This window comes from Panicum virgatum, chromosome 7K, assembly GCF_016808335.1.
Source record: "Panicum virgatum strain AP13 chromosome 7K, P.virgatum_v5, whole genome shotgun sequence".
In the NCBI taxonomy this organism is placed as follows: Eukaryota; Viridiplantae; Streptophyta; class Magnoliopsida; order Poales; family Poaceae; genus Panicum; species Panicum virgatum.
The window spans coordinates 6794637-6866725 of NC_053142.1; the positions used below are offsets into that span (position 1 = coordinate 6794637).

At 44.5% G+C, this 72089-nt stretch overlaps 2 protein-coding genes and 1 long non-coding RNA gene across 4 annotated transcripts; 2 read left to right on the forward strand and 1 right to left on the reverse strand.

The window, feature by feature from the left end:
- Window positions 1–11386: 11386 nt before the first annotated feature.
- LOC120639687 (ABC transporter G family member 1-like) lies at window positions 11387–17778 on the reverse strand. The gene is made up of 9 exons (XM_039915565.1): window positions 17747–17778; window positions 16758–16921; window positions 16529–16608; window positions 15940–16404; window positions 12900–12986; window positions 12659–12784; window positions 12377–12568; window positions 12205–12291; window positions 11387–12115 (listed from the first exon to the last, which is right to left on the reverse strand). The coding sequence occupies exons 1-9, from the start codon at window positions 17776–17778 to the stop codon at window positions 11495–11497; spliced, it is 1854 nt and encodes a 617-aa protein (XP_039771499.1). The 3' UTR covers window positions 11387–11494.
- A 14001-nt stretch (window positions 17779–31779) lies between these two features.
- LOC120639688 lies at window positions 31780–35454 on the forward strand. 2 transcript variants are annotated; one of them, XR_005661614.1, is made up of 4 exons: window positions 31780–32989; window positions 33050–33246; window positions 34776–34971; window positions 35082–35454. It is a non-coding gene; the product is annotated as an uncharacterized LOC120639688 (long non-coding RNA). The 2 variants fall into 2 exon arrangements; XR_005661613.1 differs by having other exon boundaries at window positions 31780–33246.
- A 10595-nt stretch (window positions 35455–46049) lies between these two features.
- LOC120639689 (1-aminocyclopropane-1-carboxylate oxidase homolog 1-like) lies at window positions 46050–49421 on the forward strand. The gene has a single exon (XM_039915566.1). It carries the CDS (start codon window positions 46105–46107, stop codon window positions 46606–46608), a length of 504 nt encoding a protein of 167 aa, XP_039771500.1. The 5' UTR covers window positions 46050–46104; the 3' UTR covers window positions 46609–49421.
- Window positions 49422–72089: the final 22668 nt, after the last annotated feature.

Sequence of the window (72089 nt, forward strand, 5' to 3'; positions counted from 1 at the left end):
GCTGTCACCACCTGCCGGCTACCATACAATCTATGGGAAAGGGTGACATCCAGCAACACTTATCCGGTTTAGACACCATGTTTACATTAGTAAGCGATACTCTAGCATCCCGCGTGGAGCCCCCACCCTCCGGATGGACAGACATCACACTAGAGCAAACATACGAATACTGGAGAAGTTGACAGAGTTCTGAGGCCAATATGTTAACCTTCGCAAGCACAGGGCGATCATGCAATACAAGCATTGAATGATAACGCAACCAGATCATGAAGCATATATCCGATAACTCAGAATATACTTCAAGCAGATATCGGTAACCATAGTCCATTTCTATTACAAACGACCAAATATTACAAGAGAAGACTAGAAATGAACCCATACCAGAACTCCCGAGCATCTCCGGAGACACGATGACTCCTAGACTTCTCCTAAACTTCACTAAACCTATAGACTAAGCAAGAGAGCTTTGAGAGGTGTGATGTGTGTGTCTCTTCATTCTCACCCCTCCCCTCATATTTATAGCAGGGAGCCATGGGTGAGCAGCACTCCATCCTCGGTGAACTGCCATTGGGAGCCAATGGCAAGCCTCCACGTGGCAAGTTGAGGCGGTGGGGCCTAGGGGCCTGGTCGATCGACTAGGGTGGTCGGCCGGCCAGCCCAGGGCGCCAACCGCCCCCAACTGCCAGGGATTGAGCTTTTCTAGGCTCCCCCTTGTCTTAACACCGAGACTTGGCCTATCTTGAATGAATTTGCTTCGGTTCTTGGGCTACACTTGGTTCATTTGACCCTAAACTTGTGCTCTGATATTTTCTATGATTTTATGTTAGGCCAAAGTGTGCTTGCAACCTGCATATTAGCCCAAAAACACATCTTGCATATTTCTAATGGTGAAATGTAGTTTAAGGGTTTATTTGGATAAAGATGTGTGTAAGAAACGCAAACTCTCATGATTTTCTGATCAAGTTGGCGCCTAGAAATGGTCGTTAGTGAGCGTACCACAAGAAGCAGGCCCAGAATGGAAGGACTTCAGAAGCCACAACCACAGCCTCAGCAACATGAGGCTAGTGGTTCTTCGTGGCAAAGTGCTAGCTCCAATGAGTGTGCACGGCAGACCCAAGGGTGTTAGTCCACAAGTTCCAGCTCTAGTGGACCTCCGATCTCCGGCAAACGTTCAGCATCGTCCAGAGATTTCGCTACTCTAACTTAGCAGATAGGCGAGCTGAACGTGCGCGCCAACGACATTGAAGAATCGTTGGGCCAATGCATCCAGTCAACTCAGAACTGGCAGTAACATACAGGGGAGAGGATCCACACCATGGAGAAGTGACAACAGCAGATGTAGGAGGAATGGAGGGGTTACTACCGTTGGGTTGGGTTTAACCCCAACCAACAGCAGTGAGCCTGAAGCTTGGGGGAGCACCCCCACGAGAGGTAACGTGTATCAAACTCTACTGCTTTCAAAACCATTGCATGAAACCAAATAAAAATTTGCAGAATCTAAAAAATCTATAAAACTTTGCATAACTAAAATCATATAAAAATTTGCAAAACTTAGAAAACCCAAAAAAATTTTAATATAAGCATGTGTAGTTTTTTCTTGATGAGATGATCAATAGTTTCTCTGTTAGTTCCTTTCTTATGTCTACTTACAACCTTGTGCTCTGACTAAGTTTTGAGTTTGGTGGCTAAATGTTCAAACCTTAAGCTTGAAACTTGTGGGTAGCAAAAAGCAGAATCTGAATCCAGGTTGTTGTGGGTTTTGATATGGCTAAGTAGAGTTGCTATGATCTTCTCCTACGTGATGCTTGATATCCGGAGTAATTTCTTTTCAAAAATAAAAATAAAATAAAAGTTCCTTGGTGATATGAAATTCTTATCCAGAGCCATACGAGTTACAAGTTTGAAAAGCCTTTCCACATATGCAACTTGTTTTTATCATTGAGCTTTGTCAAATTGTTGTGACCCGTTGTGAGATTCATTTCATACTCTCATAATCAAGATTACGTACACATCCACTCACATGCTATACTTCTACACTGGAAGATAGCAAGTATACCCATCCATCCACCCACCACAAAATAAAACTCCATGTTGTGTCATGATTATCTCTCTCCAAAGTTATCATCGAAGGTTTGGGCTACGCAAAAAGAAAATAAAAGATGCATTCTCAAAGAAGGTATGCCACATGCCCACAAGGCATGTCAAAAAAGAGAGAGAAAAGATGCATACCCAAAGAAGGTATGCCATATGCCCACAAGGCATGTCAAAAAAAAGAGAGAGAAGAAAAGAAAGAAAAGATAGCCCATACCCAAGAAAAATAAAGGAGAGAGAAGAATCATACAAAGGAGTTCATCCACCATCCTCCAAAAATATCCACACACTTGAACATCTTGATCAAGGATTATGATTTGTTTCTCCTTTGGATCCGATTTTTGACTTGGCAACATATGAGAAGCAGGTTTGCCTTCAAATCCTCCATACCTCCTGCTCCACCAAAAAGAAAAGCCTTTAGGAGTAGGATGGAAAAGAAAGACACATGAAAAGGCCTTGGTGAGGAATGAAACACAATGAGCATTTTGAGAGATCACCTGAGGAACTTACAAATTTCTTTTGAAAAACTTTATAAAAACCTCCAGATTGACGGTTGAGCAAAGGAAAGAGAAATTGGTACTCTACAAAGCCGTTCTTTTCATCAACCGCCAAAGATGAGGATGATGCTATAAGCCCCACAGGAGTAAGATAAGAGGTGCGAACAAGGCCAACTTATTCAGAATCAAGGTAAGAACACTTAGTTGTGCCTTGGGCAAAAGTCAGGAAAGCAACATTGTATCAACTCCTGATCAACAACCTAAGAAACATTGCTCGGGATGAGCAAAGGGCTAGCTTGGGGCAGTTGTTGATGGTCCTTAAGTGCCAAATTTGACCGTCAACTAGACTCAATAATAAGAGAAAACTATATGCCTTACTCACATATTTTTTTATAACTAACCTCGCTCCATAGTTGTTTTGGAAAATTGTCTATTTCAGATGAGCAAGAGCAGAATAAGACGAAAACATACAACAGACGCCACAGGACTATGCAGAATATCGCAACTAGGGTCACCTACTTACAAGGAGGGCCCATCCAGCAGAGCAAATGGGTGCGCCACACAATAAGCACGAGAGGATAAGTTTTAGGGCCCACCTGTCAGCATGCCAGAAGAGGATGAGGACGAGCCACGCCAGAGTGGGGCCGGCCGACCCCAGATGGCATCCCGTTCAGGTGCACTTCGAGGAGGAATAGCCCCTACGCCTCCTGATCACCTTCCATATGTGCTCGTGGCAGAAACTTGCCTCCACTTGTATAAATAGGCCTCCCCTCTCCCTCTCCCTCTCCCTCACACACCACACACACTTCACACCACTTTTCCAAGGAGGCTTGCTCTTAGCTTAGGTAGTGGAGCTAGGCTAGTTCTTCCTTAGGGAAACAAGTCATCCTCGGGTCAGCGAGAAATCCTCTGCTCTTGGTATGGCTTTGTATTCTAATTGTTAGCTTTCTATTCATAATATAGAGCTTTTCCATGGTTGCTTTATTTACTATTTCGATAGTTTATCAATCTATGCTTTCATATTTCATGAGTTAAGCTAAGGATATGGTTAGGCTAGATGATCCGGGTATAGATATCAGTTCATTGTGCTTTCAGGCTTGCTCTAGCATTTTACTTGTCTATCCGAAGGGTGGGAGACCCGGGGACGCTAAGGTAGTGACTTCATACACGGGCGTGGTGCTCGGGGTATGCGGAATCCTTCGGATATGACCGTTCTCCACGGTGTGACTGGGGTAGACAGCAGGTAGTGACAGCCCTATCCATTCGTCGTAACAGATGTGTTGCAATTAGTGCACTCCCCGATATTAGGGTTCGGTGTAGGAGTTCATGCAAAGAGGTAACAACCCTAATAGTACCTAGGACGGGACCATCTCCACAATACTCCCATTTTCCTGGCACCTGCAGTCCAAACCATGTTCTAACATAACCTCTTCTTTGAATAGAAGCACTAGCCTGAGCTCAAGCTAACTTAACATAGGGTAGCGTAGTTTAGTTCGTTCTTTTGTTCTTTCTTTCTTCTATTCCTTTCTTCCTTGGTTGTGGTTGTATGTCTGTGTCACATTACCCTTGCTTATTTTTATCATGGCTCACCCCTATCCGAGTTTGCCTATTGCTTGAGGCACAATGTTATGATTAATGTTAAGTACAATACCTTTGCCACTGCTATCCTTTGGGAAAATATAAATCGCGATACCCCTACTCTCCGAGTGAAATGCTACAATGGTATATCTGTGTGCTTGCAGATCCTTCTGTAATCATATAGACTATACCACAAGAGTGGCATTTCTTGGTGCAGTCGCTAGGGATGGGCTTAACACCCCCGCTCCTAGTGATTACACTAAGAAATGTCAACAAGCATTTCTGGCGCCATTGCCGAGGACACAAAACCTGGTAGCGACATTAAGAAATGTCAACAGAGCATTCTCCTGACACTCACAATCGTGCATCCTTTGCAATCTCCTTTTCTGAGACTGGGGTAATCCTTTTGGACACCATTGCTTAGGATCTTCAGATGTGTTGTGAATTATCTGAACATCTGGGTCACGAGCATAAGATTCATCGAAGACTCGAGCATTAGCTTCTGCATCCAGCTGCTCTTGAGGATCAATTCTTTTTCCTAGCCGTTCATGAACAGGAGTGCCTTCTCTGTGATCTGTCCACATGAATCTACTGTTGATAGTGTCCATCATTATACTGCTCCTTGTACGGAAACTACTCTCTATTGTTCCTGTTGCATTCAGGGAAGTTATCAATTGATGGCATACGCAAACCTTCGTTCTAGCAGTGCATCCAGAATGAACACCGCCAGTGATCTTGTTCTCGCTGAGCACGATCCTGTTGCCGGCATTCTTCCTTCTCTTGCCATCACTAATACTTGTTAATAAGCATCTGAGACATCGCACGTCGGTGAGGCATCTTTTTCTTCTTCTGCATGCTCATATCGGCCCTGCCCTCGCGAGTTGGCTAGCCGATACTCGTGCCTTGGGCTCCCAAACGCTTGGCTAGTTCAGAAGTCAGCAGCTTGGCCCCGTGTTGGCATCATGATCCACCACCTCTGCCATGTTGGTAGGGAAGGGATGTCCATCGATCTTCATTGGCTTTTCTGGCGCGTCGAACTTGATCTTTCCTACTTCAATCGCCAACTGGATCTCCTTGCAGAATACTCTGCACTCGCTAGTACTATGCGGAATGACGTTGTGCCACTTGCAGTACTTGCGATTTCTTAGTTCAGCGACCGACAGAATCATATGATTTGCGGATAATTTGATCTGTCCCTCTTGTAGTAATAGATCAAAGATCTGGTCGGCCTTTGTGACATCGGGCCTGAACTTCTCCTTTTTCTTTTTAGCAAACGGGCATGAAACTGGCTCTTTCATTCTGATCCACTTCGTCAAGCCAATCTCTGCTTCATTTTTGGAATTGGAGGAATCCCTTGCGAAGTTGACTGTTTTATGAAATGTGGCCCGTGTTTGGACCGGAGTTCGGACGTTAACACTTGCCAGCCTCTGAGCAAGATGACTCAGACTCTCAAATTCATGAAAGGAGAACTATTCTTTGAAGTGAGGCAGCAATCCCTGAAATGCCAATTCAGCTAACTGACAATTACTGAGAGACAAGCTGAAGCATCTGTTCCTAATGTCTCTGAACCTCTGAATATAATCGGTGACAGGTTCATCATTCCTTTGCTTGATCGCCATCAGGTCGGTGATCTTCATCTCATGCACTCCTGCAAAGAAGTACTTGTGGAACTGTTTTTCCAAATCGGCCCACATGATGATGGAGTTGGGTGGTAATGAAGTAAACCGCGCAAAGTCCGATCCAGAGAGAGATAATAGGAAAGAGTCGAATCCTCAGAGCATCAACTGAGGAAGTGTCCCAACACTAGATCAGGAACCGGCTGATGTGCTCCACGGTAGTCAGGTTATCCTATATATCTAGAGAACTTGGTAAAATCTGGCACTCTATATCAAGATGGTAAAGCAATCATATCATAAGCCTCAGGATAAGGCTTACGATACATGACTGCCGGCTCTTTAAGCTTCAAACCGAATTGATTTCTCATCACATCGGCTATCTGTGCTGACCAGTCAACAGCTTGAGGTGTAGCAACTTCGTGAGAAACAAATGGTTGTTGTACCTGGGCTTGCACATGTTGTGTCGGTTGCGGAGTTGGAGACGCAAAAGTCTGAACTGGAACTTGATGCTGCTCTGTCAGCGTTTGCTGTTGGTATTCAGGAATATATTGTTGCTGATGTGTTGCCCCCCTGAGCTGGCTCATTCACCATGTGTGCCATAGAGTTCAACGTTGCCTAGATAGTGTACGGATCATACTACAGGTGTGGTGCTATCAGATACGGACCCGATACCAAAGTGTACGATCCACCAGCCTCTTGCTGAAGCTGCTAGTGCATTACCAGCAGCAAAGATCTCTAAGGCAACGGTAAAGCACCTTGATTGGATCCCATCTGGCCTGCAGGATTCACAGCCTATGGCCACACGCCTGCCATCATCTGTGGGGGCATCCCAAAGGAAGAAGTTGGCACGTATCCAGGCAGTGTGTTAAATAGATTTCTTGGCGCCGATGTGATCGTCGGTGATGGTGTGGCAAATACCGAAGCCATTGCACCGGAGTTCCAAATGATTGGGACATTGTCGGCTGAGAAGACTGTACGGGCATGGGAGTAGACCTAGTGGCTGGGAGCTAATGCCCGCTGTAGCCGACGCCGTTCCTCTGCTTGCTGCGGTGGCCAATGACCCCGGTTGGGAGTAACACAGCCCTGTGTATCCAGGAGTCTAGTTGTTCCACATAATCTTGTAGATTGCATTTTGAACTGAGTTCGACATGATCTCAGGTTGATTGATCAAGGCATGATGCATGGCCATGTCGAACATCTCCTGGAACTTGACAGTATCTTCAGTGATGGTAATATGGCGTGGCGTGGGAAAACTATTATTTGTATCACCTTGCCTCCTCTGCCGACCATACTAAATTTCATGAGACACTCGTCTTCAAAATTCTCAACAACTTTGGCAAGCTGCTGCTTCTGATCATCATTGAGCTGCTCCTTTGCCACCTTGATGGTGATTTTGGGGTGAACTTCTGCACGGGTGTTACCTTTGTCGGCTTTGGCTTCGTCAGTTTCGCCAACCTCAGCCATGTAGATGTAGCCGTACATGATGTTGTCGTGGCTGTTGATGACGAGTCCCATCAGGCATGCCAAGAAGCGTGTTGATGCGAAAATCCCACTGTAGGGGACTCTCACACTCCACGGACACTAGGGCTGGGGAGATCTACTTTGCTCCGACGTACCGAACCCAATCGGCATACGTACAGTACGCTAGGCATGCTAGTCAATTTGACCTGCAATTAACAAGGAAGTTAGACATTAAATTCTAGGAGGTTATCGGCTAGCCAGCCGATAATGATAGGCACGCACAGATCGGCCATCGTACAACCAATTCGTGGGGTTTCAGGCCACACTCATAGTGGCGCAACCTGCATGCGACACCTAGATCCCATCACGATCGGCTGTCGTTGAATCCGACACGATGATAGCTAATAGAGAACATATCTTGGCTGGATAAATATGATGTAAACATAAAACAAACTAGATTAAAAACAACCTAGCAAGATCTAAGCATACATTGATAACTTGGTGGTAAAAGCAACAACAAGCTAGACTAATCGAATCAAATTAATCTAGCATATCACTAACTTTTACCGATAATTGGTGAGCTAACCAGACGCCGCAGAATGGATCTGGAGAGCTCGATAACTAGTGAACAGTTAGACCCTACCGGATGGATCTAACATGCTCGATAACTTTGAGAGGCATAGACGGAGGAAGAAGTGATGCGCCGTCTACTTGAACCCATCTACGCAACTCTACTCGGAACTTTCCAATAATTGATGGAACATACCTGGTAAGAACTCATAAAGGGAAAAAGCTAGTGCAACTAGGGCGAAGCCTCCGTGCAGAAAGGTAGATGCATTGAATGTAAATGTTTTGTTTGGATGTGGTTTATCAAAGTTTACAAATGACGGAGGTCAACTATTTATAACCTAACCCTAACCTCCCTTGCCGATACGGCAAGATTACAGCTTGAAACATGTGAAAGAAACTTGCCTAACTTAAACAGAATCAAATCCAAAAGATTACTTGCTAACTTCATTCATCAGTTCTTTCTATAGCTCCATCAGCTGCGATGCATTCCCCTAGCCCAAAGGCCCAATATGCTTTTTCCTCTTCTCCGATCTAGCGCTGGCCCATTCTCCATCGGCCGCTTGCCCAACAGATTGACACGGGCCAAAAAAATATTGTCAACAACCGGTTAGACCGGTCTAGTTACCGGTCAGACCGCCCTAGGGACCGGTCAGACCGCTCGACGAACCAGTCTGACCAGTCAGTTTGTTGTCGGTCCTCTTTTCTTTGTCTTGCCCCCTGAGTGTTGAATTCTTTGTTGCAGCTCAAGAAGTCTTGTTCTGCAGCATCTTCTTCTCAGGTCTCTCTTCTCCATTGATCACATTTTTTTTCTATTGTCGATTCGGCTTGACTTCTCCAAACTAATACATTGGGATTCTTCAAACCGAGCACATGCATAAGCATTGGAAAAGGATTTTGGTCAATTTGCATTGTAGGAGGAATCAATCTTCCTTCATCTATGGCCGATTGTATTTTTTTACGAAGCACATTGTAATCATTAGTAGCATGAGAAAAAATATTATAGAATTTGCAATAAGCACCCCACTTTAACTCTTCTATTGAAGGAATTGTGTGAGAAAACTTAATTTTTCCAAGATTTGCTAATTCATCGAAGATTCTCTCACACTTGGACACATAGGAAGTAAACTTGATCTCTTCCTTCTGATTTTTTAATCGGCTTTAAAGAAGAACAAGTACTTGGCTTGTCATTCGGTGACCACACAAATTCAGGGGCATAAACCTCTTTAGACTCATCTTCTGAAGAATCTGAATGATACTCAAGAGCATGACTATTGGAACGATGATGCCTATGACTTTCTTGAATCTCTTTGCTTCGGCTTTCTGCCGCCAAAGCTCTTTGATGCACTTGACTAACAGCAAAAAAAAATCATGGCCCTCTAATTTTTCTTTAACAAGAGATCGCAAGCCATTAAAAGATAAATCTGCTAAGACTTTTGTCAAGATTGAAATTAAAGCATCGGTTTTTTGTATCGCAGAATCTTCTAATGTAATGATTAACAGACTCATCGCGCATTTGAATAGCCGATGTCAAATGGGACAATATAAGCTCATAATTTCCAGAAAAGAAATAATCATGAAATGCTCTAATTGTTCCCATGAAGTAATGGAGTTAGGAGCCAAATAACTAAACTAAGAGAAAGCGGTTCCAGTCAAAGATAAAGAAAATAAGCGCATTTTCAATTCGCTTATAGAACCAGCTTCTTCTAATTGGGCAAGATATTGGCTAATATGTTCAATAGTGCTTTTTTATTATCTTTCACATTAAACTTAAAAAACTCAGGCAACCTAAAACCAGTAGGATAATTAACCGTATTAAAAGAAATAGGATACGACATTTCATTAGCTTGAGTTTTGCCTCTAACATCTACTCCAAGATTTTCCTTGATCATTTTAGCCAAATCATTCTTACATTCATCAAGTATTTTCTCAATATTAATTGAAGAATTTGGCTGTATGGGGGTAGACACAATTTGCTAGTTTGGGACTGCGTGACCGGTTGATACGACCGCTCTGACAAGCTGGGGTGAACCGGTCTGACCAGTTGTTGGGGTCGGTCTGACCGGTTGTTGCCCATTTTGCCAACGCTGCACATATCGGTCAAACATCTCATCTGTGATAGGACCGATAGGTGGCATAGTACCTCTGGGGTGGTACTAGTGGTGTATTATACGCATGAGCGGAATATGGAGGTGAAGAATTTTCCATCTCATACATTTGGCGAAAGTTAGCCGAACTAGGGATGCTTGTAAGCGGATCAGAATATGTTTGCTGAGCCACCATCGCATCCGTTGGTGTTACTGTTTGACCACTGAAATAATGCATCGGCATTCCATACTATTGACTCACTGGTAACATTGCCGATGATTGAGAGACCGGAATTTCAGCAGGAACAACAATAGAAACAGGTGATGTATCATCAGTTATCTCAAGCTGTTTGCCGGCTGCTATCCGCGACTTAGCACTAATCAGATTAACTAAACGTACATCTCGCTCAGAGAGCAAATTCTCAACTTGCTCAAGAGTAACACCAGTAGATGTTGCACTTACAGGGGTTGTTACCTTAGCAGATGCATCTGTAGTAGGTGTAGAAGGAATGATGATGTCTTTGTCCTTGGTGACCCTCCCATGTCGATCTATGGAGAAGTGCGACATATAGTGCTTGATGACTTCTTCCTCTTGTTGTCGAATCTCCTCCTTCTCCTCTCTGATCTTCTTCTTGATTTTATCGAAAGCTTTCTGATCTTCGGCCGAGAGTTGTTCAAAATTCGGCCTTTTGATGTTTTTGGCATCAATATCACCGGGTTTAGGGATTTTACCGGCCATGGGAGCTGATTGATTTTTTCCCCTTTTCCCAGCAGAGTTGCCAAAATTGTGTTGACGCCTTTTTTGGATCAACACATGAGTGCGCACGATCGCGCGGCGTGAGGAGGAACTCGCTGCAGTGCCTCCTGCGTGGAGCGGTCAGACCGGTCAGGGGGATCGGTCAGACCGGTCGCCGGGGTGAATCGGCGAAGTCTGACAAATGCTTGCCTGGGAGAGACCCCGTCAGGGCAGGTGCATGTAGAGTTGTTCTAAAGTCGGCAGGCCACCTATAACACCTTCAGACGTCACGGAGACGAAGAAAGAACAGCAGATATGAGATTGGAAGAGCTAGGATTTAGAGATAAAAGTAAAGGCAATAAAAGATAAACAAAAGTAATGTATTGTTGTGTTTTTGATCGATTGGATATCCTCAATCGGCCGTGGCCCCTTATATTTATAGTGTACCGCAAGAAATCCTTTTACATATCTAAATCTATGAACAATCACTAGTTATACTTGGACTCTGCATGGACTGGTCAGACAGGTCAAACCCACCGGTTAGACTGGTCGGTCATGCTAGACCGGTTACGGGGAACAGTGTCGGTTAGACTGTTTCGGCACACTGGTTAGAACGATCTGTTTATTTGGCTGCCAATTTTGGTCGTCAACACTAAATTATGGAGTGGTCTCAAATGTAAAATAACATAATAAAATTGTAGGCTAAATGCGCAATCAATTTCAAAATTTTATGATATCCTTGAAGAATTATCATATTCAAAATCAAATTTAAATTCTGGTTTAATTTAAAAAGAATTTATAGGACAATTGTTATATACTTGTGACCATAATTGACTAGCCACTAAATATAAATTAACATCATTAAACTTTCATACATCGACATTTGATGATCGGTCCACGCGTCTCAGCCAGCTTTATCATAGCCAAGAAAGTTGCCCGGTAGATTATAACCATTGCACACAAAATTGCAAGATCTACCCACTTAGAGTAGCCCATCTCCACTTGTAATCTCTTTAGTACGTGGTCACCTCCCGTGAGAAGTCCATTAGGATTCAGTTGGTCCCCAAATGCTAATCCAAGGAATTCGTTCTTGTACAATCCCTGCATTCCGTACTTGTGATAGGAGATGAAGTACATTGGGTACTTCCATATAGGTTTTGGGAGGTCATCAGGGAACCTGAAGAATCCACAACTGAGCAGCAGGAGCGCTTGTATTCCAGATCCAAGGGCGACCCCAAGGAGAATATCAGGCACCATCGCTGCAACAGTCATCATCAGTCCTTCCACTAGCATTGTATTTGCCCACAATACTGCCACAAAGTAGATGAAATGGTCCATTCCTCGTTGGAGACCAGTCATGTAGTATATTATTGCACCTGGTATTATGCACATTAATCCTAAGAATGGAGCTGATGAGAGTGTGTTGGCGATCACAAATGCAGTGGCACCATAATGCCCATTCAGCCTTTCCTTTCGAAATACCTGAATTCCCAAAGGAAAATTTCTTTATTATAAAAGCTGCAGAATTTCAGTTTCTTGCGGACAGTTGAAAAGTTTCATTAGAATAACACCTTCATGTCCTCTGCAAAAGATGGGAATCCTCCAAGTGAAGTCATTGTCAGTATTGTTGTTATACACATGATCAATGATACTCTAGCCTGGAATGCGTATGTTATTAGTCATTGATTTTTCTCTTTCTGTCTCATATGGTTTCCGCTACATATTAAATTGTATACATCTTACCTGGATGGATCCCATACTAGTGTCGCCAATATTATAGAAAATACTGCCAATGCAGAGGCAGACACAAGTGAAAATTGCAAATCTCAACCAGTAGTAGCCTATGTCTCGGTGCATATTGACGCATGATCTTCTGATGAGCACAAGCAATTTGATGAAGAAACCAGCTTGCCTTTCCTTAATTAATGGCGGAACCTGTGAAAAATAAATAAAATAATAAAGTTCTTTATGTGTTTAGAAAAGCTCACCTTATTTGGGGGAATGAACTAATTAAAGGATATATACATCATTCTCTGTCCCAATGGTCTGAATGTTGGTTGCCAAACTATGGAGAGATCTGAAAGAGTTAATGAGAGTTTCAATAGCTTCAGCTGCACTTGGAGACTTGAGACTGGATCCGTTTTTTATTTCCTGTTCCACCAAATCACGTTAATGCTAGACAAAATGTATACGTATTAACAATTTTTAATTTCTAGATATTATAACCATTCCAATAAACGAATTAGGAGTCAGAGAAGGTGTATACCTCATCAAAATCTTTGTTTATAATTCGTAGGTAGTGATCAGAAGGATTCCTCCTCAAGGGACAAGGAAAGCCATTGGCTGTGAAGAACTACAACATTGTAGAGAGATAAGGAAAACCATCAGCACTGAAGGACAACAAAAAGTTGTGTCCGCAACATATATTGAACAAAACAATAGTACTGATTGCTACATTATGCATTCTAAAAAGATTGAAGACCCATTTTGCCCTAAAACTTGTCTTTCAGTTTGAGCACCCCCGAGATCCTTGCTACTTGAAACTCTCGAAACCGTTCCGATTACCAACCCCCCCTCTGGCATGGGATATATGTGGCATGTCAGTCCCACATGCCAGATTCCAACTCAATGTTTTGCTACTTCAGTTACATTGGCCCCACCTGCAAACCCCCTTCTTTAATTTGTGTGTTCTGCTTAATGTCTGAACGACGCCAACATCCAATTGGCAGTCCTCCGACCGTTGAGGAGGTCGAGTCGAACAAGAAATTCTTACCTGCATGGCCGAGTTTGATACTCCCATCCAAAAGCAACAGAACCCACAAAACCAATCTTGATGACAAATTGAATTCATGTAACATAATTCAATCAATTGAGAAGTAACAAGCGAATGAGATGAATTTCCATCACCGCCTAGGCTCAGATGACTTTCAAGGATGTCTCTGTTGAGTAACCATAGAGGATGTCTTTGAATGGAGTCGAGTTGAGCCTCAAGACAGAGGAGGCAGTTGAGGGAGGTGCTAGTGGATGGATATCCCCTTGTGATGCTATCGAGAGAGCCAGAGATGGGGATGTAGGGCATCGACGAACCAGGGAATCATCATGGAGGGATCTGAGCTAGACGAGGATTGATATTTGGTGGGGAGGAGGAAAAGTTTGATTTAGGAGGTGCATGTGCATTAGCCGCTGGAGGATGAGGGGATGAGGTGGTTGTATAATTGTCGACAAGGTCCTCATCATTGATGGAGACGGAGATGAGTGAGTTGAGGTTCTCATTGGAGATATGGTTCTTGAGCGTGAAGAAGTAACTGCAAGAGGAACTTATGCATCAACCATCCAGTAATGAGTTGTGCATCAACCGAAGTCAGTCTCCGCCACCGGCCACTGCCCACCGCCGCAAAGGATGGAAAAAATGAGAAAACAAGAAGTCGATTTGAGAAAGGGAAGGAAGGGACGGGGCATTCGCTAGAGGGAAAAAGAGCTTGCCGGGGCCAGTGTTGGACGTCACAAAAGTAATAATCTGAACTGAAATCCTACGCCTAGGACCCGCATGCCATCGCCATGTCAGCAAAATACCTTGGAAACCACTTTGAATTGCCTTTGGAGTTCAATAAATATTTCTGTGTTTGGAGTTCATGTTCTTTTTAAACTTAGAGATAAATTTGAGGGTGGATTGGCCTTTACTCTTTTAAAAATAATAAATATGTTGTTTAGCCTACTACCTAGGCCTTGTTTAGTTTCCTTCGAAATTCCAAAACTTTACAAGATTCCCATCACATCGATTTTTTCAATACATGCATGAAGTATTAAATGTAGCTAAACGAAATAACTAATTACACAGTTTATCTGTAATTTGCGAGACGAATCTTTTGAGCCTAGTTAATCCATGATGAGACATTAATTACCAAATACAAATGAAAGTGCTACATTATTTTACATCCAAAAGTTTTTGCATCTAAACAAGGCCCTAGTTTGGACTCCATTTTAGGAATAGTCACTAGAAAATGTAGGTGTTTTGTTGGAGATAAGGATAACGGGTATCCCAAACATAGTCCGTTAAGGTGTGTTAGGCCAAGTAATAACCAAGCAATACGGAACAACCGAGGCCCAACATGACAACCAATAGATCGGAAGGCCCATGGGTGGAGGGAACGGCCCACTCCCCTTGGGAGGCCGCCGTCTCACTCAAACGCCCGACCCCCACAGAAGGGGGGCCTGTCTTGACCGACCTCTGTGGGAGGGTTCCGCCTCGCTCGACCCTCACGCAGAGGGGTTCCACCTCGCCCGACCCTCGCGTAGGAGGGCCCACACAGCCCGTAATCATGGCTCTCCTGGATATCGGGAGAGATCCCGGATAAAGGCTGGCTGCCGGAGTGGACCCAAAAAGTCAGGGACATGACCGCCCTCCACTCCTGTACGGAGACGGAGTGAGTGACAGGTAAGCTCGCGCCGATTCAGGAGGAGGCACGGTCTGGCCACTCCGCCATGTCATGACGGGACTAAGAGCCATGCCCCACAAATGGAGGACGCGGCAGCCAGGCTGGAATCCGGCTGGCAGGCAGAAATCCTGTCTCCACGACGCTACGATAGATTTTGTGTCAGAACGTACGGACTGGACGTCCCCAACAACTCAAGTCAAGATAAGTCAACAGGACCCACCGTTGAGTCATCAAGCAGGGTCGGGAGTCGCCAGATCCCCACTCTCTCTCTCTCAGTGTAAATCCTCACCCCTTGGGCTATAAAAGGGGGAGGGCGCACCCTTTGCAGGGGATCCGAACATTCCCACTCCCGCACTCGCCACACACACACGCACAACTAAAGACTTGAGATCCTTGCTCCCTCTCTCTCGCCCGTTTGTACCCCTACTGCAAACATTTGAGTACAAGAGCACGAGAGCTCGAACTGGACGTTGGGACGTTCCGCCCGATCCAGTATAAAACCTTGTCTTTACTTTACTACCATCCGATCCTGTGACGCGTAAACAAATTTACTAGCCGGTGATCCGAAACGCGGACATGTTTGTACTCCCAGGCCTTCCCTATGTTATTGATTCAAATAAATTCTAAAGGAACTGTCTTCCCAAAAAAAAATGTATAGAATGATTGTTTGTCACATTCCGACTTGATTATACGAAACTATTTGTCATTAATTACGTGGTAATCTATGAAATAGTAACGGTTAGGTATTTTGATACTGGGCACGACTCTGAAGTATTTAGTATTTGTCAATTTCTAAGGCTTAGCAAATGAGGAGTGCACGAGACTTATTTTTTTTAAAAAAAATCAAACCGGTTAAAAGACCGTACTAACCTCAGCTGCCTCAGGAGTTGGCCCAAAGTACACCATCCTCCCATTCGCAAGCAGGCAGAGCCCATGGAAGAGGTCGAACACCTCCGTGCTCGGCTGGTGAACGGCGGCGACCACCGTTGTCCCCGTGGTCCTCGCGAGCCTGGCGATGTGCGCCAAGACATGGTACGCAGCGGCGCTATCGAGCCCGCTGGTGGGCTCGTCGAGGAAGAGCAGGCGCGGCGACGCGAGCAGCTCCATGCAGATGCTCACCCGCTTCCTCTCCCCGCCGCTGATGCCCTTGCACACCCGGCCGCCGATCCGCGAGCTGGCCACCGCGCCCAGCCCCATCTCCCAGATGGCGCGGTCGGCGCGCGTCAGCTTCTTGGCCAGCGGCATGGAGCCCGGCAGCTGGAGCAGCGCCGAGTAGCGGATGGCTTCGCTCACCGTCAGCGTGGTCATCAGCGTGTTCTCTTGGGTTACATAGGCCTGCGATAACACTCATCATGCTGCAATCCGGCAGCTCTGCGTATATGCAAAATGAAATACTACTAGAGAATTATGGTGTGTCATCACTTCTCATCAGATTACAAGAAGGAATGGAATGTCTTACCAAGGTGCCGTAAGAAAGCCTTTTCCGCCGGCCATTGATCAAGATGTCGCCTGTGCCATTCATGTCTACCCCGAGTCGACCTACATTTGCATTAATTCAATGGGGAATAGGAATACTGATGATCTCACCTGCTCCAAGTTTTCTACTTCCAAGAAATAGAGGGAAACTTCGTAACCGAGATCCTGATTACACAATGAACGGAATAAACGAAAGATTGTTTCTGCGTTACCGGACAGGGTGTCGAGAAGCGTGGTCTTGCCGCTGCCGGAGGCTCCCATGAGAGCCAGCACTTGGCCGGGGCGGGCGCAGCCGGTGATCCGGTCGAGAATCTGCTTGTGCCTCCCATTCTCGTCGACAGCCGTCACCGAAACATCCCGCCAGGTGAGGAAAACCCCGTGGCCGGTCTCGTGCTCGCCGCCGACGTTGAGCGAAGTCGTCGGGCACGGCGATGGTGTCCAACGCCGCAGCATCGCCGACGACACCGCCATCGCTAGCTTCTCGCAGCCGTGGGTAGACGTGCGGGACTGGTCCTATATATTTGCGCAGCTGCTTCCCTTGCAGTTGACAAAGCGAATATTTATAGCTTGTTATTTATCCTTGAGATCTATGTCACAAAATTAACCAGAGTCTCATAAAATTAAACTATATATGCGTTAGTCAAACTAGGACAAATATAAATATATAATCATAAATGATGAGCCACGTCGCCAACGTAGTTCTCAGTTGAAATTGCAGCTGCCTGGTTTAATTTTAAAAGAGCTCCATAGATGCGTGATCATGTGCATGGCAAGGTGCGCTATGCATGTGGCGCGAAATTTATATATATCTTGTTGGCATGAGATCTCATACGGAGTACAATAATAGAACGTGTAGGGCACGAGAACTGTCTTAATTAGCTGGCATAAGATACCGAAGCCCTCCGCTTTATATTCTGAAACATTTTTAAAGACGAGATCGGATCGTCTTCAGATATACGAAGTCAGGATGAAAAAAGATCAACAAAACCACTTGTAAGTAAACTGGCTAGCTTGAGTTTAAGTAGTTTCATTGCAGTAAATCTTGATCAAACCCACTATACTAATAACATCCCAAACTTCATAGCACTATTCCCGTGCACTTCCGTGCATCATATTAGATTTTTGAGCATGCAATGTTATTTATATCATTTGAATTGAACTCCGTAAATTTATGGGAAAATTCGATTCATGCCACTACAACTCCGTGAATTTGGGTTTCACGTTGAAAATCATACCACTCAATGGCATGAATTTCAACATGAAATCCAACTTCAAGAAGTTGTAGTGGCATGGATCCAACTAACCCTAAATTTATTCGAGCCTTAAATTTTATGGTGAAAATTCCATTCCTTTATGATGGAATTTTGGGCTTGGCCCATTATGAAATTCAGAAATTCTAAATAAATCTCAAAGGCTCATATGTGTGCATGATGGAGCTAGTAGTGCAAGACTTTAGTCCCACCTTGCTTGTGGAAGATTAGAATGGTTAACTTAAATAGTGAGGCTATTCTTGCCTCTCCAAGCTATGTGTGTGGGAGAGAAAGAAAGCTCCACACATTTGCTCACAACTCTTAGATGTTGTATGGTGGGTTAGTTATGTGCCTTAATGTGTTTATAAGATATGTTGAACCTCTAGGAGACTTGGCTAATCTCTAGCAAGCTCATGATGAATATACTCTATCTGTGGAGTAGGCTACTGGCAGCCGTGTACTAGACTCTGAGTGAAACTTGTTCTCACTAAACGTCCATGTGAATGGTCTGCCAAAATCCGGCTCCTCGTATTGCAGGGATGCGGCTTCCTTTTGCTGTTTTACTTTTTGGTTACTTGCCCATTAAATTTATAAGATATGGAAGGTCTAATCTATTTCCTAATCAGATTACGGATCTGAACACGACGCAAGGTCGTGGGCTCTCCTATAGCATGTTTTAGATTAAATTCTTTTACAAACTAATTAGAGTCATAAGCTAAGATTTTAAGTTGTCTAATTCACCTTCCTACCCCTCTTAGGCTACGAGCACCCGATCAATTTCAAATGCTTTGTTGTCACACCCGGTTTCAGAATCAAACCAAATGCATCTTATATGTGCGTCAGAATCAAGTTTACACACATATAATAGATAACTTTATTACACTCCGATAAATAGACATGAAGGTCTTTAGACGTGCCACTGATATCCTAAGCGAACAACTTCTTCCACAGGCAATTGACTGACGAACGCACGCCTAGAACTCCTTAAAGTGCTCCACTTCCACATTCTCTTCTGAACAACAATGAGGCAAGGGTGAGTACTCTTATGGTTGGTACCCAACAAGTGGGGAAAGAATGTAAGGCCATCAAGAGAGGCGGGTGTTTATTGTAGTTAGCATTTATAGTTCATATTTCATTAGCAAGCACCTATTATCTAGGTATAAATTTATACCAGCCCAGTTAAGCATATAAAAGATACATCATCATAACAAAATCATAGAAATCACAGATCAAATTATTCTTCAAGTTTGATTATCATGTGAGGGTCCAGGCCGCTCGTGTCCGTGAGCATGGCTGACATATCAGTTTTACACTCTGCAGATGTTGTATACTTTCACCACAAGTCGCATAAAGTTCAGAAGATCTTTGGACCCAAGCATGTGTGCTGATTAGGTACAATACCACACTTCCGAGGTGTGATTGCATAGGGATGCTATGAAGCCTTTATAAAAAATTCCCTAGTAAGTTGTCCGCCAAAATTTCCAGAGCAGTAGCAGAGCATAAACCTCCTTAATTGGCATAGTGTCTTAGCAAAGCCCACTTCCCAAGAGGACTGGGTTATACCCTGTATGTCACCGCCTCTCTTGCCCTTTCGGTAAGACCGCTTCAAACTATAAAGTCTCTAATTAATTAGCCAAGACCAGAGTCATATGCTTCTTGTGGTTGTACTATTTTTCTGGGTGAGTCATATGATCTTGTAATTCTCCTAGTATAACAATAAATAAATTCATGATTAACATTCCAAAGATTATATTATAACCATCCCAATATAAAAGCATCTAAGCATTTCTACCAAACATATAAATTAAAGGAAAAAGTCTATATCACCCCCTCACCTATGGAGGGTGGACTACATAATCCTCCAAACTATGAAACGGTCTATATCACCCCCTGAACGTTCCAAAACCGGTCAAATTACCCCCTAAACAGTTTTGAAAAATCATAGTAAATCACAGAAAAATCATAAAATGGAAAATCCAATTGTGTTGGACTCCAAATGAGTAGATCTACACTGTGAACATATAATATGGTATGCTTTAGTACATTTTTTACAGCTATAAAGAAAAACATAAATCTAAAGCTATAGCAAAAAAATATACTAAAGCATACCATATTATATGTTTACTGTGTAGATCTACTTATTTGGAGTCTAACACAATTGGATTTTCCATTTTATGATTTTTCTGTAATTTACTATGATTTTTCAAAACTACAATAGGGGGTAATTTGACCAGTTTTGAAAAGTTCAGGGGGTAATATAGACCGTTTCATAGTTTTGGGGGTTATGTAGTCCACCCTCCATACGTTTCGGGAGTAAAAGACAAGGTAAAATTCTTAATTGGGCTCCCATCATGTTTATGCAACAACACTAAAGTAAAGTGAATTTATCATGCAATTTGTTGGGATCAAAATATATTATGTAGGGGGAGAAGTCCACTTGCCTTCCTTTTCAAATTGTTATCTCTTCCTCGAACTGTTGCTCCTAATTTCCCTCGAATGATGCATTGTCTACACGATGAAGCAAGCAAAAGATACACAATATAAGAAACAACACAACAAACAATATAAACAAAGAATGATATGGTGATAAAGATGGCGTGCACATTGCAAGGATCGCATGAGCACGAGAATCGATGAAAATAAAGTTAAAACAAAGAAGATATGGCTAAAATAAGGTTCCAAGGGCTTGTTTGCGAAGAAACAGAACTTCCAGGAGCTAGATCTGAAGAAACCAAGGGCTAGAACATAATTAAACGTTAGATTCAAGGGGTAGCATGCAAAAATATAGGTTCTGGATGGCGGGTTCTATTTTACAAGAACTCAGCGGTTAAAATGAATGAAAAAAAGGAACTTTTGCAACTATTTTTGAAAAGCGCAGGATTGCGGGTTGATTTGCAAAACAAGGGCCTTTTTGCAAAACTGCCAAGGGTTGCCCGGTATTGTGGTTGATTTGACTCGACTGTGTTGGATCTCATCCGTTGGATCAAGATCCAATGGTGCAGAGTGCATTGGGAGGCTCGGCTGTCGGCTCGGCTCACGGCGGGTGGCTCGGCGGCGACTCGGTTGAGCGCTGGGCAGAGCCGGTGGCGATACGCGATGGCGAGTGGCGGCGGGTGTCTGCGAGGTCGCCGGAGTAGGCCGAAATAGCATTACGAGGCTCAGTTAGTGGTGTGGAAAGGTCAGAGAGGGAGAGGAGACAAGGGAGTGAGCGAAGCACATCCATCAGCGAAGAGGAGCGGCGGTGCAACTCCGGCGAGCAATTGCCGGCACATGGAGGCGTAGCGATGGCGCATCGATGTGGCTGAGAGCTCGGGCAGCGGCGCTTCGATGTGCTGTGGCACTGCGGAGCTGTGGAGCAGGGGCGAGTAGCGGAAGTGAGGGAGGGGAGGGAAAGGGGATGCAGGGTCTCAGGGCGTGCGTTTTATAGAGGGAGGGAGGGAGGAGAAAGGGGGGCGGTGGCAGTTAGGGCATGGTGGTTACCGGTCATGAAGGCAGTGAAGGCGGCGGCCATTACCGGCCGAGGGAGGAGGGGAGGCAAGGGGGTAATGGCCGCAGTGATGGAGGCATTCAAGGCGGGCCGAGGCATGGTGGAGATGGAGGCGAGCGGGTGTGGGGAAGGGGAAGCGTGCGGTAGGGAGAGGAGGCGGAGCGACTGGAGGTGGCGGAAGGAGCTGACGGACGGGGCTTGGTTGGAAGGGAGAGGGAGAGAGGAGAGAGGTGGAATGGGCCGGTGCGGCTTACTAGGCCGGAAGCAGGCCGTGCGGGATTGATAGAAGGGAGGGAGAGGAAGAAATGGGGCGGGCTGAAGGGGGAAGAAAAGAAAGGGGAGAAAAGATTTGGGCCGGCTTGGTAGAAGGAAAGGAGTGAGAAAAAAGAAAAGTTTTTTTACAAAGCAAAAATGATCATTTGAATAAAATTATTTTGAATTCAAACAAAATTTGATTTTGGGTGTTACATTTGCTCTGAAAAAATGTTTGGACTTTTTTATTTACCTGCAAGGTTAAAGGGAACATATCTGGTGGAAAAAACAACCTTTGTGAAAACCCGTGCAAACCACGGCAAAAAAAGTCATCTAAATTCAAGGAAAAAATCACACATGTAGATGATATGATGATACACAACCTTAAAAAATATCATATCCAAACTCAACTTCGTTTGTGAGATATAAAAATAACAAATTTCGATGATTTGTTAGAAATTTGTTATTTTTTTATCTCTCAAACAAAGTCGAGTTTGGACAAGATGTTTTATAAAATTGTGTATCATCATATCATCTACAATATATGGGTCATGTAACATATTATCCGAATTATCAATATATCAGAGTAAGATATTTTACCATGTATTTGTACCAATTTGTTACGACCAAACAAACAGTTTTTGAAAGCACATGTGGGAAGAATGGAACTGGAGAGATGTACTGAAACAACAAGCTTCGCTTTTGACCTACTATATATGAACAATATGGCTTAGGCCTGGCATTACATTTTTAAAGACAAAAAAGATGATGAAAAGAGAGTTCAGTCTACATGTTGAATTCAAGAACGATCTGGAGACATGAATCCTTATGAGTTTTAAGAAAGGTACCACTATATAAAAGTTACATTTCTATGAGAAAATTACCTATGTAGGATCCATAAAACTTGGTCTTCCCTCTATAGCACCCAAACTCAAAAACTTCCCCATGACTGTACCACCGAAATTTTTGTTCCCTATCTAACACTTCCGTCCATTCCGTCAGCCTTTTCCATGAGTTTGGTTGTGAATCTAGCGTGAAAAGACTAAAATACCCCTTGCCTCCCCACTCAGTCCACCAAAATCCCGTGCGCCTCTCTCTTCTTTCCCTCACTCATGTCTGAACCCTAGATCTAGAGAATGGCTGGTGAGGCCCTCGACGGCAAGAACGGTGAGGCCGATCGGGCGGAGCCCTGGAGGGGCAGCGAGGCCGCGGGTGCGGACGGCCCCGGGCGGCACAAGGCCACAGGTGGCCATGGGCGGCGGTCGGCCACTGCCACGGTCGTACCTGGGGGCGGCGAGGCCGCTCACGCGGACGGCCCTGTGCGGCGGTCGGCCACTGGCGTGGACGCGCCTGGGGGCGGCGAGTCCGCTCGCGCGGAGGGACCTGGGGGCGGCGAGGCCACTCGCGCAGACAGCCCTGTGCGGCGGGCGGCCGCTGGCGCGGATGCGCCTGGGGGCGGCGAGGCCGCTCGCGCGGAGCCCCCGGGGCGGCGCTCGGTCGCGGGCGCGGAGGGCCCTGTGGCAGAACCGCCTGAATTAATCCGGCTCAAGTGCGCTAACCATCACCATAAAGGTAATCCCAGCTAATACGCACTTCAAAGGGAGTAATCCGACAGTCCAGTCGGGTAATGTCCCAATGAAACCACCTGAGCTGCCATCAAAACCCAAAGCTTACATGCAACTCACACGAAGGCGAGTCCAGAGAGTACAACACTTCACAAATATATTACATTGCAGAGTCTTAACTTAATTATTACAAACCAAGTTTGAAATCTCAGAAAGGTACTTGAAATTCAAATTTAAAGTAGTTCAGAGTTCAACTGCAGCGGAAATAAAGCGAGTTCTAAACGACGATACAAGATGTCATGATGAAACCCGTACATGACATCACTCGACATTGTCATCGTTGGCCGGAGTCGGATCCCACTCCACCGACCAACCAGGAGGTAAGGTACACGGTCAAGTCAAGCTAGCTATCTGATCTTCAAACATATCACCTGAAAACAAAGTTGAGCCACAAGCAAGGCTGAGTATACTAATACTCAGCAAGGCTTACCCAACTATGGGTATACTTAGGCCACTACCTAGACATGCAAGGCTTTTGGATGGAGGGGTTTGTTTCGCTGAAAAGCAACTAAGAGTAAATCCTTAATTTCCTATTTTAGCTTCAAAATTCTAGTTCAAATATCCATTCTAAGTGAGTATCTATCCAATAGCATACATGGTGGAAAATAATTATTTTTCATCATTCAATCATATTCATCATCATCATTATTCCACTTCTTACTCTATGTGATAAGAGGGTTAAGCAGTCTCAATAACCGCGAGAAACGGACGATTCTAATCAAATTTGTTAACCTGGTCAGGCAGACCTAAACACAGGCATGGGGGATGAAGCCACCCACGCGACTTATCCCCTTTTTCAACAGGCATGAAACAGGCCCACCGCCCTAGGGTGCCCTGCACCCGTGCGTGAACAAAGACCAGACAGTGGGGAGTATGTTCCACGGCTGGTTCCATCAGGTACTTAAGCTTACCGATTACCATATTTTTGGCATGTGGTTAGTACGTTCAAACACATAACCACCACTACCACACACTGCGGCCTTAACATTTTTCACTAAACAGACAGGGCATCCACAAGTAACATAGCCCCGCCCGTGGACCTTATGATTGCAACATGTAGTAGACATTCAACTCCTATAAGCTCGTGAGTGACAGGAAATCACTCGACTTCTACCAAATCATTAACATAGCTATCTAGCGACCTACACATACTAGTGTTCAAACATAGGTACCTAGGATCATACAACTAAGGTCTCAGTCAACTCCTGTAAACTTAAATGCACAAGTATATAGAAACAATAAGTGGCATAAAGTTGAAGGTAATAGGTCATGCTCCGGTGCTTGACTTTCTGAGCGTAGCTAGCCTTGGGCTCTTCCGAAACTTGGTTCGGATCTTCAATGGCTTCAGTTAGATTCACTTGTGCTTCATGTTGCTCACTCTCGGACTCCGGCACCAGCTTGTATGTACCGTCGGCGAGAGTAGTCAAATCTGTATGAGATGCATATGCGTCAGTTGTTTTTGTTGGAAAAGAAACATCAAGCACTCCGCTACAAGTTTGCACTCCAACAAGCTCAAATAAAGTTGTACAACAATTTAGTTATAAATCACTAGGGCAGTTGTTTATCGGGTTTAACTTAAACTGACTAACCTCATCAAGTAAGTGAGGGTTTTGTAATTTTTAGAAATGATTATTTTCAAGTGCAAGCATGGAATATTCAAAACAGATGATAGGTATAGTTTTTGAAGACAGAATTTTTTATGGAGAGCCAATTACTTAAGCACAAACCTACCATAAAATTTTCAGCTATTTCCATTGAGCATATTAATTATTAAAAATATATTAAACAGCTACTGCTAGGATCAAGATTCATTTGTACAGAACAAACCATAAAAGTAAATATGCTACAATTTTTACTGAGTGCTCCTAAACTTATGGTAAGTCTACTGTAAATTCTTTAGATTTAAAGGAGCAAGTAACAAAGCATGATAAATAGGACAAAATAATGCTACATTAATCAGGTTTAATTCCTACAGACAGTTATAGCAAGTTCAGAGCCTCATCTTTTACCAGCATGGTTCTATACTCAAGATTAACCCATAGAAAAAATTATTAGAATTTTATATGTGCAGGAACTATTTTTCTTGAATTAGAACATTTACTCATGCTATTAATTTGTTGGGCCAGTTACACTTAACTAAAAAGTTCCAAAAAATTTTTACCGTAACTATACCATGGTATAGATATACTGTATAATTTACAGCTGAAGAAACATAGCATAACAACTTGAATAAATAAATCTACTTAACCTAGGCATATAGCAAGACCTAAATAAACCTTTAGCTAGGCATGATAACTGACAATGAAACTTTTACACAAAGCTACACTTCTAGCGTCTAACTCACTGGCCAAAGATGGCTACTAGAACATGCATAGAACTTGAGATACAATAAAAGCTACATATTCTTTGTATTTTAAATAAAGCAAAAACTATTGAGAAAATGAAAAGTTCATGTAACAAAAGTTGTAGATATATTTACAAGGATTCCAGAACAGTTGAGTTTGCATTTTTCCGATTTTTCTATGATTTATAACCAAATTTACAATTTTGCTGTTTTTGAAAACAAAAGAAAAAGAAAAGGAAACTTTGCAGTTGGGCCCCTGGAAGATTTTGGGGGCTTGCAATCCCACCCTTGGCCAGACAGGAACAGGGGAGGCGGCGGCCGGCCGAAATCTGGTGAGCTCGCTCGCCGGCGGCGAGGGCCCTAAGGGGGAGAGGCAAGAGGAGGGCGAGGGCTACCCCTGGGTGGCTCGGGTTGGTCTCGGGGTGGCCGGAGGCGGCTTGCCGGCGTGGAGCAGGGCCGGCGGCCGGTGGCGGCGCAGCTCCGGCGGTCCAGGGCGGAGGCGAGCGGGTCTGGGAGCTTCACGGCGCCATGAGGAAGGTCTCTGTGGGGTCTATTGGGACCGAGGAGTACCGGAGGTAGGGGATCCGCGGCGGCTTGGCTTGGCGGCGGCAATGGTGGCCGGCGGTGGTGTTTTTGGCGCAGGGAGGGAGCTGGCACTTGGTTCTTGGGGTGAGGAGTGGAGAGGGGAGGGGTGAGTGAGCTTCGGCTCGAAGAAAAGGGGAGGGCCGGGGCGAGCTGCAGGGACGGAACTGGGCGCGGCTATGTGCGGGGTTGGTGGCGTCGCCATGAGTGTCATCGAGCGGCAATAAAGGCCGGGAAGAGACGCAGCGAGGAGCAGGGCTGGGGTGCCGCAGTGGTGACGAGACGGAGTGAGCTGCAAGCTCATCATGGAAGGCCATGAGTAGGAGCGCAGCGAGGAGGAGAGGCGACATTGTCGCACGGTGGCAGGACATGCTCCTCCGCTCTTGCTTTGGGTCAACGGCGTGCGTGCGGGAGCTCGGCTGCGCGTGGTTGTCGTCAAGCGTCCGTCGGGGCGTGGCTGTCGAGGCGTGTAGCAGCAGGCGGTTGCTCGGGCAGCGGGGCTTCACTGCCCACCTTGCCATGGCGCCAGAGAAAGAACAGAGGAGGGAGAGAGAAGGAAGTAAGAGAGAGAGAGAAGAGGGTCAACTGAGGTTTGACTCAAATTGATTCAAATTTTTGTATTAAAACTTGAAAAATGGTGAACATCAAAGTTGTAGGAAATTCAAAGAGCTACAACCTTCGTGTTGGCAAAATTTCATTCAAGCAATTGGTTTGAAGGTTATTTTAAATTTTCAAAAACTATGATCCAAAAATACTTGTCATTTCATGTGGAGTCATTATTATTTTGATCATGATGTCAACTAGACTTTTGTAGACCCTATGAATAGGGATGTGTAGATGCATTTTACTAGCCATTTTTGAGTTATTTATGAAAAGTTCCAAAGGCACCATATACTTGCACACATACACATGTACACATACATACATACACATGCCTTTGTAAACCTACAAGATATGCATTATTTGATTTAATCTTGATGATTATGCATGATGCTATGTTTATCATTTCATGTTCAGTATTTTACGCACTCGAGGTGTCACAGGCCCTGGGCGGTGCGAGGCAGCTGGCGTGGCCCCTGGGTAGCGCTAGTCTGCGGGCGCGACCATGGCCGGCGGTCGGCTGCAGCCAGCCCTAGCGCAGGCGGCACGGGCGAGCATGCTGCAAGGAGCTTCGGAGCATGGGTAGGATCTTAGGTAAGTTGAATAGCAGAGTGTTCCTATTGTAGATTTCTTTTGTAGCATAGTAGATTAAATTGGAGATTTACCTCTCGTTCATGTTGATCTGTACCGATAGGATGTTAGATAGTAATTCTTTGCTAGACATAAAATTGATTGGCAACCGCAAAAATGCTAGAAAGGATTTGAAATGTTGGAACTTTGAGATGGTTGTTGATTCAGAGAAGACAAATTATAAGGATTTAATTCAATCAGTTGTAGACACGTATCCTCCTGGGTATTTGGAGGTTCCACATGTTCAGTACTATGATGATGTTCTCAAAACTTTTCCAGAAGTTAAATCAAACCAAGATGTGCTAACCATGTTTGATATGCACCATAAGCGGAAGGCTGTAGTTTTGTTCATTTCCTATTGTGGTCCATCTGAGTCATTTCAGCCTATTAGTGAGTGGGATTTTGAAGGAAAAAAGCAACCTGACAAATTTATAGAACTCAATGGTGACAATTACCTTAGTAATCCTAAGCCATTGCGTGAGCATGATCTTCTTGATGAGGAGAATATGTTCCCACAGAGTGTCCCTATGAGTGCCCCTGTGAATGAAGTGGTTCAGGAGGAACATGATTTGGATGATGACTCAAAGTCCGGTTCAGATATTGACAGTGCCTTGGAGGATGACTCAGAGGATGAAGAAGAGATTGATGAGGAGGATGAGTATGAAAAAAGAAGTCATCACCAAATTGTTGCCTACGATGAAGATGATCCTACTATGAAAGTAGGATCTACCTATCCTACTATGGCTGAGTTCAAATTGGCTCTTTGTCAACATGCAATCAAACATGAGTTTGAATTTCGCACAAAGCACAGTTCAAAGCATAGGTTTAGGGGTTACTATTCAAGAAAGATAGAGGACAACTGTCCATGGAAGATTCATGCATCTACAACAGCGGATAAAGTGTCTGTCATGGTAAGTGTATGTTGCAAATGTACTAATGTCATATGCTGCCGTTTTTGTCTATTCTTCCTTCATTGTTGTGTATGTTGCAAATGTACTAATGCCATATGCTGCTATTTTGTAGGTGAGGAAAAACAACTTTGAGCCTGATTGCTCTAGTACTAGAAGAAAAAAGAAGGTGAGGAATGCAACAAAATTTTAGATATGCAAGAAGGTGAAGGACTTTCTGATAGAATATGCAACTTTAGGGGTAAGGGCATTGCAAAAGAAGATAAAAGAACATCACAAGGTTCACATTCACTACAAGAGAGTATACATGGGTAAGCAGCTTGCATTGAAACAACTGTATGGTGATTGGGATAGCAGCTTTGACAATTTATTTAGGTTCAAGGCACAAATTGAGAGCTCTTGCCCCTGGTAGTTTAGTAAGCATTGAACATTACAATATAAATGGAAAAATTAGATTTAGGATATTATTCTTTGCCTTGAAACCATGTGTAGATGGGTTCATTTCTGGTTGCAGACCTTATTTGGCAATAGACAGTACATTCTTGACAGGCAGGTACAAGGGACAATTGGCTAGTGCTACTGCAGTTGATGACCACAATTGGTTGTATCCTGTTTGTGTTGGAGTTTTTGATTCAGAAACTAATGAAAATTGGGTATGGTTTATGAGTAAGCTCAGGGAGGTTGTGGTGTTGCCAAGGGGATTAGCTGTAAGAACGGATGCAGGGCAACCAATGATGAATGGGGTTGCTGAAGTGTTTCCTCAGGCAGAGCACAGGGAGTGCATGTTGAAGTGTTGCTGAAGTGTTGCCTCACATAATTAAGGAGTTGAAGGAAAAGAGCAGAGAATTGAACTTGGAAGTGGCAGAGTGCTCAGAAGAAGTGGCCAAGGTGACAGCATTGGGTGGTAGTGGATTTCGGTTCGTGGTAAATTTGGTTGACAAGACATATTCTTGTAGGCAATGGCAGGTATCTGGAATTCCTTGCAAACATGCACTAGCATTCATCACCTCACTTCCTAATGAACCTATTGAGAAGCATGTTGATTTCTACTTCTGCATTGAGAAATTTAGAGCAGCATATAGTCCATGTATCCCTGCTTTGCCTGGCAAGGCCAACTGGCCTAAATATGATCATGAATTTTTTTTATGCATCCGCTACTACTAAAGGCTGTAGCTGGTAGGCCCAAAATTGAGAGGCATAAAGGTGGTAGTGCAAATAAAAGGACCAAAGGGAGTCATCAATATCCTATATGTAAGGAATATGGCCATCATTGGCCCACCTGCAAGAAGGGTAGCAAAGAGGACATAGAAGCAATTAAAGTATTGAGGTACATGTCTATTACAGCTTACTTACATGTATACATGTATGTTACAATTGCGTAATCAGCTAAAATTTACTTTCATTTGCTAATGTAGAGAACCACCAAAGAAGAAAAAAGGTACAAGCACAGCTATACAAAATTCCATTGTGCCATTGGAGGATGAAGCTGCAGCGGCTTCTATGTCATTTCCACCACCAAGGTTTGCTCAACTCTTAATTTCTGGATTTCATTTTGCAATATAATAGTGTCTCATCGTCCTTCTCACTTCTAGTCAAACATTGGAGTGTACTACTAGTACAAAGAGAAAACATATTGTCACTTTTCCCCAAGCCCCCAAAAGGTACCTCTACCATTGCTGCAACTTCATGCTGAATTTTTATTAAGATGTACTAATTTTAATCTTTTCTCCATAACCAAAGCTTGGCCATTTCAAGTAAAAAGAAAGAAAAACAAGGAAACTCTAACTCTACAGCCTCGAAAAGGTAGCTTTTGTGAATCTGAATTTTTTTTTGCATGACCACTGGTTTCATTTGTTCTTCAATTAATTGATTTTATATATATATGTGTGTGTGTGTGTGTGTAGGTCAAGGAGTGGCTCAAATCAGCCCACAGCTGATCACACAGTTGAAGTAGATAAGAACAGGAAGGGCAAAACAAAGAAAAAGGCTGTTGCAAAAAAGATTAAAAAACTAAGCGGCCGCCGTTTGATAACCCAACAATGGCCACAAGAAGCAAAATGGTTGATGTTGTTGCCACTCCTGCAATGAGCACAAGGAGTAAACGAAGATTGAGTCTGATGGTGATATGTAATAATGTCATATGACTAATTTGTGGTTATGTGTGGACGTGAACTTTTGAACTTGTACTGTGAATCTATATGCAAATTCACTCTATTTCTGTAATGAGGTCCTGGATGATTGTGGTTATGTGTGGATGCAAATTTGGATCTTCTCCAAAATTTATTTGGTTAATTGTCATGTTGCAATCCTATATGCAAGGATATGTTGTTTGACATATTATCAGGTCAGCTCTGCAAAAATTTGAAGCTTCTATAGTCTGTGAAAAATATAACATAGTGTATAAAATGAGAGGCAAAAAAATACAAGCACATACCCAAAATATTTGGCACCAAACAAATCTGCGTTTCAAAATGGCTCAAAACCTCAAAATATAGAGCACAAATGTAACAGATATGATGCAACCCAAAGAGGGGCAAAAGAGACATTTTCCCTTGCAGTTAACACCGTCAGGTGTCCTTACTAACAGAAGTGCTAGCTGGGGAACAAAAATTTGGGTGGTGCAGTCATAGGGAAGTTTTTGAGTTTGGATGCTATAGAGGGAAGAGCAAGTTTTATGGATGCTACATAGGGAATTTTCTCTATTTCTATTGCAATCAGTGTTTATTGTTTCAAGGTTTGTCAATGGATACGCCTCCCTCTTGCTGAATATTATATTTTGTTATTTAGAAAATGGATAAAGATGTGAACTTTTGCATCATCCAATGCATACGGTCATTGTCGATTATTTCATCATCATGCCAATGACATATTTGAAAAATTATAAAAAAAAATTCTCTAGATGATATGATATTTTATATCATTCACATAATCTAAAGAAAAATTGCGGGCCATTCTTTGTGTTACCTCCATCGCCACCACTTCTAAAGTGTGGTAAGCTCTCTAGATATTGTCCCTTCTCACCTCCTTTTGCAATAGCTTCCAGAATAATCTGCATATTAAATTTTGTAGAATGTGTATAGGCTCATATGGTTTTCCTCTTCAGCTGTTAATCTTTCAAATTTGACCATATAACCACATCCATAATGCTTAACAATAACATATTTTCTATTTATAATAATGCTTGTACAAACTGTTTTCTAATCTTATTTTTTATAATAATTTTATTTTTCACTTCAACTCAAATCCACCGTAATTTTATTCAATATACATGCTTTTACAGTGCAATTGTTCCCTAGGTGGCTAGCTCAAACATGGCGTGGTTTTCTAGTCTAGTCATGGAATCTGGCACGGTTGCCTCATGGCTGATGTCAGTATCAGTCACCGAGTCTATCTATCTACACTATAAAACTATAAAGAACCAAAATAATTGAGAACACTTTCCACCAAAAAAATATCCCCATACCCCTCACACAATGGCCCCACATGGCAGGCTCGAAGTGGTAGAAAAAATTTTGGAGAAGAAAAAACTATAGAATGCAAACCGTTTCTGCCGATTCCTTTGATTTTTTTTTCACCGGACCTCTCCCCTTACCCTCCGCGCGAACCCACCCTATCCTCCGCACCATCCCCGCGCGTGATTGATCAATGTCATCAATCAATCAAAATTGGAATCAAGCAGCTGCCACCTTCCATTTGATCGCTCCCCCTGTCCTCCTCCAAGCAGGATCATGAGGCGCTCTGGGAAAATCCGCGTAGAAGTTCCACCCTTGAGAGGCCGGGCGGCCGGCCCCTGCTCGGCAGAGGCGGCGATATCCCCGACAGAGGCAGGCACAATGGCCCGTGGCCGTTCCGGCGCCGCTCCAGTCTCCGCCCCAGCCCGCCATGCCTCAATCCGCGACGGCTTGCCTTCCCCATCCCGCGGCCGTTCCGACGCCGCGCCAGTCTCCGCCCCGAACCCGCCAGCTGTTAGTTACTACGCTGTGCTGCTCCGCTGCGCACGGCCTTCGGGAGGTCTGACGTGCGCTGTTGCCACGCCCGACGTGAGTGGTTGGCCGGGATCCCTGCGAAGCATGCGCCCAGGAGGAAGAGCCGAAGAGGGGGACGGAGCTGGTGTGCAACGGATCGCCACCGCAGCTCGAAAGGCACTGCCGCCAGGCCGCGCCGCTCCGTAGCGCACGACCTCCAAGTGGTCAGAGGACGAGCTCCAGGAGGGGGCGGGCGCGACCGACCGGCACCCCGCGACAACACCGTGGACACGCCGATGTGCAGGCGCCTCGACGGGTTCGAGGCTGCCGATGCCGAGGTATTGGGCGGCGGCGCCTTCTCGCGGGGGTGCCGGCGGAAGGAAGCGCTGTGGTGAGCGGCTTCTTGCCTTTGCCGGGGAAGAAGTGGCCAGACAAGTTTCTGCTCGTCGCGAATCGCTCGAGGAGTGCGCTGTGGAGTGCACCACCAGGACGGCGAGGGACAAGACGAGGTGCTAGCTTGGTGTGGGCCGGCAACCTGATCGATACCGAGAAGATTGGTGGCGTGGTCGGCAGCAACACGCTGTACCTCCGGCTTGCAGGCTTGGATCACTAACCATTTCGTCTTCTGCATTTAGAGTGGATTATTTGTGTGCTATACATGTATGGATACAACTTTATACATGTTTTTGCATAGGTCTCAGAAGACAGAGCAATGCAGTGAGGCCATTGCTGCGCCTACAGTCTTGACGAGTGCCATTCTGATAATCATAGGAATTATCCTTGCCTGGTTTAAATTCAAAGGTACAGACTATAAATTTGTACATCGTCAGAGTGGAATTGGTTACTGAAATTTGGGTGCAGGTAAAAGAAGAAACAATAATAAAGGTAACACTAAGATAAGTCCGGTCTCTACGAGTAAGTCTGACAAACTCCCTGAAGGAAGCCCTGCTGAAGACTTCGAACTTCCTTTCACCAAATTCGAGGATATTGAGGCTGCAACACACAATTCCTCATAAGCGTATAAGATTGGACAAGGAGGCTTTGGTAAAGTTTATAAGGTACTTCGCTCCATTTAGTAGTAGTAGCAGCAGCAGCAGCTGCTGCTTTCTCATATCAATTTGTTCGACTTTCAGTAATTACGTTGGATTGTCCACATGGCCTGATTGTCGTGTGCCAAAGCCTTTGTTGTGTGCCATATATCGGGCACACGGCAAACGCCGCCTTTGCCGTGTGTCGAAGGTGCAGCGCACGGCAAAGAGTTGGGCATACGGCAAAGCCTAGCAAACAAAAGACACACGGCAAAGATTACATGTTTGCCGTGTGCTACATCAAAAACACACGTTAAAGTGTTAGCACACGGCAAAACATTCTCCAAAAATCTTGATTCTGTCATTGCAACTTTTATGGGTAACTTGATATTTTATGTGGGACTCTAAATTATATTTTGGTAGTTTTTCTTGATCTTTTGCTATATTTAACTTTTTATTTCAAGAAATGAAATTTCATAGAATAAGTGAAGTTTGAATTGCAATACTTTTACATGGAGAAATAATGAAACAAAAAAATTATATTCACATCATGAGATCCCATGTGAGACCATATCCAAAAAATGAATGGAAAATTTGAAGTTCTTGATCATGAACCATGCCCTCGAGCATGTGGCCCGACAGTTTTAAATTTCTATAAAAAGCAAATGAAGTCTGAAAAATGTGAAATTTGTAATGATATCATGATTTCATACGTGGACGCTATGGTAAAATTTTGAAAAAGTTTCGCACAAGTTATCACCTGTTCTCCTTATAAATCGAAGCACCTCCATAAAGGATCTATATAGTTGAATATGAGCCGTTGAGATTTGAAGCGAAAGTGACGGTCAATTTGGCTGTTGACTTGGAAACTGTTTATGCATGCAATACATATCTTACAATCATCCATGCCAACATTTGGCTATTTTTCGATTTTCTTTGATAATTTTTAAAAAAATTGCAATAAAATAACGAATCTTTGCCGTGTGCCAGACCCTAGGGCACACGGCAAAGTCTTTGCCGTGTGTTTGATGTGGAGCACACGGCAAACTTATCCGGCCCAACAAACACCCCAGCCCGGCCCAACACACACGCCCCTCCCCCACCATAAAACCCTACCCCTCGACCTCCCACTCCTGCCGCCGCCGTCCCCCACCCTCCCTCCTCTCCTCCTCTCCTCTTCGCCGCCGCCGCCGCCACCCCTCCCTCCTCTCCGTCGGTGCCGCCGCCCCGACCGCTCCGGCCGGATCCAGATCCGGCGCGCACGGAGTGGCTGCTCCGCCCTTCGGCGCGCAGCCCCCTCTCTCTCCTCTCCCGCCGCGGACAGAGCGGGAGGACGGGTCCATTTTTATTTCTGGTCCATTTTTTTGCCGAGTGTCAAAAGTGCACACGGCAAAGCCTTTGCCGTGTGCCCGACAAGTTGCACACGGCAAAGGTCGTCTTTGCCGACGCCTCTTCGCCGTGTGCCCTTTGCCGTGTGCAACACACGGCAAAGGCTTTGCCGTGTGTATTTGAGCCTTTGCCATGTGCTCATATGTATTTTGTTCTTACATTTTGCCAAGGCAATTCTAGGTGGTCAGGAAGTTGCTATCAAAAGGCTAACTAAGGATTCAGAGCAAGGAACTGAGGAATTCAGGAATGAAGTTATTCTATTGCAACATAAAAATTTGATTCAACTACATGGTTGTGTCGAGGGAGGTGAAAAGATCATGATATATGAGTATTTGCCTAATAGAAACTTAGATGCTATGCTTTTCGGTAAGCTTTAGTAACACACACTTCACAAGCTGGTTTATATATATAAACTAAAAAATAGCATTTTCATAGCAAACATCTCAAACACTGCTTTTATTTGAATATGCATGCAGATAGCTCAAGAAAAATATCGTTAGATTGGCCAAATCGATTTAACATAATAAAGGGAGTTGCAAGTGGACTTCTTTACCTCCACCAAGATTCAAGCTTGGCCATAGTTCATAGAGATCTCAAAACTGCAATGTTTTGCTAGACGTGGAGATGAGACCTAAGATAGCAGACTTTGACATGGCAAGGATCTTCGATGGTAACCAGAAAAATGCAAACACACGGCGTGTCGTCGTAACATAGTGAGTATATGATTGAATTAAGTGCTCAAATTAATATGGTTAAATTCAACGTTTTTGCAATAACTTTTGGAAGTGAATTTCGAAAATAGTGTGGACATAGTTCCTGAATACGCAATGTAAGGAGTCTTCTCAATGATGTCTGATGTCTATAGCTTTGGTGTCCTAATTTTGGAGCTTGTAACTCGTATATGGAGAAGCAGTTTGAAAAAAAAATTAAGGGTTTTCCAAACCTTACGATCGATGTGAGTATATAGCTTCTGAAGTTGGTCACCAATTTCATTTTCTTTTATTTAGTTTCTATAAACACGTGCGTGTCGCACTAGCACTACTAGAAAACAGGCTTTCAGCACCAGTTGAGAAGGGCCCAAGCTACCGGTTTCCCAACCGGTGCAAGGCAACCGAGACCATTGGCTTGGGTCTAAAACACCGGGTATTTAACCCGGTGCCTTAGGCACCCATTGGTACTGGTTGGAAAGTCCAACCGGTACCACAGAGGCCACCACGCTGGCACAAGATGGCAGCCCCTTTGGTACCGGTTGGTCTTTCCAACCGGTACCAATGATCTTTTCCCTTTTTTCCAAATTCAGTTTTGTTTGTTATATTTATTATTATTTATTCTTTTATAATTGCAAAACGCACTCAAGCTCTACAGTACTATACGTTCATTGGTCGTTCGTGTTCGTTTTAAAAGAATATTTGAAACTAACTAAAAGTGAAATGCGAGCATATAATTAAGCTAAATAGATGAACTAATATATTTACAAATTTACAAACATCAAGACATAATGTTTAAAAATATTTACAAATGTACAAGTCATGTTTGTAGTCCAACTACTGGTCCCCTCAGGAGGTCGATGGAAGTCCTCTATGGATGTGACCGTCGTGGTAGAACTCGCCTCTAGGATCCAAGATCTCATTCAAAATGAATCCGTCGAGCTGCTCGCACACGGCGTTGATACGATCAGTAGAGTAACATTCATCCCCCATTTGAGACATCTACCATTTGGGAAAAAAGATTAACATTATGTGCGTTAGTACAATTATGAAAATATACTAGTGAACGGTTTGGACGTACTCTCGTGTCTTCATCAGTAGCCTTCCCGCATGGAGTCATGATGTGCAAGTAGTCGCATACATAGTACCCGCACCAATCAGTTCCTTGTTGTTGTCTCGCACACTTAAGGAGAAACAAATAAATTACTCAATTTAGAACAATTTGGGATTATATACTTAACTAGACAAATCTTTATGAATCAACATACCGGATAATCCATGTTAACGTTCAGTTCGGGCCTCCATTGACCACGTCCTTTGTTATTTTTCACAAATTTTTTCCAAACTCTGCGCTCAAAGTTAAGTTTGATATTCAGGAATTGTTATTAACAGAAAAAAGATTTGATTGTGCAAACTGAACTTACCTGTTCAAGGGGTCTAGGATATGTTGGATTGCGGACTTTGGATTTCTCATTGAGTCAAAGACTATAAGATTGCCGGTCTCTACGGAAAGTATGAGTAAAATCCAATGGTAACTGCAGATATAGATATGATATATACATACATGCATTAGACAACTTAGTATTTATTTAGTAATATAACAGAGAATTGAGTCGACCAAGGCTTACCCAAAGTTATATGGTATGAATATATAGGATTTGTAACTTTGCCTAGTCAACGAATCGTACATGTTTTGGCACGTTTCCTTGTAATTTTCGTTGAGCACTTTCTGGTTGACTAGCAAAGGAGACATGAAGCCGATGTGATGGTGTCATCCATGTTTTCGGCTTCTTTGGGTCTCCTGTCTAAACGATACAATAGAAATTTTATAATGCACACATATAAATATGTTCTTGTTAACAAAAAGTATTAATGTAGAGGTAAATGATACTTACAAAAACCAAATGGTAAGGGCTTATCGATGGTAAATGTGATATAAATTTTCGAAGTACACCCAGAAGTCGTCCTCCCCGCGGAAGAAATCATGGTCACGATACTTGACTCCAAACATTTTCCCTTCGTCATTCGACATTCGCATGTACCATCTATGCAAATTTAACATCTGCGTGCCTAGACTTTTCTCCTCTTCCTCAGTGACAAAAGGTTTTCCATGCTGGAATGGAGTAAGAACGGGAGCGACAGGGATTTCCGCCTCCACTTGCCCCGTTGCCTCCTCTAGCGTTAATCCAGTTTCAGAAAGAAATATCACGGCCTGTAGGTCCGCCTGGAGTTGTACGTCCATCGGGTGTAGGAGTGGCAACCCTGGCACCCGGAGGGGCTCGAGTTCTTTTTGTTGTGTGCCAAGCTGAGGAATGGTCTTGCCACATTTTTTCTTCAGATATCTCACCTTGTGTGCCTTTGTCAGAGTACGATCATAGTTCGAGGGTAAGCTTTTCGGTTTTGTTGGGTTGTCTAGGTTTGCGAGAAGTTTTTTCCCTAGTTCTAGAGGTACCTTTTCCCTCGGCGGGGGGACTTTAGGCTTCAATTGTTCTTTTATATATCGAGCAGTCTCCTCTTCCAACTCCTCAGCGGTTTTCTCGTAGGTTAATTTTCTTTCGACCGTTTTCTGCTTCTTCTTTGAGGGTCCAGCAGCTGGGAGGGATGCTGTCTTTTTCTTTCCTTTTTTTGGTGCAGGGGGAGTTGGAGTACTCGTGGCCCTTTGCGCCGGCGGAGACGGTGGTGAAGGAGGTGGTTGTGGGGACGGCGGTGAGGGAGGCCGCGGAGATGGGCGATCGGTCTGCACGGGAGCCGTTGTGCTTGCAGTAAGTTTAATGTCAGCCTTGCGCCATAGAACGACCCCGTGCAGTGCGTCTCCCAAAGTCTTCTCTCCATCCCCTCCAACGAAGTCGAGCTCAAGATCCTCATTGTTTCCAACTATCTGCTCGACTGTGACGGAGGTGTAGCCAGGGGGTATCGGCCTTCCATGCATTGTAGTAGAAGGATTCAGGGGCAGGGCTGACCCGTATGCGACATGAATAGATATATTTCTTGCTCGCACATGAAGCTCGCACGGTGTCTGCATGGTGACATCATCCACTGGATACCTCTGGTCATCTACCGCCGTTGGCTCAATCTGGGGTTGCTGTTCCGCTTGTACGTCGAGCGCCGCCGTGGATGCACAGCTGCAGCGTCGCTGAGAGGCCGAGCTTATCACAATATCCGGGTGCGACCCAGCAGTACCTCTTTGGCTCAGAGCTAGCTGCACTACCTCATTGACCCTGGTGTCCATCTGAGATTCCAAGGACGCAACTTCCTGTTCATCTCTTCTTGTATGGCATGAAATTTCTCTTCCTGTTCGGCTTTGCTCTTTCGGTGAGTCTTGTAAGAGGAATCTCCGGCCCAAGCAACTTTCCATGGGACCACGCCGATGCCACGGGCTCGTCCAGGGTGTTCCGGATTCTTTAATGCCCTTGTCAGCTCATCATTCTCCCTTTGAGGCTGGAATGTTCCTTGTTGGGTCTCATCTATTGCAGCGACTAGATCGCGGAACACTTCTTGCATATGCTCGGGCACGACCAAACTTCCATCCAACTGGTTTAGTGTCACGCCATTAGCAAATAACCACCACTTGGATCTATCCGGCCAATCCCAAGTCGTCGGCCTGATGCCTCTATCCATAAGGTCATGCTCCATCTTCTGCCATTTTTTAACTGACTTCTTGTACCCGGCAGCCCCAAGGTGGTGGCTGTACTTCTTATTTGCTGCATTCACCTTGGCCTGTTCGGATTTTTCTTGGGCTTCCTCTGATAGTTTGTATTGTTTGAACTCCTCCCAGTATGGTTTAACCTGAGGAAGTTCATCCTAGTTCGGCTCCTTATCCTTCTTGATGTAATTGATGTACAACTTCTTCTTGAAATTTGCAAAGGCAAGGGCCATCTTTTTCAAGGCACATTTCTTCACAAGTTCTTGGTCAACTCCTTCAGGAAGAGTGAACATATCCTTGAGTTCTGCCCATAGCATTTTCTTCTGATGTGTAGGCACGGCGTGTTGCTTTTCTTCGGGTTTGCTCGTTTTCCATAGTCTTGTGGTGATCGGAATTCTTGCCCGAACAATAACCCCACATTGGTTGACAAATTTTGTGCTAGCAGCCTCTGGAGCACTTGTACAGCCCTCTGCGTCCACTTCTGTGACGACCTATCTTCCCTCCATTTTCTTAGTTGGCCGACGTCTCCCTTTTGACTGGCTCAACGAAGTCGATGCGGAGGTCGACTAAATTATAGAAAATTATGTTAATTGCAAAACTAATCTACCAAAGTCACCATGCATATAGTTTTAAGATTCATACTGGAACATGCTGCTGTTGATTGGGCGGCGGCGCAAAGTCATCATCTTCTTCATCGGCATCTCCAGACAAATTCAGGAACGAATCAGCTGTCCGAGCATCTTCTTCAGCGATTGGCTGGGTGGTGTTGGCCCTCGTATCTTCATTTATTGTGTCCAACATGTATTGTTGCTTGGCGACCTCGTCATCACCGAAGGGGTCCATCCTTAACTGAAACCGTAAAAATGTATTAGAGTATGTGTGCATCCTTAAATGAAGTAGAAGAATTCAATTCTTTGAACGAATATGCGTGTTTGAGAGAGAGAGTGTGTGTGTGTATGTTAGAGGGACAGAGAAAGAGAGAGAGTTAGTGAGTGTGTGTGTGAGTCAGTGTGTGTGTGGGTGTGTGTGTCTGTGTTTGTGTGTTAGTGGGATAGAGAAAGAGAGAGGTAGTTAGTGTGTGTGTGTGTGTGAGTCAGTGTGTGAGTGTGTGTGAGTATGTGTGTGTGTCAAGGGTCGATACTTTATATAAATGTGTTAGACTGAGCCACTCAAGCACAGAGCACAGAGGGCCACTCCCAGAATTAAGTTGCATATACCATTAATCAAATTAATTAAAAAGGACCAAGTGTGTTATAGCGCGGCACCTAGCACAACTAACCAAAATGCAACCCAAGGGATATATATATAAAGGATATAAAGTGGCTAGAAAAGTCCTTATAGGCATACATTATTAAAATGCAGTATGAAACTGTATTTAAAGGTGATAGGAATGTTCATGTTATACTTGCCTTCCTCAAACTGCTCCTGCTGCTCGAAGTGTCCCGCGGAAGCTGGCTCCTGGTACTCCTCCGACTGCTCAACGTCTACTCACGATCGCAATGCCAAAACAAGATCCAGCACATACACATATATGCAAACAAAGGCAAAAGCTAAGAAACAGTACAACAATATATAAAACAGCAAACAAAACTGAGCTAGAACTATTCTACACATTACAACGATCGCGTGAATATAAAGAACACCTAAAACGGAGCTAGAACGAGAAAACTAGGGCTAAAACAAGGTCCAAGGACTAAACTGCGAGAAAACTGGAACTACAGGGGGTTCTGCGCAAAAAACAGGGACTAAAACATAATTAACAGTTAGATCTAGCGTCTTACACGCAAAAAGATAGGGGCTGGACGGCGGGTTCGATTTCTAAAAAGGTCAGGGGCTTAAATGTTAAAAACTGGGCTGTTCTGCAATTATTTTTGAACTGCAGTGGACCGCGGGTTAATTCCCGAAAAGTCCAGGGGCTCTTTAACAAAAAAGGCTAGGTCGAACTGGTACGCGCAGATCTGATCCGTTGGCTCACGATCCTGCAGTTCAGATCAAAGGGGTATGCCGTTCTAATCCTGTGCATCGGCGTTAGATCGGGCGGTCAGGATTGGTTGGGCGCGCGGGCCGGCGGCAAGGGTCGCCGGAGACCATTCTCCGCGGCGGCGCGCGGTGGAAACTCGCCGGAGTTCACCAATCTTGGCGCTCCGGGGGCCTATTCGAGCGGGGCTTAGGTTTGGGAGGACCAGCAGGACATGGCGAACACATCTGGGCACTCAGGACGGGCGGTCTGGGATGGCACGTGGCTCGCCACGGTGAGGGGCGGCGCTGGGTCGCCGGCGAACAGCGCGAACGCAGTTCCGGCCCCAGTTTGGGTTGGGTTTCGCGCGGGTCAGCACCAGCGTGGCACGGCCTAGCTTCCTAGGTACTCAGGTCAGGCTGCAGCACAGCGGACAGGGTCGTCGCCATGGCACGGCGGCACTGTGTGCGGCGGCGTGCACCGGTAAGCAGTGTTCCCGCCTCTGGAACAACCTACGGGCCTCAACATCTAGCGCAAAAGAAGGGGGAGATCGTGGGGATGCTCACCAAGCCCTGGAAACGGGAGGGCAGAGCCGGTGCAGAGAGGTCGACGGCGAGGTCCGGGCAGCGAGTCGTGGCGGAGCTCGCGGAGGAGGTCGAAGCAGGGGTGCTCCGGGCTAGTTGATCCACCAGGGAGGTCCGTGCGGGCTCCTGGTGCTCAGGCGGAGCTCCGGCGGGGGTTCTTGGCGGCAGCGGTCCAAGGGACGGTGGCGTCGACACGGCGAGGGGGCGGCGGCGGCCGAAGGGGCGGCGGCGTCGAGGGGGCGCGTAGAGGAGGTGCCAAGGGGAATGGCAGCGGCGCACCGGGGTTCGGCGTCGAGGGGTCGTCGATGAAGCCGGAGAGATCAAGGCGAGGCGGCGGAGCGCGCGGGGCGGCGGCGGAGGACGATCGGCACGGTGCGTGGAAGGAAGAAGTTAGGAAGAAGAGAAAAAAATAGGGCACGGCCTTATATACACCAAAGGCCTTAGGCACCGGGTGATAATTTCAACCGGTGCCTTTGAGGGCCTAAGGCACCGGTTTGTAACCCACCCGGTGCCTTAGGTAACCCAAAGGCACCGGGTGATAATTCCACCCGGTACCTTAGGGCTACAACGGGCGGGAGTTGAAAAGTGCCTAAGGCACCGGTTAGTAACCAAAAACCGGTGCCTAAGGCTACTGAAATATTTGTACTTTAAAGCTTTTCCGCCAAATCTACCGAAAGCACCAAGTAACGCAGTGGTAACCCTAAGTTTTCTAATTGCAGAGGCCCGGGTTCGACTCCCGCGCGCCACTTTTTTTTTCCAAAAATTTGGTACCGGTTGATACCTTCAACCGGTGCCAATAGGTTATTCACAAAATCGATTAATTGAATAGTAAATCTTTTCAATGTATAACTAATCATATTAATTACATAATAAATCAAATAATTGCATAATAAAGTATTTAACTGCATAATAATTCTAATTACTGAATAGTAAATCATTTAGGTGCATAACTAATTATTTTAATTGCATAAAAAATCAAATAATCGCATAATAAAGTATTTAAATGCATAATAGTTCTAATTACTGAATAGTAAATCATTTAAGTGCATAACTAATTATTTTAATTGCATAATAAATCTTAATAAATCAAATAATTGCATGATAAATTATTTAAATGCACAATAATTTTAATTACTATATAATAAATCGTTTAGGTGCAAAACTAATTATTTTAATTGCATAATAAATCATAATAAATCAAATAATTCCATAATAAATCATTTAAATGCACAATAATTCTAATTACTACATGATAAATCATTTAGGTGCATAACTAATCATTTTAATTGCATAATAAATCATAATAAATCAAATAATTGCATAATAAATCATTTAATTGCCCAATAAATTAATTCATTGCATAAGAAATCTGATAATGTTCACAGAAAATATTACAAGACATAATCATTCAACTAAGGGAATATTAACGATGGTTCGATTTGCAATCGTCCCTTCATTATGATCATGACGTGCGTACGGAGCCTTCTCTTCGTCTAAAAGAATACTTGTGTCAACCTCCACTGCGAACGGAGTCATATCTTCAACCTTATTGTATTCTTCTTCATCTGTGACATCGTCGACTCCCACAATTTTCCTTTTTCCTGCCAGAACAATATGGCGCTTTGGCTCATCTCCGGCACCTACAAAACTTGATTTATTCCTGGACTTGTCCTTTCTCGGTTTGCTAGACATGTCCTGCACATAGAAAACTTGAGTGACATCTTTAGTTAGGACGAATGGTATGTCTCGATAGCCAAGCTCTTTGAGGTCTACCGTTGTCATTCCGTACTCGTCGATATTGACACCTTTTCCTGTGAGTTTAACCCATTGACAACGAAATAGAGGTATCTTCAACAGCCCATAGTCGAGTTCCCAGATCTCTTCAATGTAACCAAAATATAAGTTCGTTTGGCCACTAGAGTCGGTGGCATCTATACGGACCCCACTATTTTAATTGGTGCTTTTGTTATTTTGGGCTCTTGTATAAAATGTGTAACCATTAATTTCATATCTTTGGTACATCAGGATTGAATTTGCCAGACCCCTGGCCAGCCAAGCTAGCTGCTCATGAATTTGATCGTTGGCCATGACTTCCTTCTGCAACTTAGTGCTGGCCAATCGTTGGTGGTTACGAAAAGTAATGCACGAAGGTTAAAATGATCCTCTGCGTGCGCATCCCACATACGAACACCCTCCTCTTTCCACAACAATAGAAGATCCTCAATCAGTGGTTTCAGATACACATCTATATCATTACCGGATTGCTTCGGGCCGGGGATAAGCACCGGCATCATAATGAATTTCCGCTTTATACACAACCAGGGAGGAAGGTTGTATATACAGAGTGTCACAGGCCAGGTACTATGGCCACTGCTCTGCACACCGAAAGGATTCATGCCATCCGTACTTAAGCCGAACCTTATATTCCTCGCATCATTTGCAAATGTTGGGAATGTTCTGTCCACTTTTCTCCACTGCGACCCATCAGCGGGGTGTCTCAACATATTGTCTTGCTTACGTTCTTCTTTGTGCCATCACATCAATTTAGCATTCGTTTTGTTCATGAACAAACGTTTCAGACGTGGTATTAGAGGGAAATACCACATCACCTTGGCAGGCGCCCTCTTCTTGACACGCATCCCCTCAATGTCGCCTGGATCATCTCGAGGGATCTTATACCGGCATGAGTTGCGTACAGGGCATGAATCCAAATTTTCATACTCACCCCGATATAGGATGCAGTCATTAGGACAAGCGTGTATCTTCTGCGCCTCTAATCCTAAAGGACAAACAATTTTTTTTGCCTCGTATGTTGTCACCGGTAAGGTGTTACCCTCAGAGAGTAAGTTTTTTATAAGTTTCAGCAACTCCTCGAATCCCTTGTCAGACAAACCATTTGATGCCTTCCATTGCAACAATTCCAATGTCGTACCCAACTTCTTTTGGTCTTGTTTGCAATCAGGGTACAACAATATTCTATAGTCCTTCAACATATGCTTCAGATCTCTCGATTCCTTTTTTGTTTCGCAACCTTCCTCAGTTTCGCGCAGCATCTGACCAAGATCATCTTCGACAACGTATCTTTCAGTATCATCTTCAGGCTCACCCATTGCAGTGTCATTGAAAAAGGCATTATAATTAGCTGCAAAGTCAGGAATCCTGTCCTATTCTTCTACATTATTATCCAGCATAATTCCTCTTTCGCCATGCTTGGTCCAAACATAGTAGTTCAGCATGAAACCACTATTGAACAAGTGACTGTGGATGGTTCTTGATGATGAGTAATCCTTCTCATTCTTACATAATTTGCATGGACAACGAACGAAACCGCCATACTTTGTGTTTTTCGGCCGCTTCTGTGAATTCATGCACGCTATCAATGAACTCCTTTGAACGCCGGTCGGCCATGTACATCCATTGCCGACTCGTCTGGGTCCACAATACATTTATATACATCATTGTAGTGTACAAATAGTTCATTCATACTACCAATTTATAACTAATATTGAATACGCTATTAATAAAACTGAACTACAAAATTATAACGATGCATATGGCCTTCTGACTGCATGACTGTGTAAAAACTTTGTTTCTCTATATGGAACTTTATATTTTTGTACAAGAAACGATGCATGTGGCCTTCTGGCCTAGCTGAGCTGCAGGTCTCGAATTGGCGCGGTATGCATCTCGAATGTGGAATCTTGTAAAGTTTTGGAATTTTGAAGGGAACTAAATAAAGCACCCTTGCATATGTAATTGATAATATTTTCATACAAAATTTGAATTCAAATATATAATTGATAATGCATATAACTATAATAAATAGATACTATTCACTTATCAAATAAATTGATAAAACATATAAATACAATAATTTGATAGTATTCACATATCAAATAAATTGATAACGCATATAACTACAATAAAATGCTACAACTAAAAATAATTATCACATGTATAAACTAAATTAAGTGATAACTACTTCTAAAAACCAATTGCTAAGTTATGGAGAAAAATAACTAATCTTTTTTAAAAAACAAAAATTCGTCTCCCCTCCCCTCACTCAGCTGCCATAAACAGTGAGTTCACGACAGCTTGGAGGGGGCAGGGGTTGGGGTATTTATAGGCGTGGCTCAAAGGCACCAGTTGGTGCTCAACAACCGGTGCCAAATAATAGGCATAGGCACCGGTTGAAGTTACCAACCGGTGCCTTTGTTGTGGGCACGTGGCGGTACCGGGTCATGACAAAACCCGGTGCCATTATCTGCCCTTTAGGCACCGGTTGGTGCCACCAACCGATACCTATACCTCTTTGTTCTTTTGGTACCGGTTGGTGGCACTAACCGGTGCCTGTACTGGGGTTTTGGTACCGGATAATGCTTTAATCCAGTACCAAACCCTTCACCTTTGATCACTGCTGGCCAAAGGTACCAGTTGCTTTTGCAAGCAATCAGTACCGGTTGCAAAAACAACTGGTACCTTTGGTCAGGACCTTTGACCCGTTTTCTAGGAGTGGCGCATCCTACTAGTCAGGAAAAATAAAGGAAAAGAAACAAATAAATACGCATAAGTCGCGGTCTCCACCAAACACAACTCGTCGACGTCACCATGTCCGTCGCCCCCGCCAACGACGACCGCACCGCCGAGCTCCACGCGCTGGACGCAACCCTCGCCGGCGTTCGCGGCCTCGTGGCGTCAGGCGCGACGCATGTCCCGCACATCTTCCGCCTCCCTGACCCGGTGGAGCAGCTCCGGGATCCTCCTCCCTCGGCGCCCGTCCCGGTGATCGACCTCGGCGGCGACCGCGCGGCCGTGGTGGACGCCGTCGGCCGGGCCGCGTCGGAGTGCGGGTTCTTCCAGGTGACGGGCCACGGGGTGCCCGAGGAGGCGATGGCCTCAGCCGTGGCGGCGGTGCGGGCGTTCCACGAGGCGGACGGTGGGGAGGGCAGCGACAAGGCGCGGCTCTACTCGCGGGAGCCCGGGAAAGCGGTCAAGTATCACTGCAACTTCGACCTGTACCAGTCGCCGGTGGCCAACTGGAGGGACACGCTCTACCTGCGCATGGCGCCCGACCCGCCGTCCTCCGACGAGCTGCCGGAGAGCTGCCGGTGAGCGTGCTCAGCTCTCTTTTTGCGCGCCTCATTCCAGTATTAAATTAAATCTTGGTCAGTACTTCGTGATTCGATGGTGACTAGTCAAGAGACAGAGATACAATTTGTCAGTTCTCTGGATTCATTCGTGATTCGATAGGCTTAATCAAATGAGCATGCATGATTAAGTACTCCGTGATTTGTTGATTTGGCGTACCCTGTATGTAGTCCTTGTGGTAATCTCTAGGAATCAGATAGTATTCTTTCTTATCACTAAAAAAATTATTTCATCAATTACTAACTGAATGCCCGTGCATTACTACGGGAGCTAAAAAAATAAAGTGTAAAAAGATATAAATCTACCAACACATAACAATATTCATCATACATAATGCTGTCGTTCCAAAAAGAATTGAGATAAATCGAACTCATTGTTCACCATTGTCATCAAGGTAAACTACATTCTATTTTATATCCTTGCCTATGATACGGTTAAGATAATCTTTTATGTTCGCAGAAAAAGTAGTTTTCAATAAGCATTCAAGTCTGACGCCAATACATTGATGATGAAGTTCTCCCGCATAGTACGGGCAATCTGCAAACAATTTGGATACATAAGTATACATTCCATATGTGATGTATGTTATAACTATGATTTACATTGAATTATTGACAACTGTGGCTGAAACAACCCATTTAGAATAGAAAAACAGTTTGCTGATAACACTGACCATAATGTCCTATATAAGATCGATGTGTGAACCATCCATAAGATGTGTTTTTAATGAAGTTTCAATAAACACAATTCACACGTGGTAACCATTTAGTACAGACTGGAAGGGAGAAAGCCCTGCATCTTCTAATAGAGATGTATAAAAATCAGTATCAATACCTAGTAAACCATTCCTTTACTAATTAATAAGTGGATAAATTACAGAGTCAAGGTCCGTTGATGCATCACAGAGTACAGGCAATGAAAAAGATATTGAGCACATGGTCTGAAACTGTCGCCCTTTTAGATTAGCGTTCACTATTGCCAAATACATATATGGTACAAACAATGATAGTACAAAGATGCCAACAGGCAAATTAGCTCCAATCAAGCATGATAGTTCAATATAACATCACAGAGATACATTTTCGAAGAATTGATTTCTAATGGTGCAATGGTAGAAGCAGAGATGAAAGGGTGTCACATACCTTTAGCAGACCAGTCGCAAGCAATGAACTATAAGCATGGCCAGTAATCTCTTATCCTCAAAACTCCTCAACTTGGTCAGTGGAAACAAAAGAAATAAGACGTGAGCGAGTGATCGATACCAGAGAATGGACAGTAGAGATCCCTTCTTTTGGCTGTGTTGTCAGGAAAATGTGTGGTGAAAATAAAGGGTGTCACATAAAAAATCATGATCAGCGCACACAGTGACAATCTCCCAAAAACTTATCAGAATGTGCTGTCAACAGAATAAAAAATTTGGCAGGATAGAGAATTTGCAGCACACACACCAGAATGGAGAAAAACAGTGACGGTAGAAAAGGAACCATGGCAGTTTTGCTTATATCTCTTGAACTCAGAACACCCCAAACCTCTTTTTTTTTCTCTTAAATCTATTGTAAAGGCTTTAATTCAGAATGGCACTTAACTCTGCAAGTAATCATCCATAACCAGTCCTAGCATTAACATTCTTAAAGTTCACATAATCAATAAGACAATGTACATCACCTAGTACTATCTTTTTATCCTTCATACGGATTGTCCATTGCATAGAACAAGTAGAGTCGTGCCTATGAACATGGTATATGAGAGAAATGTCAGCTTTTTTCTATACATAGGATGATTCAGAATCTAAGCTAAAAACTCTGAATAAAAAGGAAATCAAATAATGTGAATTGCATGAAAGTAATGTTGTCCCATTTTTTCTAACCAATGAAAGTTTCACACTTACAGATATTTACAGTATAAAAAAGCATATATTGAAGTTGTTAACCACAGAATCATATAATCTTAGTTTCAGAAGCCATCTATGCGCATGACGATTGTAAAAAAAATCACTCAAATAACTGCAAGGGGCTTTTTAACAAATATGGAATTCATGCAAAGGCCTAGATATACACAGCAAGTTCAGTATTGAAAAAGAAAGCATGCAAATGAATGCAACTAAAGATCAATGGTTGCCCCAAGGAAGCAGAAAAACATAAATATCGTCCTTCGTCAGATCACAGCAACAGTTCACATTGAATGGCACAACAACAGTTAAAAAAAATCCTCTGGGTGTCTCCAAATCATCAGAAATTCAAAACAGAGCAAAAGATTAAAAAAAATTGCTCACCAACCAACAGCCCACAAACTCATCATCTTCGTCTTGTCCTCCTTTTTCTATTGACCGGCTAAGAGAGCCAGCAGTCCCACCTGCGGCGAAGGGCTAGCACTCTCACTTGCGTGGGTGCTTAACACAGAAGTGGCAACACCCCACCTGCAGCGGCTGGCACATGAGTCCACGATCCCCGGCAGCAGCGATGCCCCGAGGAGTTCCACATGCTCCTCTGGTAGCAGCACTGTCCGTCCGAGGAACGTGGGAGGACCTTCCAGTGCGCGCCGACTCAAACTCGCCGTCGCGCTCCTCTACCACACCACACGTCCACCGCCTCCGATACACCTCAGGCATCCACGCCCACTCCTCCATCGCATGCCTGACCCGACAGCCATGGGTATTGAGGTGCATCAGCAATGGATAATGGCGGACGGCGGGTCAGCGGCGCATGTCTTCGGAAGGCAGGGATGCAGAATTAGGGAAGCATGGCAGGGGCGTCTGATCCACCTTGTTAATTTCAGCTGCAAGTAAAACAGAAGATATACATGAGAAACTTTTCGCTAAAACTTTGTCCAAGTATATGGGATGAACAAGAGCATTGGTCCATGTGCAGAATTCAGCTGGAAACAATTACTGATGGCAGCAACACAAAGCAAAACTACTCCCTCCTTCCCTGTTTATAAGGCATACACGTATATCAAGATTCAAACCTTGTCATCTTTGACCAATAATTTGACTATTAAATTTTTATTTTTATAATGCAAATTTCATATGATTGGATTCATAATCAAATATATTTTACAATGATTATAAGTTTATAATCAAAAGTGATATAATATATGATAAATAAATGGTCAAAGTGTTGTTTAGAAGACCGTGTCATGTTCCACCATGCCTTATAAACGGGGAAGGAGGGAGTATTTATTAGCAAGGGCGCAAGGCGCCACCAGTTCATTTCTTGCAATAATTGAAGAGTCTTGCAGCAATCAGGGCCTACAGCATATGAGGGGCATTCAATTTGGGGAGGGAGGGAGGGAGCTCCGTCACCTAGAATATGGAGGTGGCGCAGTGGTGGAAATGTATGGCCGTTCCAGCTCCGATGTAGCGTCGATCCTGCACTCCTGGGAACAGGAGGGGGACGGGGCAGCTCACCATGGAGATGGGATGGGGCAACTCCAGCGGCGAGGAGGATGGGCTAGTTGGTGCTGCTAGTGCTAGCGAGATGGTTAGGTCTCTGCACTCGATGCAACTGAGGAGAGGGAGTGAGGCAGCGCCGGCAGCGAGGAGGATTGGCGGGCGAGAGTTGCCATGGCGATTGGCGAGCGAGATGAGCAGGTATCGCCGGCGCCGGCAATGAGGGGGATCTGGCGGCGCTGGCGGCAAGAACTTGGGCTATCGGTTGTTTGGATCGATTCGATAGCTGGCGGGGGCGGTACGGCATGGTTGCTGACGGGGGACGGTGCGGCGGGGAGGACGGCATCAAGGGCGGGCCGGTGCTCCAGCTACCAACAGAACGGTGGCGATGGTGATGGCGGCAGGGGCGCGGAGGCGGAGGAAGAGATGAGGCAGGGGCGCGCGTGGGTGGTGGATCGGAGGAGGTCGCGAGGAACCGCTGGGAGCAGGACAGCCGTGGCTGGCGCCGTGCGAAGGGAAGGTCAGCGTCCTGCCTCGGCACCGGCGGCGGCGTCACACCGGCGAGCGCGCGGGCGCCGAGGGAGACGCCGGGCCAGCCGCGCGCATGGATCCGCAGGAGGTCGAGGCGGGGCGAGCGTGCGGCGGTGCCGGGCGCCGGGCGAAGGGGAGGGAGGCGTCCTCGCTCGGGGAGGCAGGGCAAGCGTGCGGCGGCCGGGTCGCACCGTCGAGCGCGCGTGCGTCGGCGGCGCGGACAGCGCTGCGGCGGGGACGTCGAGCGCGCGTGCGGCGGTGCCGAGCGCGTGGATGTGCACGAAGTGGAGCGGCGGCGGCGCGGCAGCGGCGACGGCGAGCAGGGACGGAGCGGTGAACCGTGGAGAGGGGCGAGCAGGGACGGAGCGGTGAACCGTGGAGAGGGGCGAGCAGGGACGGAGCGGCGAGTAGGGAAGGGACGGAGTGCGCGAGGGGGGGGGGGGGGGGGGGGGAATAGGACGAGCGGTTTCTTTTTCGTACGGGAGCGGCGAGACGGAGGAGAGGCGGACACACAGCGCAGTGGCAGACACACACGGGTGAGGCAGACGCACGAGAGAGAGAGCAGACTCATTTCGTTCTTTTGGAAAAGTCTAAATAACCCCTTCATCTATGAGCAATTGACTATTTAACACCCCAAATTATAAAACCAGATATTCTACATCCCAATTTTTCCAAAATTGGTCAAATAACCCCCTGATGGTGGTTTTGTCTTTTATCTTTTTTATTTATTTTGAATGAATCATTGAAATTTTTTTGTAAATCATAGAAAAATCATAAAATGGAAAATCCAATTTTGTTGGACTCCACATTAGCAGAAGTACACAGTGAACATATAATATGGTATTTTTTAATACAATTTTTTGTTTTAGATTTTTTTTATCTATTCTTTTCTATAACTAATTGGAATAATTCATAACTACAGTTTCTATTGTTCGATTGTGGTGAAATTTTTATGGTGACCTAATTATTATATGCTTGAACTATAGTAAAAATTTTATACTCATTGGGTCATGTATTATATAGTTATAAATTTAACAAGCATAAACCGTAAATAAATCTATAACTATGTAATACATGATTCAATGAGTATGAAATTTTTACTATAGTTCAAGCATACAATAATTAGGTTACCATAAAAATTTCACCATAATCGAACTATAGAAATTGCAGTTATAAATTATTCAAATTAAGTGTAGAAAAGAATAGATAAAAAAATCTAAAACAAAAAATATATTAAAAATACCATATTATATGTTCACTGTGTAGTTTTGCTAATGTGGAGTCCAACAAAATTTGATTTTCCATTTTATGATTTTTCTATGATTCATTCAAAATAAATAAAAAAGAAAAGAGATAAAACCATCATCCAAAACCGCTTGAGGGGGTTATTTGTCTGGTTTTGGAAAGTTTGGGTGTAGAATATCTGGTTTTATAGGTTGGGGTGTTAAGTAGTCAACTGCCGATAGGTGATGGGGTTATATAGACTTTTTCCTCGTTCTTTTATGTAGTAGTAGATAACAGCTGAACCATGATATAAGAGCGCGTCTAACAATAAAATTAGCATGCTAGTTACTCCCGCCATTCCAAATTGCAAGTAGACTGTTTTGCTAAATCTAGATATACTATAATTTTATTATGTAGTACATCTAGATGCATAGCAAAGACTATGATCAAGATTTATCAAAACTACTAACAATTAATAACAGAGTGAGTATATGGTTGTCCATGTAAAACAATGGGCTTAATAGTAAATAACATCTCGAATGATCTGGCTATGTCTTATTCTTCAGAGCTTATATAGGATCCATAAGTGTGTATGATAAAAAGAAAAAAAAAACTAACCACTGATGAGGCTACGCAGCCTGCCAGGACTTGTCTCCGGGGATGGCGCATGGCCAGAATCTTGTGGAGATTAATATCAGACATCAGTAGTAAAAACAGTGTTTGCTCAATAACAGAAGGAAGAACTTGCAGTCTTGCAGAGTTGAGATTTTGGAATTATTTAGAGAAAATTCCCTATGTAGCACCAAAAAACTTGATCTTCCCTCTATAGCACCCAAACTTGAAAACTTCTCTATGAGTGCATCCCCCAAAATTGTGTTCCTGATAATTTTGAGATGGTTGTTGATTCAGATAAGTCAAATTATATGGATTTCATTCAAAATTTCTGGGGTATACTCATAGGTAAGTTTTCAAGTTTGGCTGCTATAGAGAGAAGAGCAAGTTTTTTGATGCTACATAGGGAATTTTCTCGAATTAATACGGATGAGCCTATCAATCTAGAGCTGGGAAAGGCTGGCATCAAATGTGTCATCCTAGTCTAATTTTTATTTAACTCTACCTCGAGGAAACGAACAAGACCGAAATCAGGGCAAAGGAGGGGAAAGGTAATTCGGAGGAGGAGAGGCAGCAGTGTCATACCGCGGCAACGCAGAAGGTCCTGTCCCCAATCTCGGAGAGCGCCGTCATGGCCAGCGACTTGGTGAACCCCTGCTGGCATGGAGGGAAACCATGAGCAACTACTCCACGCCATCGCAAGAGTCACACTCACCCATCAGAGTTCAGAGAGAGGGGGCGAGCTGACCGAGAATAGAGACGGCGACATGGCGGTGAGCTGAGGGCGCGTTGATGTGCTGTGGTCACTGACTATGGCTGGTAGCTGCAGGCCTGCAGCAGGAGAAACCGTGAACCGGCAGCGCCGCAGGTCGGTTGTACTGTGCGTCTGTGCTTGTATTTTTAAACTTTCGGATTTCGAGGCTGCATAGGTTGTGACTGGTGCAGGGGAAGCAGGAGTGTTTGACGAGTGCGAGGGCAGGTTGTATCTGGTGCATGTTGTGTTGTTGCATCATGATTCATCAGCATCCTTGGATGATGCTGCGACTAGAGGGGGAACCAGTAATTCTTCGTCATCGTCAAATTATGTTATAATAATGCTGTTGGTAGCGGAATAGGATTCTGGATGTATTATTGTATTGTATTGAGGCCTAGATCGGTATATATTGGGGTACAAGACTTGGATGACAATCCTCTCCTACGATATGGTAGAATACGGATACAATGCTAACCTACATATTATAGGGTTATCCCAAATATAATCTAATATCCACCCAGTCACAGCGGGAGTACTGCAGACGGTGAGACTGGAGAAGAAGCCGAAGATAGGAACCAACAGACTAACATCCCACGCAGACATAATGTCGGTGCAGTATGACTGCTGTGACTGGAGAAAAACTGGCGAAGCTTCATGGGGATAATAGCCCTTTTGCCGATGTCGAGAAAGCCGAGACGAAAGTTTGTAGCCATGGTTGATGACATCGTGCTTGAAGTAGTAGTGGTCGCGGTAGATGTCAAGGTAGCCGATGCAGAGGTGGCCGCACATGGAGCCGCTGGTGCAAGCACCAAACAGTGGGGGCGCAGAGGCGTCATAGACGAAGACGATGATACGTCAAGAACGAACCGACAATGACGCCGTCAAACTGCCAAGGCCGAGGCAATACCAGGTTTGCCAGACTCAGCAACGCATCAAGGATGAAGCACGTGTCGGTGTTGCCAATACCAGACATGCAAGGGAGAGCGCACTACAAAGTCACAGAATGTAGGGGACTAGTAGAGAAGCTCTTGATGACAGTTGCGGCACAGAACGACGAGGGAGAAGAAGCCGAAGCAGCCCGTGGTTGTCGGAGTAGACAAAGCAGGTGAAGTAGAGACGATGGTGGTGGTGACGAGGTCGTGCTAGACAAAGCGTAGAGATATAGCAGTCGAAAAGTAGCCCAAAAGCCAGCGAGCTTAGGGTAGTGGTTGTGGTGGTGGCCATCGTAGAAGTCGGCGAAGAACTCGAACAACCTAAGGAAGACCATGCATGTGAGGCACAGCAACACATAGTCCACGACAAGGTCATGGACATGGTTGGCGCCGAGGGAAATGTAACAGTGATGAAGACCACAGGCGGCGACACTGCAGCCTAAGAAAACAAAGCAGCGACAGCCGTTGTGCTCGGAGAAGACGAGCGCAGTACTTGATGACGACCAGCACGAGATCCTAGGAGAATGCACACGGTTAATCTGACCAAACGCACGCAATGTCTAGGGAGGCAAAGGCAGGGTGCGACAGTACTGTTTGGCATGTGGAACAACACACTACATGCCAGCGAGGAGACGACGAGGCAGGAATCCTGATCGGTGAAGGTCGATGTGCGGATGAAGTGGGGCGGAAGGCAGCAATGGGCATCCCCTAAGGCGTTGTGAGCCTCCCCGTACCACATAGTCGAAGACGAGGAAGGTTGCTAGTGAAGTCAACACCACTGATGGAGTAGAGGTGTGAGAGCGATGGACGGTGGACGATGCAATCCGAGCTCTGATCGTTAAAATAAAAAAGGATAGCAGCAAATCTTCACATAGAGCCTAGGCTGAACATAGCGATGGGGTCCTCACCTTGTCTCTTTTCTTATCTACCCACAACGATCAAAGACCAGAGGGGAGTGAGAGAAAGAGCCAGAGGCGAGGTGGCCCGGTGTGTCAGACCCGGGGCAGCGGGACTGCTTATAGGCATAGAATGTTCTAGAGTAAGGAATAGCTCATGAATGTATCTTACCTCTCTTATAACTACCCAAATAGGCGTAGAACTAGCTGCAGTACAAAGAAAACTACCCGATTGTGTTGTAGTAGGACTCCAACTGTACTCAGCTAGGACTTTCCATGTATTTGGATATGTTGTTCCTAAGATTAAATATGCACCAAAACTTGTGGAACTCATTAGTAATAATGGTTATGGCATGGTTATGGCCTATGTTTCATGAAATCAGGCGGAGCGTTGGCGGCGAAAATCATCGATATCGACCGCCATAAGGCCTCCATACACACTGTCAATGCACTGATGCCTGTGCGTCGGTTTATTCGGAGACCTCCGGTTAGACCAGTGCTTAGTCACCGGTTAAACCGGTGCAACTAGCTTTGCATCCACTTGTCCAATTTGTTGCTGCCGTCATTTGGACACCTCAAAAATATACTATCTTTGCCTTTTCACTACGGTTGAGTGTCTCAGCGGTGGATTGGACATATCTCTACGGTGAATTGGACGTCTTGGAGATGGTTCGGATATTATCCATGGGACCTAATAAAAACTACAAATATGATCTCACAAACTTGTTAGTCCCATTGATTATGTTGTCACACAATTACTAAAATCACAAACAATGGCCAAATGGGGCCTTGTTTCTTACAACCTGCGGTACCCAGAAGAGTGGACTGTGTCTGCTCGGATTCTTGCGCTGAACAACGTGCATGGAGGAACGACAGAGGTTTCAGTTCACTATGCCATGTTAGTCAGAGATACCTATGAAGCTAGAATTAGTGACGCTGCGAGTCAGGCTTTGTCAGTGCTGTGTTTCCACTGTGGAGCTGCTTTGGACAACTCCGTCTGGAGACACTTCCCTAGGCATGCTGAAGGAGACATGAGGAGCACCATCGTTGGAGTGCAGAACTTCCTCAACACCAGGATGGTTGCTAAAGTTGGACTCACTGCTGCCCTTCACACCCAGATGGAGAGCACTTCTGAGGAGCTACAGGGCATCCACCACCGGCTGGCAGATGCAAGGAGAGAGAACGATGCACTCAGAGCTCTACTTCAAGGGAGAGATCCACCTAACCATGAGGCTGATGAGTACAGAGCCCTTTCACCGCCACACAAGAGGACTAACTTTGGCCCTAAGCACCCCACCACCATAGTGTTGCCTTAGGAGGATCCCTAAGCTAGTGGTCCACGTTTAATGTCGCTTAGTGTTAGTCGAGTCATTTGTGAGTCGTGTGTGATGAACCTTCTGGTGTGCTTGTGTTATTGTTATTATGATAATGGTGTAATTTGGATCTTTGTAATGATTGCGATGTGTTGTGGGGGTAATTGCCACAATGGCATCGATTTGGTTAATAATAATTAGTGTTGGGTCATTGTCGGTGTTTACCGCCAAGCCTGCTCAGGGATACCCTTAGCAGTAAGGTTTGTAGGTAGGGATCGACGGCTCTGGAACTCGATGGTACAAGAAACACAAAGATTTAGACAGGTTCGGGCCGTGAGTTGCATAATACACTACGTCCTGTGTGGTGGTTTGTATTGCCTTAGGTGTATATGTGTTTCGAGGCGGTACCTGCCCGCCTTTATATATCCGGGGGGACAGGTTTACATGGAAAGTCCTAGCCGAGTACAGTTGGAGTCCTCCTACAGCACGATCGGGTAGTTTCCTTTGTACTGCGGCTAGTTCTACACCTATCTGGGTAGTTACAAGAGAGGTAAGGTACATCCATGAGCTATCCCTTATTCTAGAACATTCTATGCCTATAAGCAGTCCTGCTGTCCTGGGTCTGACAAGCCCCCGAGCTCTTCGTAGTCGAGTTTTGCAGGCGTCGAGTACTTGGCCGGGCATCTTTGAGTACTTCAAGTAGTCAGAATATCCTTCTGGTTGCTTCTGGTCCTTCCTTCAGATACGTCGAGTAGTCCTCCAAGTATTACTGGTTGCTTCGAGGCTGTGAGGTGCTCAAGCCCCGAAATCTTGATCATATATGGTGCGCGAAGTACTCGCGCTCCATATGGAGTAGCCCCCGAGCCTTAGGTTGAATCACAGAATCAGGCTGAGGGTCACTTCAGTCTTTTTACTTCATTATTTTCCAAGAAATTTGAAAAATAAATCTCTAAGACACATATCCCGCAGCCCCCGAGTCTTGAATTTAAATCTGTCAGTTTAGATTTAAGAATCAAAGAAAACTCGTGGTAGAATAAGTGATGAAAACTTTCTTGAAAAAGAAAGAATATGTTGATCTTCCTGGTATTCACGAAATTGCCATCAAAGACCATATAAACCCATTCAATCACTTTTAGGGTTTTAAACCTTTTGACCCCTGGCCGCCATTAAATTCAGATTCACAATTACCCACTGCCTGTGCCATCCATAGCCCCTCTCGTAGCCCCCGAGCCTAAACTCGTGACATTGAGATGGCTCCCAAGAAAGACAAATCCAAGGTTGAAGATGAAGCAGTTGCCAATCTTTCAACGGGTTGGTACAAAAGTAAAATATCGAATCAGCGGTGCAAGATCTAGAGAATATGGGGCTCCTCCAAACTCAGGGCGTGATCCAATGGCATACAGGGGAAGGAGAAGATTACCCTATGGAAGGTACCCTTGAAACCGTTGTGTTCCGTGATTTCGTGGAACGTGGCCTTGCACTTCCCGTGTCGGAATTTTTCTATGCTCTTCTGTAATTCTGGGGAATCCAATTGTATCATCTGACTCCCCAATCCATTTTGCGTCTTTCTATTTTTACTCATTTCTGTGAAGCATTCCTTGGCATTCTTCCCCATTTTCACCTTTCTTCATCCTTGTCCCCGTCCCAAATGCCAACAAACCTATCGTCGTCAGCGGATGTGAACTAATACTCCGCCCTGAAACTCGGGATGAGTACTTAGCGTATGATCCAGCGGGTAAAGGAATCGAGTGGAAAAAATTCTGGTTTCATGTCGAGAACTTTGAATCTCCACTTCCAGAAAGAGTTCCTGGTGCCCCCCAAGTCCAAGAAAACTGGTCGAGTAATGGACCTGATGGCAAGCAAGTTGAGTGCATCCTCAAAGCCATTGTGAATTGGAAAAAATAAAGGAATCACCGGTGATCATGTGGTCTTCTCCTTTGTAAGCCGTCGGGTCCAGCCTCTCCGGCTTCGGAAACATCTTGCCTTCAGATATGAAGGTACACAGGATCCCACTAGAATGTTGCCAGAACCAATGGCTCAGTCTGAAGTAGTCAAGAGATGCTGCAAAGTACTCGATAACTTCGACAAGTCTTTGAAGCTTCCAACACTCTTCTGGGCAAAGAACCCTCCCGAGAATGCATGGGTAAGTGTTTGGGAAACACTGCTGAGTACTTGTAGTTAAAGTTTTTGATCTTCTGATGAATCCTTGCTTATTTCGCAAAAAAATTATAAGACATGGTATTGTATGCTTCCAACTTCAATAGATGCTGCTGATGAAAGCAAAAAGCGAAAAGCAACTCCTGGAGCTTTGTTACAGAGAAAGACTCCTCGTCTCGATGCTGGCCAGTAAGTGTCTGATACTCTTTAATTGCATCCTATTTGCCTCAGAATTCTGATTTGGAATTTTGCTTGTCTAGGATTCAATATCTTCCAGCTCAGGAGAAAGATCAGATCCAAAACTTCCGTAATTGGATGGAGAGTAGTCCAGAGACCAGTACTCGATCCACTCCTGATTCTCCAATAATTGGGTTGATCAAGAATTCGGCTATCTTCTCCCCAAATGCGGGCATGCCTGATGCGTCAAAAGAGCCTACTTCTGAAGTACCTGCACCTACTCCTTCTGCAGCTGTTGAAGGTATTTCAAATGTTGCTGGATCTGGCAATGATAAAGCTGAAGGGTCGAAGAATCCCACTCTTCGGCTAGTACCCTTTCAGTCAATGCCGCAATCTACCCAGGAAGAATTGGGTAAGGAGCTCTTTGATGATCCATTGTTGTCTATGGAGAATATGAAGAAGCGCACAGATTCTATGCAATGGTGTTTCAAATATACCAAGGTAGACCTTCTTTTGCTGCTGCTTGCCTATGTCGAGTAGTTGATGATACCTGACCAATCTTGTCTTTACAGGATGTTGCCAATCGGTCTATCATGAAGTCTCATGCTTTATATAAGACTGTTGACAATCGGAAAACCTTGTAGCAGTAGAATGTCCTGATTGCCAAACGACTAGATGAATCCCTTGCTGCTCGGAACAAGCTATATGAAGCAAACCGAGAGCATCATCTAGAACTTTGTGACATGAAGTGGCAAAACAAGAGTCTTGAAGAAGAGAAATCAAAGCTCTAGGAGGATAAGTCAAAGCTTCAAGAACAGTTGCAGATCGCTCAAGCTTGGGAGTATTTGATCTTTTGTCTTGATATTGCTTTGCCAATGATAATCATTGAGATATGCTTCTATCAGGTTCTCCAAGTGATCATATTCGACTGGTAGCAGCAGCTCAAGTCATTGTGGATATGGTAGATTCCGAAGAAGGGTCGTCGAGTAGTAAGTCCTTGGTAGAACGTCTAGAAGAGGCTCTGAAGAAGGTCTTTGATGTCATGACGGCTACCTCGAAGAATTATCTGACCCACATGATTGGAGTTGTCAAGTCTTACTTGCCTCAGTTTAATTTAGCTCCCATAGCTAAAGGAATAGCTCCCGATTGCTTTGATGAGAAATTCCAGGACTATTGTAAAGAATCAGAAGTAATCGCTATGGAAATTCTGAAGAACTTGGCAGAGTAATCTGCTTGTAACAACTCTTGTACTCTTTGTAAGATCTTGTCTTTGTAGATATTACTTTCACCCTGTTGGTGTGTCTTCAGAAGTATGATCTGATACCGTAGGATGAGTACAAACTACTCGATCAGTCGAATAGAATGTTCACATGGAGTAATCTCTATAGTTGATCAGTTAGGGTGAATCCCGTCAGATTACCCAGATAGCAAGACTGTAAAGATATCCATAAACTACTCGAGCAAGCGAGTAGTGTGTCCTGACCAAGGACTGGAGTAATTTCTAAGAAAGATCTGTTAGGATGAACCACATCGAGTTATCCAAGATGAAACCCTCTTAGAAATATCCAATACCTATTCGAGCTTGCGAATAGGGTGTCTCATTTATAGACTTGGAATAACTACTAAGATTGACCGGTTAGGATGAACCCCGTCGGGTTACCCCAGAAGGACAAAATTGAGTAGTATCCATAACATACTCGAGCGAGCGAGTAGTTTTGCCTTTGACACAAGGCTGGAGTTCCTTATAGTTGACCTGTTAGGATGAACTCCGTCGAGTTACCCAAGATGGACAAACTAGTAAAGGTATCCATATACCTTCTCGAGCTAGCATGTACGTTGTGTCCTTATATTAAGGACAAGAATGTGACTTGTATAGTTTTCCTGATGGAAAACTGTGTAAGCTATCCAGAGGGAGTTATCTAGATCGGTATGAATCTGTAGAGATTATCCTGGTTGGATGAACTTTTTGGAGAGTAGTAAGAGATAATGCTGTCAAGTTGAAAACTGCCTTTAATGTAGTCAAAAAGCTGATGAAGGCCTTTGCTTTATTAAAGAGAACAACTGACATCACCATGTTATTTGGATCAAGGATAAAATCTGCGCAAGTGCTCAATATTCCAGGAATTGGGTACCTCATTGCCATCTGCATCAGTGATTCTGTATGATCCAGGTCTTGTAACCTTAGTTACGATGAAAGGACCCTCTCATCTGGAATTTAACTTGTGCAATCCTGTCTCATCTTGAATCCTTCGTAATACTAGATCTCCAACGTTGAAAGATCTTTGCTGGACATTGCGATCATGATAGCGTCTGACTCCTTGAAGATATCTAGCCGATTGGGTTAAAGCATTGATTCTGGCTTCTTCGACTGAATCTAACTCAAGTTGTCGAGCTTCATCTGGTTCTCCTTCTTGATAGGCTTCTACTCTTGGATATTTCCACATGATATCTGCGGGTACTATAGCCTCTGACCCATAAGTGAGAAAGAAAGGAGACTGTCCAGTTGATTTGCTAGGCTGCGTCCGCAGCCCCCAGACCACATGGGGTAGTTCTTGAATCCACTTGCCACCTTTCTTGGTGTTAGCATCATAGAGTCTTTTCTTCAAGCCGTCGAGTACTAAGCCATTGATTCACTCTACTTGACCATTTGCTCGAGGGTGAGCTACTGAAGCATATTTGACCTCAATGAAGGAGTTGTCACAGAAATCCCAAAATGATTGTGACGTGAAGTTAGAGCCAAGATCCGTAATGATGGTGTGGGGAAATATGAACCGGTGCATGATGTCGGAGATAAAATCCACTGCTCTATCGGATGAGATCTTGATAATGGGCTTGTACACGATCCACATGGTAAACTTGTCGACTGCTACCAGCACATGATTGAATCCTCCTGAAGCTACGGTTAATGGTCCGATCATATCCAAACTCCAACAGGCGAACGGCCATGACGGAGGGATTGTTATCAGGTTGTGTGCTGGGATGTGAGTCTTTTTGCTAAGAATTGGAAGCCAGGGCATCGTCTGACAAGGTCTTCTGCGTCTGAAATAGCTGTTGGCCAGAAGAAACCTGACCTGTAAGCCTTGCCGACTAGTGTCCTTGATGCTGCGTGGTTGCCGCAAACTCCTTCATGTATATCTCTGAGGATGTCTTTGCCTTCTTCAAGGGTAACGCACTTCATGAGGATGCCAGAAGTAGAGCGCTTGTATAGGTTGTCGCCGACAATGACTAAACCCTTGCTGATGCGGGCAACTTCAGTGCTTTTAGGATCAATATGTGGTGGAAGCTTAAACTCCTTGATGAAGTCGATAAACTGGATCCGCCAATCTTCTTCAATCATCAGTACCTCTCTGACTGTGGTCGGGGCCTCCGTGTCAGCGGTTTGTTGGATTTGTACCTTGACTGATGGATGATGAAGTTCATGAACAAAGACTCCAGGTGGAACAGCTGCTCGAGTAGATCCGAGTTTGGAAAGGACATCGGCTCCCACGTTGTTGTCACGATCTACGTGGTGGATTTCCAATCCTAAGAACTTATTTTCGAGCTTCCTAATTTCTTCGACGTATGCGTGTTGGCGCTCCTTAAGTACCCATTTTATTATATAATTAGGAGTGGTTTTGGTAATTTCTTCAGGATGATTCATGTACTAACCCACCACTTGGCACCCGAACTTGACCATTTTTGATTTTGTCTTGGATTTTGGAGCATGTTGCATTTTGGCAGGAAATTGGACATTTTCGGAGATGTTTTGACGCAGGGTCACAACTGGGCTAAGATGAAGAATAAGGAGAAGAGCCCGCACGCGAAAGATAGAGCTGAAGGGGGCCAGGAGGAGCCCAGGCCGGCCGGCCTGGAGCCATTAAGCCGGCCGGCCTAGCCCATTCCAGGGCTCAATCGGCCTCAACTTTCTTCAGCGTGAAGTACTCGTCAACCCTAGCCGGTGTTTTACCAAAACCATCGACTAGAGCTGCCTACATATGCCCCGAAGCCGCCGTCAAGAAGGAGAGAGCATCCAGAGACGATTTGGAGAGATCCATTCGAGTTATACACAAGAGAAAGGCGACACCGGAGGCCTCATCGTCCCTCGGCGCCGCTGCAAGTTGGAGGACAGCAAGGGATCCATCCCTTGCCGGAGATTTCGTCACCATGATCGACTACGCTTCGCCTAGCTTCATGGGGTAAAGTCCTCGTTTGTTCATGGGGTTGTAAGGAGACCTTGAGTTGTAATTGCCGAATCCTTTATGAGATTGATCTATCATGATTCTTGTTAATGATGCTTTGATGCTTAATAAGTCGCGACTTGGCTTTGGGTTTGCTTTGCTCTTGCATGGTTCACTTAGATTACATCAACTATCGTGTTCTTGTTGTTCGTTACCGATTATCCTCATGTAGTGACAGTATGCGGGAGGGAAAGGTTTTGATCTTGGAACACACTTTTGGTAGATTAGATCCATTCTTTGTTGCTCGGCGATTACATCTCTAGTGATCCTAGACCCTATGCTCTTCATATCTTGTGCACACACCTATCATTGCTCACTAGTCTAGATTAGATTAGATTGGTTAGATTAGATCTATTTCACATTCAATCACTCAATATAGATCTTTTACCATCGTCATTAGTGCTTAGTTAAGCATAGTAGAATGCTTGTTCCGTGGATTGATAAACCTTGGGGACTACTCTAAGGGAAAAGCTACATGATCCGTGCGCTTGCGGTACGTAAATTGGGGCTCTAAGGAGCGTCAACAAGCTTTTTTGGCGCCGTTGCCGGGGAACAAGCGATTTTGCTACGTTTAACTTTGTATTAATTTTGTTGGTTACTAACACCTAACCTTTTCCCTAGAAAATTTTTGTTTTTGTTTTTGTTTTGATTGTCTAGATGGCCCTTCTCATTCAACACGTGGAGGAAGGAGAAAAATCACTAAGGGATTATGCAAGCCCGCGATCGGAGGACTTCGACATGCAAAAATCAGATTCGGTGTTGCGAGCCACCGAGTACGAGATCAAGCCTCAAATCATCAAGATGGCGGCGGCAAACCCCTTTAGAGGAGATGAGACGGACAACCCATAAAGATATATCAAGTGGTTCACAATGCTATGCAACACGGTACAACAAGATGGGGTTCCGCTAGCTTGGTTTAGATGGAATCTTTTCACATACTCACTTGCGGAAGAAGCGAGAAGATAGTTTGCACTTGCATCCTTCGAGGTAAGAGGAAATTGTGATGACTTGATGAAGAAATTTTGCGAGCGGTTCTTTCCGTTAAGCAAGGTTCAACATATTCGGAAGCAAGTGATCAACTTCGCGCAAGGAGAAAAATAAGGGATAGATCAAGCATGGGATAGATTCAATGGATTGATTGAACAAGGACTGAAGCTCGGATTTTCCGGTGATGTACTCTTGCATACCTTTTATTTTTCTCTAACCCCCAAGTGCATGCAATTTATTCAAATGTGTATAGGAGGAGATCTCATGGAGAAAACACTCACGAAAGCCGCCCAACTCCTACAAAAAAATAAGCAAGGGTGCGGCCATGCGAAGAGATTGGGAAAAACGATATTCGGCAAGCTCCGAGGAAGAATCTTAAGTGCGGGTGCTTGCTGGAATTTTCGGAAAAGAGACATCGGAAGTGAGGGAACAATAACCGAAGCATGGGAAAGTCATAGAGACAAACCACGATAAAGAAACATCGATCCGGAGTGCAACAAAAGATGACCCAGAAAAGAATGAAAGAACCTTGGGCACCGCCAAATCGCAAAGGGAATTCGAGCAAATGGATTGGATACCAATTGACTTCGGAAGATTGTTCGACAAAGCAAGACCGCAAACAAATCAACGAGGAATGGCGAAGGTGATAGCGGAAGACTTTCCACCGGATAATCACATGGGATATACATTTGGCAAGGAATCTGCCGGTGATATTATTCGGAAACTTTTTGAAGAAAAAGAGGAAGAGATTGACTTGGACGAAGTGCTGGAGGTCAAAAGGATGATGGGAGTGAAATCGAAATCATCACCCTATGCGCACATAGCCCATGTATATGCGATTGGAAGCAATCAAGGCGAAGGTAATCCATCACCCACACCTCGTGTTGATTGCATGATAGACGGAGTAAAATGTTGCAATGTTCTATGTGACGTTGGCGCCCATGTTAGTGTGATGAGTTCCAAGGTTTATGTTGGGCTTTTTAATGAAACACCGAACCTAGATGCTACAATCATTAAATTGATCATGGGAGATGGTAGATTAATCAAACCGCTAGGAGTGCTTAGAAATCTAAATGTTGCTATAGCGGGTAAAGATATTCCTACCGACTTTTTTGTGATTAATGCTAGTGATGATGAACATGAAAGCATAATCCTTAGAAAACCCTTTCCCAAATTAGTAAATGCTATTCTAGATGTTGGAAAAGGGATTGTCACTTTTGATCTAGATGGAGAGAAGCACACTTTCAAATTTCATTCAAAACCGTCTCGTGCTTCACCTCTACCTCTTGATAACGAAGGGGTAGAGAGCATTCGTTTCATTGATTCCTTCAGGGATCCTCTCCAACGTGCATTGGAGAATGGGGATGCTCAAGATGATCAAGATGGAGAACTAGTGGAAATAATGGAATAGTTGAAGCCGCAACACGGGAATTCGGAGGAAGAAAAATTTGAAGACATTGGAGAGTTAGATCAAGAAGAGGATGGTGCGCCCGATGTTGAGATGAAGCCGCTCCCCAATTGATTGAAATATAAATTCTTGGGAGATGGCAAGACTTTCCCGGTGCTTGTTAGCGACGAATTAAGCCCGGAAGAGACGGAGAAGTTGATGAATTTATTGAAGAAGCACAAAAAGTTGATCGGCTACTCGATTAATGACTTGAAAGGTATTAGCCCCACTTTTTGCACACATTGTATACAACTAGAGGAGCAATACAAGCCGGTCGTAGAGCATCAAAGAAGGTTGAGCCATGCTATGCGTGATGTGGTGAAGAAGGAGGTTATCAAATTGTTGAATGCCGGAATAATATACCCCGTGCCACATAGTGAATGTGTAAGCCCCGTGCATTGTGTTCCAAAGAAAGGATGACTCACGGTTGTGAAAAATGAGAAGGAGCATTGGATACCGCAAAGAACCATCACGGGATGGAGGATGTGCATCGATTATAGAAAATTGAATAAGGCAACGAGGAAGGATCATTTTCCACTACCATTCATTGACGAGATGCTAGAAAGGTTGGCAAATCATTCACACTTTTGTTACCTTGATGGATACTCGGGATTCTTCCAAATACCTATTCATCCAGATGATCAACATAAGACCACATTTACTTGCCCGTATGGAATTTTTGCATATCGGAGGATGCCATTTGGATTGTGCAATGCACCCGCTTCTTTTCAAAGGTGCATGATGGCTATATTTTCAGATTTCATAGAAGATATTATTGAGGTATTCATGGATGATTTCTCGGTGCATGGTACTAGCTTTGAAAATTGCTTGGCAAATTTGGAGAAAGTTCTTAAAAGATGTGGAGAGGTTGATCTTGTGCTTAATTGGGAGAAGTGTCATTTCATGGTGAAAGAAGGAATTGTCCTCGGTCATGTTATCTCCGAGAGAGGGATAGAGGTGGACAAAGCAAAGATAGAAACCGTGGAGAAATTGCCACCACCTACGGATATCAAATCTTTGAGGAGCTTCCTCGGTCATGCCGGATTCTATAGGAGGTTCATAAAGGATTTTTCAAAAATCACCAAGCCATTGACACAACTTCTCCAAAAAGATGTGGAATACACCTTCGATAGTAATTGTCTTCACGCCTTTCGAATACTCAAGCAATCTCTCATAAGTGCTTCTATCATGCAACCTCCGGATTGGAATCTACCTTTTGAAATCATGTGTGATGCAAGCGACTACGCCGTAGAATCCGTTCTTGGACAAAGAAAAGAGGGGAAGGTAAATGCTATCTACTACGCAAGCAAGACTCTCAATGAAGCCCAAGTTAATTATGCAACAACGGAGAAAGAATTGCTTGCCGTGGTATTCGCCTTCGAAAAATTCAGATCATACATAGTAAATTCAAAGGTGATAGTTTAAACCGACCATGCGGCAATCAAGTATCTCTTGTCCAAGAAAGATGCTAAGCCACGCTTGATTCGATGGATCCTATTGCTACAAGAATTCGATGTGGAGATAAGGGACAAGAAAGGGGCAGAAAATGTTGTGGCTGACCACTTATCAAGGATGTAACATGGAAATGATGGAAAAGAACCTATCGAGGACCAAATGAGAGATGATCACCTATATAGAATTCTCGACAAAGATGGTTGGATGAATGATATAATAAGGATAATAAAAGGGATGCCCTTAGATCACATGGAAAAGAATGCAAAGAAAAGAGTGATCGCGGAAACAAGAAAATACTATTGGGATCCACCATACTTATATAGATATGGAGAAGATGGAGTCCTAAGAAGATGCATACTGAGGGAGGAACATGAAGAAGTTCTAAGAAAGTGTCACTCGTCGGGATATGGAGGACATTATGGGCACTTTAGAACTCAAGCTAAGGTATGGGCTAGAGGATTCCATTGGCCCGAGATGCATGAAGACGCGAAAAGATTTGTTTCGACTTATCCAGAATGCCAAAGGACAGGGAATATCTAGCAAAGGAATGCCATGCCGTTGAACTACAACTTGCAAATAGATCTATTTGATGTTTGGGGAATCAATTTCATGGGACCATTCGTGAACTCACATGGGTTTGAGCATATATTGGTGATGGTGGACTATGTTTCAAAGTGGGTTGAAGCTATGCCATGCCGGAAGGCATCAACGGAGGAGTCCTCACACATGATTAAATCGGTAATCTTCCCTCGATATGGTGTCCCGAGAATCTTGATAAGCGATGGAGGAACACACTTCATGGGCAAAGACTGGTAAATGTTTGAAGAAATTGGGAATTGAACATAGAGTGTCCACGGCTTATCACCCCCAAACAAACGGACAAGCGGAAACTTTGAACAAGCAATTGAAAGATATTTTAAAGAATACCGTGATAAAAGAGGAAAAGATTGGTCGAAGAGACTAGATGATGCACTATGGGCATATCGTACGGCACACAAAACCCCGATTGGTATGACTCCTTATCAATTTGTTTATGGAAAAACATGCCACTGGCTGGTTGAGCTAGAACATAAGGCGTATTGGGCGATGAAGAAGATGAACTTTGATGCGGAAGCCGCTGGAATTAAAAGGAGAATCCAAATAAGCGAATTGGAGGAGTTAAGATTGAAAGCGTACAATAGTGCAACAATTTACAAAGAAAGGATGAAGAGATGGTATGACAAGCGATTACAAAACAAGGAATTCAAAGAAGGAGATAAGGTCCTACTCTACAATTCAAGGTTCAAACTCTTTGGCAAAGGAAAATTGCAAAGCAAATGGGACGGACCATACGTCATACACTCGGTTTCACCTATGGGAGCGGTGACAATCATGGATGCGAAAGGCAACCAATATGTGGTGAACGGACAGCGACTAAAGGTATTCTTGGAGCCCGACGTCATGCCCCTTCATTACATCGACATATACACCATGGATGAGGAACCAGAACGTCAAGCCTAATGACGTTAAGCAAGGTAAGTTTGTAAATATTCTTTTTTAGATTTTATTTTCGTAGTTTTATTTTTATTCTGGATGAACTTCGAGTAAAACATAGGCTTAGAAATTGTTGGTGGGCACCTCGGAAAAAGTTGGAGTCCAGGTGGCTGAAAAACCCCCTGGGCCGGCCAGCCCAACACCCCTAGGCCGGCCGGCCTGAGCCGTCTGGTGCACGTCTCGGTATCGATTTTTGGTAGGTATGAGATAAGGAAATTTTAAACCCGTGCCTTATAGATTTCGCATGCCAAAAATGCAGAGATATTGGACTTCTCGACCAAGTCTTTTCAGGACTTAAATAGAGGCGCGGTTTAGATCAATTCTCTCATTCTTTTCAATCTACACCACCACCTCGTGAGAGACGTCAACAATAGCCGTTCCAGTGAGCGCAAGAGCCATGATTGCAGCGATGGAGATCAAGGAGGGGGGCATGGCGCCCGACACCCCCACGCCAAACCAGCAGGTGCCTAGCTCCACCTCAGCAACCGGTGCACCGCCCCTCCTTGTCGAAGCAAAGCGATGTGAAGCGAAGCTCCCTCCGAAGAAATTTAATACCCAAGCATGGATGAGCGCTGAAGGGAAGGGCCCTCTGTGGCGCAAGGAGAAGCTAGCTCAAGCCCAAAGGGTGGTCGTCATCATTAGCGACGAGGACGAGGGCGAGAAGCGACAAGACAATGAGCCACCCGCACCTAGGCATTCCTTGTGCCTTCTCGGAGTTAAAAGGAAAAACTACATCGAGCACACCCCAGAGCTGAAGGACTATGCGGGGGACAGCGATTGGGAGAGCTACATGAGCCCTGGTTCATGGGGCGCCGCTGGTCGTGACTACGACGATGATTGGCCGGGGCAGGCCGAAGACGAGAGAAAGGAGGATGACGACCCCTCCAGAGGTGACCGCGGTAAGGGGAAGAAGAAGGACGACGATGAGCCTGAGGATGACGGCCCCAACCGCGGCGGCCATCACTTCGGGTATTGTTTCAAGTGCCGCAATGAAATCACGGATCTCTATGCCACCATCGATAGGTGTCATGATCAAATCGTGGCAATGGATCGAAGGATGAACGACATCGAGTGCTTGGCCGAAAGAGATTACAACTTCCTTCTCCGCAACATAAGGATGTTATTCGGGATGGTCGGAGATCTACGAAAGCAAGGAGGAGGAGGGCGCCCTAGATGCAATTGCCCTAGGTGCCGTTGAGAACACCGACGAGCGTCACACCCGTCCTTTATATCATTGCGACGAGGGCGCCGCATAATCTAAGCATGGGGGCGAGGTGTGATGGCTTGTAGATTGAATTTTGTTAGTCTTTGTTTAGTCGAAAGTTCGTCGTGTGCATGTCTCTAATTTCGTTTGTGTGAGAGTCACAGTCTAGCGTTGTGTGCTTTATTTTTCGCATGTGTGAGAGTGAGTCTTAAATTAGTGTTGAGTCATGAAAACGAAATAAAAAGAGTCTTTGTTTTTTGTTAAATTGTTGGATCGTGCAATTTTATTTATGCATTCAGTTTTACTTTATTTTCTTTAAAGCAATTGTTCATGAGCATTGTCATGGAAATTAATTCTTATTTGTGGAGCTTAGTAAATTATTCGTCCATGTTAATACCCACACTTGAGCTTTGATCTAGCGCTTGGTTTTGATTACGCTTGCGAGTAAGGCTTGATTTGGAGGACTTTAATTTCATAAAAATAATAAAACCCCTACAAACATAAGGTTGATCAAGTTCTTGACAAGTCGAGAGTAAAAATCCTATCATGCACAAGCTATATTCGTTCCACCATAAGCATTGGATGTGCATTGAGTTGAGTTAGGATTTCTTTCTCTTGGGAGTTTTAATTTCGAGCAATGATCATGTCCATATTTTTCATCTCTGAATTGCTAGCCCCGTCAATATTCGGTAATGAGAACTCCTCATTGGAACAACTCATGAGATCTACCGGATTCCAAAACCCGAACTCGAGATTATCTTGTTTATTATCATTTTCCTTGACCACAATCCAATTATGAGGATACGCTCTGTTCGCGCGCATGAGTTGTATAAAAAATAATTTTGGGATGAAGAAAGGAAGGAGTACTAGAAAGACGGACCGAAGCCGAGCTGGGAAAGCCCCAGGCCGGCCGGCCTACACCCCTTGAGCCGGCCGGCCTAGGCCCCTTTGGCCTCGGCTCGGGCTCCAAAAATTTAGGAAGCCACTTCGGAGATTTGCCTATCTATGTTTTATAGAAAGTGTCTTACGAAAATGTTCAGAAAAGAGAAAGAAAATTCAAGAGAAAGAAAAAAAATGTAAGAGAAGAGAAGAAAAGAATAAATGAAGGGATTCTATGGTTAGAGAAGTGCAAAGAGATATCACCTTGTTGTTTGAGAACAATATCCTCAATTCCAACCATGTGCAATCCGACAACGAGGACGACGCTTGTGCCTTGAAGTCAATCTTTTTGTATGCCTTTGCACATGTCCACCATTCTAAATCTTCTTACCCTTAAACCCCTTACATTATGGAGAAACTCTCATGATCATTGGCTCGGAAGGTAAGCAATCATTAGAAGGTTTTCTTAATTTGACAATATATGTATATACTTTGCTAGCCTCACCTATAGCCCCACTTTATACTTGAGAGACTTTTGGGAGATGAGAGTTTGCAAATAATAATAGGATAGCCACTTATATTGAGAGACATGAAAAGACTTATGCAAGAATTTTTAGTCTAACCTTTGTTGCAGGGTATTTTGCTTCTAAAAACTAAAAGAAAAAAAAACCTCCGAGGATGGCAAGAAAAGCAAGTGTTGTCAATATTCAAGTTGCCGGCTAAAGGTAAGAGTCGTGGAGTAATATTGGATGAGTTTTTAAACGCCCATGATATGATTACCCTCGCTGCTCCTCTGACCTTTGTTTGAAGAAATATTGTTAGACTTGTTTGCATAAGTAAATTTTGCTGTTTGAAAACTCTCGAGCAACCCATCGAAGGACTTGATGATTTGATTTGCTCGAGGACGAGCAAAAGCTAAGCATGGGGGAAATGTTGGCGCTCCTTAAGTACCCATTTTATTATATAATTAGGAGTGGTTTTGGTAATTTCTTCGGGATGATTCATGTACTAACCCGCCACTTGGCACCCGAACTTGACCGTTTTTTATTTTGTCTTAGATTTTGGAGCATGTTGCATTTTGGCAGGAAATTGGACATTTTCGGAGATGTTTTGACGTAGGGTCACAACTGGGCTAAGATGAAGAATAAGGAGAAGAGCCCGCACGCGAAAGATAGAGCCGAAAGGGGCCAGGAGGAGCCCAGGCCGGCCGGCCTAGAGCCATTAAGCCGGCTGGCCTAGCCCATTCCAGGGCCCAATCGGCCTCAACTTTCTTCAGCACGAAGTACTCGTCAACCCTAGCCGGTGTTTTACCAAAAGCATCGACCAGAGCCGCCTACATATGCCCCGAAGCCGCCGTCAACATGGAGAGAGCATCCAGAGACGATTTGGAGAGATCCATTCGAGTTAGACACAAGAGAAAGGCGACACCGGAGGCCTCATCGTCTGTCGGCGCCGCTGCAAGTTGGAGGACATCAAGGGATCCATCCCTTGCCGGAGATTTCGTCACCATGATCGACTACGCTTCGCCTAGCTTCTTGGGGGAATACTCTAAGAGAAAAGCTACACGATCCATGCGCTTGCGATACGTAAATTGGGGCTCTAAGGAGCGTCAACAATGCGTCCATTGTATCTTTGTTGATGTTCCATTCTTTATTTACTTGCTGGACGACGAGTAGGGAATCGCCGTAGACAAGTAGTCGCTTGATGTCGAAAGAAACTGCTAGTCGACGGCCGTGTAG

Coding starts and splice junctions, on each gene's coding strand:
- LOC120639687 (XM_039915565.1), bottom strand. CDS start 17,778: ATGATTTTCAACGTGAAACCCAAATTCACGGA. Junction 12,987..15,939: donor CAACTCCTGAGGCAGCTGAG/GTTAGTACGGTC, acceptor ACAATGTTGTAG/TTCTTCACAGCCAATGGCTT. Junction 12,569..12,658: donor CCATTGGGACAGAGAATGAT/GTATATATCCTT, acceptor TATTTTTCACAG/GTTCCGCCATTAATTAAGGA.
- LOC120639689 (XM_039915566.1), top strand. CDS start 46,105: ATGTCCGTCGCCCCCGCCAACGACGACCGCACCGCCGAGCTCCACGCG.